At 43.7% G+C, this 67,709-nt stretch overlaps 1 long non-coding RNA gene across 1 annotated transcript; it reads left to right on the top strand.

Moving 5' to 3' along the window:
- The first annotated feature begins 11,997 nt into the window (after positions 1-11,997).
- LOC109322588 lies at positions 11,998-34,126 on the top strand. Its single transcript, XR_002104419.1, has 3 exons — positions 11,998-12,010; positions 23,935-23,945; positions 34,025-34,126. It is a non-coding gene; the product is annotated as an uncharacterized LOC109322588 (long non-coding RNA).
- Positions 34,127-67,709: the final 33,583 nt, after the last annotated feature.

Here is a 67,709-nt window from a genome sequence, read left to right as displayed (position 1 = left end):
TAATATATATGTATATATATTTTTATATATATGTGTATGTGTGTGTATATATATATATATATATATATATATATAAAAATAAAGCTGAAGCAGCATTGATTTCTGTTATTCAGGACTTAACTGAGCTAGATTCCTTTTAAAACAAAACCATATGCTGTATTTACTTGAATATAAGATGAGGTTTTTCCCCCGTCTTATATTTGCATACAAGAAAATTTCATTAAATACATTGCCTATCATTAAACTGCTGCCGAAAGCAGCATGTGCCCAGTCATGGAAACCAACTACAAAGTTGCTTACATCCAGTCAACACTGAGCATGACTATAAAACACATGACCCACAGTGGGCGAACATACTGATGGAAAACTTTTTTTTTGAATTACAAATTTTATTTAAAATACATTTATCACCCTACACTTACAAAAATTCATATATTGAGCATCCTTGTTCTACCAAGCTTTCATATCACAAAACAGCTACATATCAAAAATATACAACTACATATATTAAACCCTTAAATAACATGTATGAACTTCCCATAGAAAAACCCTTTACGAAACTCTATTTCTTCATATAGGACCCATGAATATCAATTAACCTCCCTCTTAAAAAAACTATTCCCTCAGTAATGACCTGAAACTCTCTGCCCCTCCAATCAGTTGTCTTTTGGTTCAGTGAAACAAGCATGTCCAGTCCTTATTCCTCCATTTCTTCTCCACCTCCTCTCTTCCGATCTCTTCCTTGTCCCGACCAATGTAGTATTTCAGTTCATGCAGCCCCGACTTCAGGCACTCTCTTTCAGAGAAAGCCAAACCCTTAAAAACCCAGAGGTTTCTAACTTTCCATATACTGGTTTTAACACGTGCTAACAGTGCCCTTAATACTGTTTCCTCAGGCCTCTTTGGGAAGAATCCCTATAGTACCATCTCTTGTATTAAGGGCTGGCTTATTTTTTATGATACTCAGAAAATGGCATACCCTTTCCCAGTGGCAATGTTTAGGGCACCCCCGGGGGTGCACATGCACCCTCTGAGAGTGCTGGTGCACCCCCTGACAGGGCGCACTCCCCACTTTGGCGACAAGCAGTGGGGGCACGCGGAAGCATCGGTTCCCCCCTGTGAGCGCCAGCCGGGGAGTGCGAGTGTAGTGCCGCAGCCACCCCCCACCCCCATTTGGTGGAATTGGCCACAGGGAGACCCCCACCGCCCCCGACTCAGGTAGCAGCAGTCGCCCATGCCCTTTCCCTTTGCATACGTACACTCCCAAAATACATGTCCCGCCATTTCTTTGTCCCTGTACCTCTCACTTGGACACTTCCTCCATGCACCCATCTCTGTTGCTTTATACCAGGGGTTGGCAACGTTTTTGGGCAGAGTGCCAAAAACATCCACAGCCTCAGTTTGTAAGATGTTGGCATGCCACGGGTGGGTGGCAGGGGAGCCACGAGGGGCCCAATCCTTTTTGTAGCAGTGAAACCCCAGCCCCTTCCCCGTGATCCATTCCAAGGTGCACGTGCCAACTAAAATGCCTTCACGTGCCATAATCTGGCACCCGTGCCTGGGGTTGCCTACCCCTGCTTTATACAGTTCCTTTTCGGCTAGCCTTTCTCTTTTCGCTTTTCAAAAGAATGCACATTTTTCCCTTTGTACTTTCACTAAGTCCTGCCATGATGGTGGAAACACGATTCCAATGTACAAAAGCATTGGCATCCATAACTATAATACTTGCCATACTCTCTCTGTCACCTTTTCCCATGCTTTATTTACTTCCCCTTCTGCCTCAACTGGGCTCCCTAAAACTTTGATCTCTCCCTCCACTACTTGTAGTCCAAGCCTCCGCAGGTCTCTTCAGTTTCCCACCCTCATTATAGTGCTTTTCATTCTGTTTAGCCCCAGTTGCTTCACCATACTCCACTGTATGTTTTAGTAGCCCTTCAATTCATGATTTGTCTCTAACCACTACATTGATGTTGTCCATATAGTGTTGCACTTTACCTCCCCCCCTCCCAGTATCATCACCCCACTTATGATTTTGTCTTTCCTTATTCTTTGCACAAGCATCTCCATTGCACAAATGAACAATATTGATGACAATGGGCGCCCTTGTCTTATCCCTGTTTGGATTTTAGAAGCTCTGTTCAGATGTCCATTTATTAGCACTTGGCTTTCCACCTATCCATATAATAGTCTTATCCATCCTATCAACCCATTTTCCTTAACACGTCAACTATAAAATCATAATCCACTCTATCATATGCTTTCTCCAGATCCAGATTTGGTACTGATACATTTAATTTCCTTTTTTGAATGTGTGCCAGTATATCCGTTAGCAGACAAATTGTGTCAGAAATCTTCCTGCCTGGGACTGTGCAGGTTTGATCTGCATGTATTATTTTTTTCAGGTTCTTCCATATTCTCAAAGTCAATGCCTTTGCCAACAAGTTGTAGTCTGTATTTAGCAGAGTAATTGGTCTCCAGTTCTTCAGAAGCTTTTTCTCCCCTTTCTTAAATAATAAAATGTATTTTTCCAGTTGTAAAGTCCTTCCCTGCCCCTTCTTTTTTTACTATTTCTTTAAAAACCACTACTATATCTGTCCCCACCCATGCCAGAATTTCTTATAAAATGCCATGGGTAGGACCATCTGCTCCTGGAGATTGTCCTCTTTCACAATTTTTTAAGCACTCCTCCACTTCCTTTAAACTTACCTTTTCTTCCATCTTCTGCATCTCCTCTTCCTCTACTTTTTCTTCAGTCTCTTCCATAAAAGTCTCCATTTTCTTTCTGCCTAGTTCCTTCATCTGGTATAGTTCTTCGAATAATCACCTTGTCGCTTTCAACATCTCCTCCTGCTTTTCCACTTGAGCTCCACCTTCTATCTGTACGGCTTTTAGCTCACTTTTCACCTTCTTTACTCTGGCCAAAAAGTTTTGAGACCATTCTTCACTTTCTTCCAACTGCAGTGCTTATGCTAAAAATATTTTCAGCTTGGTCTTACTATTAAACCATCTTTCCAACTCCTGCTTTGTTTCTTCCCGTCCCACTCATACCTGTCTTCCTTCTGTGGCTTCCTTGAGCAGCTCCTGTATCTTTCTTTGCAGCTCCCTCAGTTCTTTCGTTCTTTTTCCTGTGTTTCTTCAGCCTGCTTTCTTGAAAAATTCTCTTGTCCTTTTCTTCACCATTATTCACCAGTCTTTGGTACTCTTAAAATACTACTTCGGTGTTTTCCATCCCTTATACTATTTTGCATACACTTGACACACCTCCATCTCTTGTAACAGCTGCACATTTAATTTCCACACTGCTTTTCCTCTTATAAGGCTCTTACCAAGACTCACTTCTGCCTTCAAAGATAAGGTAGTGCAGACCATCAGAGTAAGGCAGGTAGTAATGCCCACTGAGTGCCACCAACAGCGTCAAGATCCACACAAAATTCAATGGCCGTTGTTTTCTTTTAAAGCGTGAATGGAGGCTGTTCTTTCCCCCTTTATACAATGCCCCTGGGCAGAGAAGCAAATCTGAACCCAGAACTCCTACTTCCTGAGCAATAAGCTGCTAGGCTGGTGAACAGTGGGCCACAACCTCTTTCTCCTGCAGCAGGAAGGTTTGGAAAGAAGAAATGTAGTCCCGTGTGGGTCTGGAGAAATGCGCACAGGTGTCTCCCTATGAAGGGAAGGTTTCAGCCTGCGGATCTGAGTAAATGGAAGCACTACCAGCAGCCCTAAGTCAGGGGAAGGCCTCAAGACACTATGTGTGCTCATTGCTTCCTTTTTTGGCTCCCTCTGGATCAGCAAAGTGACCCTGAGAGGTGGCCTGACCTTGTACCAGATCTGGCCCTGGAGTGAGCCCACACACCACTCTGACCCCGTGCCAAATCTGGCTGCAAAGTGATCCCATGTGTATATAATATATAGTACAATATAGTTTGATTGTCTGAAGAGTTGTTGACTCTTGAATTCACTGTGCACCATATTTCCATCTTATATTGAGGGAAATGGATTTTGCATTATAGATTCCTACAGCAATTACCGATATTCCTACAGGGATTTATCTAGCAGTAAATATCTGCTGACTTCTGTGCTTTCATAGTCGGACAAGGTCTCAAATGCTGACTGCACAGGATCCAGAAAATAGACTGCTGTGTAAGGCCAAACAAAAACACCTACACGTTGGGGGACTGTGGACAGAGCTAGTTATTCTTTTTTATTTGAGGCTTTCGGGTGATTTTAAGAGGGTTGCTTTTTTTAACGAAATATGGCTTTTCTCTAGCAAAAAGGAAATTTCTACAAGAAACCTCTACTTTCACCAAAATTTGAGGGGTTTTAGTGAAAATTTTGGCGTTTTTATCATGTAAAACCCAAAATAATTCACCCAGTAGATATATTCACTCCCCACAGAAATGTAAACAGCCTGGAATAGAATTTTCCACAAAAATGAAAATTCTTTTATTTTCTTCAGAATATTTTGCGGTGCACAAATAATGTTCCTTGGCTGGCTCTAGCTGTGTAACAGCTGGATGCTGTCTAACATAACCGACCACGCTATCTCCTCCACACTGCAGCCTCCTTTCCGAAGTCTTCCCTCTCTCATCACTACCCCATACAGCTGCTGCACATCTCAAGGAAGCACCATCAGCTGAACTAATGCCTGTGCATGGCATGAGCTCCCCAGTGGTCTTTAAAGTAATGGCCTGCTCCTACTTTTTGGTCTTTACAGACATTTCGTATGGGGAGTTTAGTTCTCAGCCTTTGGACTGCTAGTAAAAAGGCCCGTGGGTGGTGTTCACGTGGCTGCTACTACCTGTTATAAAGGGGTAGGGGGTTGATTTATTTATTTTTGGTGGGGGAGGTAGGAGTACCAGAGACGTCTTTAGCCCAGTGTACCCACTTGGCATTGCTGCTGTGCTGACATAACCCAGGGCGGAGTCCTGTGCCAACTGTAGCTTATACTGTAATCCAGAGGCTGTTTTCAGTATGAATCAAGTCAAGAAGCCCTGTTCCCAAAACAGACGTCTCTTGTTAGCTGGGGCCAAATATAGCACAAGAAAATGTTGTCACCCAAACCAAGACTAACAGCTTGAAGAGAGAGGGAGTATAAGGAAGGAAGGTGTAAAGTGAAGAGTCTGACTTGTCTTTGAGTGATCTTCGGAGCAGCTGTGGTTTGCATGCGCCTCCACAGCACAGGAGAAGGAATTGAATTGAATCTGGTAAGGTGCTTCTCTGTGAGCAGGGAATGTTTCTGGGATTGAAAACGCTTCGCCACATCCCCTGTATGCTACGTAGTACTTCTCTGTGGGAGACTCATGCCTCCTTGCCTTATAAGAAGTGGGGTGGGGGCAGGAGCTGATGCTCTGGCTAATACAACTGGGTCAGTTATACGCTGGTTGGAGGAATCGTCTTCCTTATTCCTTATCCTCCACAGGGACTCTCTGTTCAGAGCCCTTGATATGGAGTGAATTATTTGGCCCCGTATTATCCCCTGTGGCTAACAGCTTTTATTCCGCTGAACAAAATGACTATGTTGTGAGCATTTAGCAGGAATGCAACAAGGCCTCACAATCGATCTTTTGATAGTTGCATAGTTCATGCATGTCAACTGTTGCAGATCAACAAACTCGCGTAACAAACATTGATGCAGAATGAAACCATGGCCACTTGGAATAACTGATGTGATGCCAGAGGTTAATTTTACTTGTCCTAAAATGTTTATCCATTAGATTTTAATTATGTCAGCTGAGTTAGTTTCTCAGGGCCATTTCCTTTAATATAAGGCAAAAAAAAAAAAAACCTGAACTAAAAGAATGAGAAGAATATGCTACAAAACGGTCTTTTTCAGGACAGTGTAGAACACCCTATTGTTCCCCTAATGTTAGGTGAATGTTTGATATGAACAGCAGTCAGCAAATGGGGCATTAGTGAGTATACAAAGTCTAAGTAAAAAAAATGCACTGTTTGCTTAGCCGTAGTTAAAGCATTTATGGTCCTTGGAGAGACAACACAATGTGCGTAGGTCACAGTGACCATAGCAATCCAATACGCTGTGACAAAGCCCTGTTTTGCAAAATAATAGATGATATAAATTTAGTGATGCATATGTTTATAATGAGTCTAGGACACCAGTGGTTATAGGGCAATGTACATTTACATGCTATCACTGGGAAAATATAGACAGACAACTTGGCGGAAGTAAATCCAGGCATATTCAGACAAGAACACATTTAAAACTGTTCATTTACTGAGTGTTGTCAGCAAATATCTTCCATTAATTTATGGAAGTGCTGGGCTGCAGTGGGACAGCCACCTTAAAGCAATAGAGCATCACCGAGACATAGTTTAGGATCAAGCTGTAGTGCGGGGGATAAGAGTCGGAGATGTCGGCTAGAAATATAGAACGTGGTAGCACTCAATATGATTCCACTGACAGCCACAGCACTCATGTCTCTTTAGAGCACAGGGTGAAAACCTGATATGTCTTTGTTTACGTGGCATAAATTTTACTTACATGGCTGTGTGTCCAGAATCGCTGGGAGACAGAAGTCTGGGGAATCAGAAATAGATTTCTACCGCGTGAGCTACAGCATCAACAGCAAGATTGAGTGTGGGGGGCATCACAGACACTACTGAAAGAACTCGACTTGTGCATTAGAAATACAGTCCGATTCAAATTACAAATCTAAATATAGGTCTCAGATTTTGCCAAAATTCGGACACAGACCTGAGGCTTTTCCTAAAGAATCTGGGTGTGTTTACACCAACATTGTACACAGAGCAGGTCTGGGCCGAAGTCACAGCAGTAGACGCAGCATCATGTAGACATCCAGAAGCTAGCTTTAAACAACCTAGCTTGGATCCCAGTAACAACTCAGCACAAATGATTACCCTGCTTCTTGAGCCAGTTTTGCAGTCTGTAATGAGCTCCTTGCTGCTGTGATACTTTAGGCTGAAGTCGAGAGCTTCTGAAATTCTTTCCGAAGAGAGGCAGGGAGATGCACTACAGATTAATATATAGCCTAGCATTTAGGGTATTCAGCTGGGATAAGGCAGATGCAGGGTCAAGTCTCTGCTCCGACACTCTTCTATATCTCTGCCATTAGTTTTGTTAACTATTGTGTGGCTGGGCTTTCTCATCCCCTCTTCTTGGAACTATCCAACTTTGTATAAACTTGTCACTATTAATTTGAACAGGAATTTACATCTGGCTCTCCCATGTCCCTGGTAGGTAAACTATTTGATATTTGAGGATAATGAAGAGGGCTTTTTTATTCTGAGAAGAAATTCCATCCTGCACCTGAGAGGCCTTTCTGAATAGATTTAAATGGGAACTGGTCTATTCCTTCAAACATTTTGGACTGCGGAGGTCCCCAGGTACCCTCAAGGCCCCTAGCTACAGGCTCTTGCAGCCCCAGGGGCCACTGTGCCACCCCAGCCCCAGCAGGGAGAGGAAGCTGGAGCAGAGAGGCAGAGCCTGGAGCCAGCAGCAGGACAGTGATGGGACAAATGGCACTTGGACAGGGAGCCTGGGGACAGCAGGTTAACCAGTCAGGGCCTGTAAGCTGTCTGTGGGCTGCCAACTGGACAGGTATGTTCAAGAAAATTAATTTGGCCTCAGTGCTGCTATATTTAGCCTGAAAGCAAAAGATTTTTTTTCCCCCCGAAACTGAAAAAATTCACAAAATTATGAATGGAAACTAAAATATGTTTCTGGACCTGCTGAAAATGTAGGAAAGGCTGGTTCCACAAAGCTTTTTCAAATGCTGATATGAGTTACAAGAAGCAGTTAGGAGGCAAATGTATTTTAACTTTGGAATATTAAAACATGATTTCATATACACAAGAATTCCTTGAGAGTTAGAAATATTAACTTATTTGAAAGTTATTGGACATGAAAAAGAGGCCTTTGATTTGATACTTAGATTCATATCTCCCCTCTATATGTCTCATTACCTCAAAATTAGCTTGTCATTATCCTCAACAGCTTTCCATATTGTTCAGTGCGATGGAGTAGCTTTAGTGCTCTGTCACTTCAAGGGCTAGAGCAGCCAGCCACCAGGTGTCTGACGAGGGCGGGCATTTTGGAGAGCCTTGTTATAAGAGCAGAGCAGTTTGTGTTCAGCAATGCTGGGAGTAACATTGCCTGGTGGAGGTCTTGCTCCAGGAGTATCTTGGAGGTAAGGGTGAGGCTACGGAGAAGGAGGAGGCCTCATTGGTCCTGGACATGACCTGAAACTGTACCCTGCTGGGAGGCCTAGTGGTCCTGCCTGTGGTGGGACAGTGCCACTTAAATGCCAGGTTCGAGGACCATCCTGGTGTAAGGCACCTAAACCCCTACCCCCATTTTAGGGTGGGTGTGTTAACCTGAGTTGTGGGCCAGGCACCCTGGGGATGGCACCTGAGCCTACGGGGGTGTTTCACCCCGTGCTCTAGGGAAAGGGCAGAATGGTGGGGTGGGAACATCAAGTAGAGTGATACCTGAGCCTGTGGGGGTATTCAACCCCATGCCTGGATGAGAGTGCAGAGTAGTGTGGCCCTGGGAGAGGGTGGAGTAGTGTGGACCTGGGAGAGGGTGAAGAGTGGGGCTGCAGAGAGGAAGGGGCAGAGTAGTGTCCTGGTGAGAGGTGTGGGGACAAAGTCAGCCCACAGTTCTTCAAACTGCCCAGCACTCATTCAGAAGAGGGTCATGGGAGAGGATCAAAAGACTGCACACCTGCTGGCTGAGGCAAGGAGAGAGAAGCCAGATGGCCCTCAAGGTTGGGGTGTGTGTGGCCCAAGGGGGCAGTATGAGAGAGACCCATGATGGCTGGTATGTGCGAGCCCTGGTGAGAGCAGGAGGAATGAAACAGGTCCTGGTGAGAGGGGGTGGTGTGCATATGGCCTAAAATAGGGCAATAAGTAAGAGGGCTAACTGTTTGTTGAGTTTGGTCTGGCCTCAAGCCAGAAGTGTGTTGTCTGTGAGGCATGGGACATGTGTAGGGGTAGTTGGAGCACCTACATCTGACCCTTGACATCACATGGGGACAATAGGACATCAAGGCATGGCAGGAAAAAGAGGTGGACGGTTGGCCCAAGGACAAAGCAGTGGGAAGGTCTCATGACCAGGCTGTGAGTTGGCTCCTTTTGTCAAATTCAGTATTCTTAAAATCTCATGTGTTGAGTGTATTTGAAGAAAAGTAGCTAAAATTAGGAAAAGACAACATTTCTGCGGATGGGACAGTTCTGTAACCACTGCCAAGAAACCAGCTATACCCACACATTCCCCACACCATACGTGCCCATACTCAGAGACACTCCCAGATGCTCTCATACATACCTCTCAGCGTGATGGTGGGCATGCTTAACACCGGTGACCACACATTTTTTTTCAGCATGCAGTGTTTCTAGAGTGGAGCAAGTGACTGGAGCTTATTTCTCAGGAACGATCTCAGAATCACTGTGGGTATGTACAGACATACCCCAGATCTGATTTCCAAGAGATCTTGGGCCTAATGCAATATGCATAGGAGATTTTGTCGTTAACTTCAATGGAGGCAAGATTGGCCATTATATATACATGTGGACAGATAATTTGTGTGACGTTCCAACTGACTTGTCTCAGCTTACAAAGACCATAAATATATTTCTGTAGGTAACCTAACAGTGATCTTCCTTTAGCTCAAGGGATGCAGTCGTCAATGTTTTGAGCTGGGGGACCAGGATTTTCACTTGGTAATTGTAATGTATACATTTATTATATGAGCAGTGTTAGATTTATGATGTCTTTAACTATTAATGTCCTTGCTTTTTGAGTGCATGGGTTTTGTAAATGAGGTGTTAGGAAAATAGACAGTGTGGTGAATGTAGAGCTCTGATGCAATACTCCAAAAATACTGATACATAATAGTTTCATGAGTACTGTATATGACCTTGTCAATGAAGTCAAGCAACCGTAGAGTTTTACTGGATTCATATTTATATGAATACATTGTCTAGTGTACTAGGGACTGTTGGAAAAAAAACAAGTAGGAGGTTGAGGCAGCGGTTATAATTAAGCAGCCTCCTAACAAACACTGGGAGGAGTGATTGCAATGCAATGGCCCAGTTGTTCCAGTCCAGTTACATTGCTTCTTTGCCGAGTTTGGAAGTAGTGATCAAGAAGATCTGAGGCATTGAAAAGGACTGTTCAAAAAAAGAGAGAGAATGGCGAGCAGAGTTGTGAGTATGCTGTTCCTAGATGGAAAAATACTACCCAAGTCACTGAAGCAGCTTCCCTGGCTTCCAGGGAATGGCAATCTGAGGGAAAAGCCAAACAGGCATACAGCCTATTTATTGTTTTAGGGTCTGCTTTTCTCTGAAATGCCCTGGTTCTAATAAATGATACTTTGCTTTGAGGAAGCTCAGGCTGTGGTTGAATACCATGGTCATCACGCCTAGAAAGACCAGAACTGCAAGTGCTAAACCAGAGGCAAATCCTCTAAGGTAATCCTGTTTATCACCTGAGAGAAGTACATGATTGCATCTTAAAAGAAGTGACTACTTAAGGCCCAAGACTCAAGAAGCTTGCAGTCCCAAAGGGAACAGGTGGTGGCCGTGGCAATGTTTGCTCCATACTTGTAACAGAAAGCCATCTGCAAACTTAAGTTACCATTTTAATGGATGCTGCAAGTTCTGGAGTTTATGAAAGAAAAAGAATATAAATTATAAGAAAAGCATGTCATGAATGGGGCACATTGTTCCTTACCAGGTACCTACAAAATGAACATTCAGAACTAGACATGTTTGGTTACATGGTATATGTTCATTTGGCAATTATCCAGTGTCCTACAAAAGTGAACCCACAAGAGCAGAACTAATATCACACTAAAGGGATTGCTTCTCTGGCCAACTTTCAGTGTCGCATTTTGACACTGTTTGGAGGGTAGCACATAATAAAAGGTGTTTAGTGTTAGCCATGGATATTTTCATGAAAGAATATGATCAGAGGAGCAGACTATGCATCATATACTATGCATAATGATCTTGACACAGTGCAATAGATTTCTGGTATCTTAGTCTCTTTGGTGCCTGCTGGTGTGTGATACACACTACTTATTTGAAAATCTCTGCACCCAAGACAGAACAGTGTTTGGCTCTCGTATTCTTTTTTGGGACAGACTGTAAGACGATGGTTAGGATGAACTTCTTAAGAAAGCAACTGGAAGAAGAAAGAGATTTTTCTTTTAGTCATTAAAGCAAATATTAGGAAGTCTGGGCCCCTGGTTTATACTCCAAGACTTCCAAGACAGTGAATGCTGATTCACTGTCTGAACTTGGACAAGTGCCCTAAATTTTGTGTCTAAATGGGCACAAAAAGTGTCTACACGAGACACTTCTGTAGAATAATTAGCTCCATAGTAAACATCTCAGTGTCATAGAATCATAGAAAATCAGGGTTGAAGAACCTCAGGAGATCATCTTGTCCGACCTCCTGCTCAAAGCAGGACCACCCCCAACCAGATCATCCCAGCCAAGGCTTTGTCTAGGATGGAGCTTCCACCACCTCTCTGGGTAACCTGTTCCAGTCTACACATGCGGCCCTATTAGGCCACAGGAAACTACTAAACTCTGCAGCAGGATAGTATTTATAAATACAAGTACTATCCTGCTGTTGAGTTTTTTACTCTGCAGCACTGCCCATGTAGGTGCTGACACAGCCGGTTGGGGCATAAGGGTACTTCAGTGCAGGGGTTGCTTGTAGGCTAGCCCTGCACTGGAACACCCCCATGCCCCTGCCAGCCCCTCTGCAGCATGTTGAGCTGGGTAAGAGCAGCCCCATGCTGGCAGGCTGATGCCCCAGTGTGTGGCATGTATGACACAAGTGGCAAGGGCAGACTCCATGTGTAGCACACAGCAGATCAGGCAGGGGACAGGCAGTGCAGTGGCAGATAAAGCAAGGAGCAGAAATCAGAGTAGCAGACAGAACAGGGGCCAAAAGACCAGAAGCAAAAAGCAAAGTGGCAGATCAGGAAGGGGAAAGGGATGGGAATGACACTCAGGGAGGGTACAGGGATAATTTACAGTTTGCCTTCCAAAAGGTTGGCCTCCACTGACTTAATCTCTCTGTACCATGGGGTTCATCAGAGGGCAGTCCTAGGTCTAGTATTGTTTAATATCCTCATTAATAATTTGGACAATGGGATTGAGTGCACACTTAGCAGATTTGTAGATGACACCAAGTTAAGTGGAGTGGAAGACACTCTGGAGGGTAGGACTATGACCCTGAATGACCTGGATGAATTAGAGAAATGGTCCAGAATCAATTACATTAAATTTAACAAAAATAAAGACAAAGTCCCACACTTGGGGTAGAATAATTTCATGTACAAATACATCCTGGGAAATGGCTGGCTAGGAAGCAGTACTGCAGAGAAGGTCCTGAGGGATACAGTAGACCTGAATAAGCTCAATATGAGCTAACAGTGTACTCTTGTTGCCAAAAACACCAACAGCTTCCTAAGTTGTATTAAAAGGAGCATTGCTTGTAAATCAAGAGAAGTGATTCTTCCACTCTATTCAGCACTGGTAAGCCTCATCTGGAATACCATGTCCAGTTTTGTGCCCTGCCTTTCAAAAAAGTTAAGGGCAGATTGGAAAGAATCCATCAGAGAGCAACACAAATGATTGGAGGCCTGCAAAGCATGCCTTACGAGCAAACACTTAAAGAACTAGGGTTATTTAATCTAAAGAAAAGGAAACTAAGGGGGGATTTGATAACAGTGTTCAAATACCTGAATAAGAGGTATAGAGGAAGGAAGTAAATTATTCTCTGTAGTTGTAGCAGGCTGGATTAAGAACAATGGCCTCCAACAACAACAAAAGAAATCCAAGTTAGAGATCAGGAGGAACTTTCTGGCTATGAGGGTGGTCAGGCATTGGATCAGGCTATGAAGTTGTGGCATCTCCATCCCTAAAAATTCTCAAAGTGTTTGAGTCACTCCCTGCACTGCACATGAGTGCATACCCCCCACCTCAGTTCCCTGGCTATAGGCCAGTGCCATAGGAACAAAGTTTGGCACCTGGGGCAAAGCCTACAGTGGCAGCCTGCCCTCTCCCAGCTCACAGATCTGGGGGACACACGCCTTTCCTCCCCCCCGCTTACCTGGGAGTGCACACAGCAGCGGGAGCTGCCCTTCCCCTTTCCCCACACCTGCCCAAATAAGCCGCCCACAACTCCGTTTCTTGCCCCATCCTGGCTGGGTAGCGCTTGGTGGCGCCCCTTTGCATTGGTGCCCAAGGCGGTTGCCCCACTCACCTCCCCCCCACACCTTGCTATGGCACTGCTGTAAGCTCTCCCACTTCACTGTGCTGCTATGGGCTGTGTCACCCTGGGGCAGGAGCAGGGAGCAAAAGCCAGGGGATGGAAAGGGAAGCCCAGAGAACCTGGCTATACCCTCAGCCAGAATGATGGGGGAATGGCAGCTGGGTGGGAGATGAAGTACCGGTTGCACAGTAGGGCTGTGCGAAGCTTTGATTCAGAGGAGACTCGATTCAGCAGAGATTCGGCCCGATTCGGTAGCCAAATCTCCAAGTTGAATCAGAGGACCCTTCAAGCTCTCTGAATTAATTTAGGATAGAATCCCCCAAATCAAGTTGGTGATTCGAACATAGACACAGCTTTAAATGTTTTTTCTACATACCTCTAGGTAGCAGGGACTCTGAATGCTGCGGTGCTGGGACAGATGCAGTGTCTTTCAGAAGCATGGGGGGCTTCCCAGTGCGCTTGGTAGCAGACCCAGAAGTGAACCAGAAGCACTTTTGGGTCCACTGGGGAGCGTGCTGGGGGCCCCCCCACGCCCCCTGGCTCAGTGACTTGTGCCTCCTGGTTCTGGGGGGGGGGGGCACCCAGGGTCCCCCTGCAGCTGATTGCCAGGCTGGGGGAGCGTGGCATGGGGGGGCCCAGCATAATCCCTGGCAGACCTGGAAGTGGACCGGAAATACTTCTGGTACATGCTGGAGAGGGATGCTCCATCCACCCCAGCACCACAGCAATCATGAGCCGTGCCACTACCTCAAGATATGTCGAAAAACCTTTTAAAGCTGCGCCTGTGTCCGAATCGCCGATTCACCGAATCAGCATCAAATCATCAGATTCAGATTCTGCTGAATCAAATTGGGGTCAGTGATCCAAATCAACAGATTGAATCAGTGTTGTTGATACGGGCTGAATCCGAATCGAATAGGGCCCGTTTCGCGCACCCCTATTGGATAGCCTTGGTCTAAACACCCATCAGAATTCAGAGCAAAGGTTCTCAGAACAGTCGAAGTCTGATTCCTTCAGTGGCATTTATTAAACCTCTCAACCTTTCTCATTATGTGTCCTCCACTTATGAAGTGGAGGTTACAATGCCTAATTACCCAGATGAATGTGGCGAAGTGTAATTAGCGTATATCTGTGAGCAGCTAAAATTCACCAGGACATAAGCCCCACGCTCCAGGCTCCAGAGCACAGGGGAACGAACAACTGACTCTTCAGCATATTTTAAATGGTTCTCATCTACCCCTGGACTCATCAGACCAGGTGGGCGCCATTTTGCCCGTGAGGGAGCTTAGGGATGCAGTTGATTCCAAACCCCTTAACCCAGGGGTGGGCAATTATTTCGGGGGGAGTGCCACTTACAGAGGTTTGGCAAGCCATCGAGGGCCGCATGACAGGCAACCGGGGCAGCTGAATATTAACTTTTTAAAATTTTTAGGGGCTCCACGGCCCGGATAGAATGGCTGCATCTGGCTTGCAGGCCGCATTTTGCCAACTCCTGCCTTAACCCCTCTTCTTGTCTAGCTCAATTTAGTGCTGCCTCAAAATCTCAAAACTGGTCCTGTGCATAGTGATGTGAACCTAGCAGATGGGAGTTAGTAATTATTCATAGGCAAGTGACCCAGCAACTGCATTAAGCCCATCTGAGCATTCTTATACCCGTTATGTGAATGATAAATGAATATTTACCATTTCAGGGCTAAGAGCTGCTCCTATCCTGGTTACTTCTTTTAAGCAAGCACTGCCACTTGCTCGCATTTCCCTTATGTTCCTATGTCTCTTTATCTCATCTCATACTGAGGGCTCTGCTCCCTCTTCCCTAAAGGGTGCCTCCTTACCCTTCCCCAGCCTCTGAATGTCCTTTCCTTGCAGAACATAGCACATTGTAATGAAAGCAAGTCAGTGCCCTTGGGGAGATCTGCTCTTCAAGGCGTCTAGCTATATCGCCCCTCCATGAAAATCTATCTCCTCCTAAAATGCTATTTATGTGTATTATTATACCTGCAGCTGTGGTGATCTAAGGGAATCATATGGGGTTGTGTTTTATGTTGCTTTTTGTGGGGTTTTTGCTAACTTCATGGCACTTAATAAAAGGACTCTATAAGCCAATCAAGATGAATAATCATCGCATTATCAGGAAATTGCATGCACAAAGTATTGGTTAGTGGGATGAGTCTTAATGAAATTCAGTCAGAAACTGCAGAGCTGAGAGAAAGCAGGGCCTTCTTAATAGAAGAAGGTCCTATTTTTCTGTAAGGCTCAGAGATTCAGACAATAAAACAGTGATTTAATAGACTTTAAGTCAATCAAGAAGATACAATAATGTTAATTAGCCTTTTGTGCCTAATTCACAACTAATTCTGTTGTCTACTTATTTATGTTCTAAAATGGCCCTGATGAAAATTTTAATATTTCACCTAAGCTGAAGATTCATTTCCACACTGGCTGGTAATTTTCTCATATATAGCTTGAAATTGTACTCTAGATAATTTTGCATAGTAGTATATCTACATGTCAGGATCATTGGCTGCTGTGTTGAATGGCTCTTCAGAGCTGACAACTGGATAATAGCTTTACTTTCAACCAGCAGAGGAAGTCAAGAGCAAGAGTGTAGAGATAATGTGAATATAATTCATTATTCAAATATGCAAGTGATGAACTGAAAACAAAGAGGGAAGAGTAATAATGGTGTCATTATTTTTATTACTCTTGTTTTGCAAACGTAGCGTGAAACATTAAAGTAGATCTCTGAGAGATTCTCCACTGTAAAGTGACAAATTTACTTTCTTGGCAATATTGATAAAAAAGAAAGCAGAGCAGACAGGTTTCTGCAGAAGGTATGCTGTGCTGTTAGTCGTACTATTAAATATTTTCCTGCTGCCTTTTTGCTCTTTAAAATTCACGCCATTAGTTACCCTTTAAAAGCCTGATCAGTGACTGGAAGAAAGTGCATTGTTGTTCTTGTGGCTCTTTTTAGTTAAGACAATCTTCAAAGCTTTTAAATCTTCGTAGCATGACTAACAAAGGCCAAATAGGCAGGATACATAAAGCCTTTCTTGAGAGATGAGGAATTTGCATGTGATAGCAAAATAATTTCCAGGAAAGCAGCATTTATATAGGTTGTAATGGAATGAGGCACCAACAGGGACAAGTTTGGTGTCTGAGTGGAGAGTCTCCTGCTTGCAGTCACCTTTGGCTCTCTACCTTTCAAATCGTCTGCCTTGCTCCACCCACACTTTGTTGAAGGTCAATAAAGGAAACACCCTGTGGTTATTATTTTTTTTCAAAACATCTTTACACACTATCAAGGTACATAGCCTTTGAGCAGAAGGCACATTCCCTCCTCATCATAAAATTATTTAAAGTATGGGTGCCCTGAAAGCCCTGAGAGCCTGGGAACCCTTCATACACATACAAGCCCGCAGTCCTTCACTGAAAACAGCTTAAGTAATCGATGTTTGCTGCAACAGTTGATGATCTTTGACCCAAAGGAGGAGGATGGGGTGGTGTGGGTGCTAACGTGAACAGTTGACAGCCCAGAGGTTGCAGGTTCATCAGGCATAGCACAAACACCCCTGACGCAGTCCTATCAGGTGCCAATGCTCTGTGCATTCTGCTAAATACCTTGTCATGCAAGGACATGAAAAAAAGGAAATGAAAGGCCCAAAGGAGGAAGATATATATGTTGATTACAACCCACTGGGTCTCTGCAAAGGACAGGGCAACACTGCCAAAAAGGTCCCAAAATAAGCTGTGACAGTCACTACAAAGGCTCAACAGCTGTTCCTGAAGCAGCCTAGGAAGTCGACATGGTGGGGAAGCCACCTGGCAGGTCACACCCTGCTACCTTTCAGCAGCCAAAGAAATCATAGTGCAGGATGGAAATGGGACAGGGTACCCAACTTTTCTCTTTCTCCCCCACTTTTCCACTATCTACTGTTTAACTGCACACCCAAATTGTGAAACAACCCTTGTATGTTGAAATGGTCCTTGTACCCTAGTGGGAAGGTAATAAAGAGATCTATCCCGCCTGCCCCATAACATCCAATTTATGTTTAAAGTTACTTTGCTTGTTAGAGCTTTACACACAAACAGGTTTGGCTGTTTATTATATAAAAGAAGGATGATCAAGGGTCTAAGGGCACATAGCAGTTCTGTGTCCAGTTCCTGCTACAGACTGCTTTTGTATGAGCTCGGGCAGGTTACTTAGACCCAGGATTCAAAAAAGCATTTAAGTATGTGTTTGACTTCAATGGGTCTGAAGCATGTGCTTAAAGAGCATGTGTTTAAGTGCTGTCCGGAAAAAAATATGGTTTCCTGCATCAGGGCTTTTAATCTCTCTGTTCTTCAGTTCCCCATCTGTTAAAAAGAATTAACGGGTGGCAGAGAGGAAATGTTATCTGTCTTCTGTTAGCTCTTTAAGGCAAGGGCTGACTCTTGCTGTGAGTTTATGCAGCACCTAGCCCATCAGGACCACAGTCTCACCTGGGGCATATGGGTGATATTGTAATAGAAATAACCTAACAAGTTAAATCAATTTACTAAATAAAAGAAGGTAATATTATGCAATATTATAACCTTGTGAAGGAGAATGAGATTTTAGGACTTGGGGGAGAAGCCATAATATAATTATTCCCCAGAAGGCCAGAAACTGTACAGCATATTCCAAGTTTCATACTTGGCCATATTAAAAGCTGTCATTTATAGTCTCTTGCTGCTCTGTTTGTGGGGTATTTGTTGATGCAATGCTCAGACCTCAATTGGACCAGGAAAAAGTGAAGAGTCTGTCTCAAAGATGCCAGCTGAAGCTAATCAGGCATCACAAACATCTTTGAACAATCTCAAACTTGTTAGTAGCAAACAGTAACTAGAATTAGGTTTTACTGTGTTGGGTTTTTTTTATTGGGAAAAAAACCTTGGATCTTAAAAAGAGGATCTTAGGAACCCCCACTTGCTCTTGCCTCACACCTTCCAAATTAGGCAACATAGCCACCTTGGGCGAGTGGCACTGAGTATGTCTCTGATGTGCTAGGTGGCACAGAGGGTCCAAGATGGCACTAGGTGCAAGCTCAGCATAGCTCTAAGGTGACCGCATTTTGAGGAGTCGGCATGTGCAGGTTGTGGAGTCGGCACAGTTGTGGTTACTTTGTGGTAGGCATGGCAGGGAGATGGTGAAGATCTGCTCTTGGAGTAGTCAACTCTAGGGGGGATACCTGAGGTCCGAGTGAGATCATCTTAGTGTTGCATTAGTACAGAGCCTCCGTTCTGCCTGTGTCTTGCCTGTGCTCTAGCAGACTGGGAAGGACTCATTATCTGAAGAGTGCGTTCACACTAGCCACTATCGTTGTCATTGTTTTTTCTATTATGTTAGCAGGATTCATTGTGGCATACAAACATAGAGTCCTCCCAAGAACAGTTATAATCTAATTAGATTATATAGGTTAAAGATAGTGGGAAGGGACATAAAAGAATAAATTGAGGGATAATATCCAGGCATTTTTTGTATTGCCATGGTGTGGTTTTTTCACGTTCTTTGAATGTTGTGGTTGATTGCTTTTAAGTGCTCTTAAATTTACCAATTTCTATTTCAATCTTGGCTGTATTTAATCTGAGAAACAACACCACATTTAGAAAAGATGTTAACGAGATTTCTGTGTATGGCTCTGTTTAAAGATGGACTTGTTTAAAAAAAAAACCCATTAACTGGATGTGGTTCGCCTCTGTGGGTTTAACAAGTTTTAAACTTGACTGGTCCCTTTCTACTTTAGAGTCACTAAGGGAATGTCTGTACTGTAGCCCAGGGGTGTCAAACTCCTGCAGCTCCGCGGGATGCATGGGAGGCCTTGGGCCTGTGTAGCCTACACAGCACCGGGTCCAGCCCAAGCACTGTGTGCAACGTGTGCTGGCCCTGGGGCTTACTGTGCAGGTGGTACATGGGGCATGTACAGGGCGTGCACTGCTTGTGGTGCACACGCGAGACCCAGTACTGTAGGCAGCACAGGGGGTTGGTTGGGGAGCCGCATGCAGCCCATGGCATAGACTCCCTGTGCAGTGTCCAGATCCAGGTCCAGCTTGTGCACTGGCCCTGCATGCCACATGCACAGCGAGCACCGAGGCTGGTGCATCCTGCATGCCATGCATACTCCGTGCCAGCCCCCTGTTCTGCATTTTTTGGTCGCTTCTCTTGGTCTGTCGTGCCTTTAATTTGTCTGGTGAAATTCTGGCTCCACTGAAGTCAGTGACTGTTTTGACATGCAGTAGGGCCAAGATTGCAAACCTCCTTTTCCCCTGTAATTTAAAACAACCCCAGTGCTGTGCAGTGCTGAATAGTTTCTTCTTCAGGGCCAGAGTGAGGAAAGCAAATAAGAGAGCAATTGAATGACATAGGAGGAGGAGAAATGGTCCATGAAGTGAATGGAAGAGTTATAGGAACTTCCCTTTTGCGGACTGACCTTCTGTGTAAGCCTGTCATGCTTGCAATATGAATATTTGCCGATTGTCACTCTCTGTACCATAGAGTCTTAACTAGCTCAAGTGTTTTGCTCCAGTTACACATGCCAGAATAGTAAGAAGTGCATAGCTGGGAGGAGAGTGTGATATGTGAGATATTTTCACAAGTTAGAGATGACCCCATAACTCATAAGTGGTGGAGCGGAGCCTGCAGACAGGGATTTCTGTCCACCACTGACTGTGCTCTCTTAATTTATTACTCAGCGTGTACCTCTCACCATCAACAAGGAGAAAACTAGCTTTCTGTTCAAAGCTAATGCTTTCACTTACTTGATCTTGAGACAAAGGCTGTCTCTTTCCATCTCTTCCTCATGGGATGTGAGATGTTTATTTGGGTAACACTGAGTCCCATATTTTCAGGCAAGTTATTCATGTGGGGGATTGTCTAGTACATGGCTCGGCATAGACAGACTCCAGATAGCAACATAAAACATATCGACAGGTACGTGCATGGCATAGGCATCTGATTGACAGATGTTAGAAGAATACAATAGGTTTACCATTCGGAAGCATATCATACCAGTATATATTTTACATGGAGAAGTAACAATTCATATTCTAATCCTCACAAAACAATCATGATGTGAATTCATTTTTGCTATTAATGCTTACTCTTTGGTGCATAAACAATCCCATTTGAAATTCTAGTTCCCAGTGATGCTAATCTTTCAGTGGAAAAAACTTATTTGCAGAAAAGTAAGAATGAAGGATTGGGAAGTGAAATGTATTCCATCCATTGCAAATAACTACAAAACTATCAGCATTAAGGTTAAAAATACTTAATGAGCATTGCGCTAGCCAGCACCAAAAAAAGTAAGATAGAGAATTGCATTTGCTCTGTCACAAAGATGACTGACATTTAATTATTGTCTATTTTTGTGCTGACAATTTCATTTTTATCATTCATGTTAAATCCTTTAGAACCCCATGAAAAATGAGATCAAGTGACAAAAATGAGATAATGAAATCATATGCAATAGAATAAAATTATATCTTGTAGGTAAGAGAGGATTCAGGAGAGCAGGTTATTTAATAGGGCTGTATAAGCTCTATAAGTGAATCTGAATTAAAAGTGTTGAGCCCACAGAAAAGCATGGGGGCTGCAAGCTGAGATGGCGCTTGGTTACCATTATACAGGACATGTTTTACTCAATGATAGAAGATCATTGTAAATCTCAAAAAATGGTCAATATAAGTCTTATTTGGGAGGAAAAAAATCCCTTTCCAGCTCCCTTCCCCTTGCTTCATATTCTTCTTTTTGTGTTGTTATGAGGCTTTTTGGAAGCCAGTTTGTCACAGTTTCTGATAATTAAGAATTTATTTTTATCATGCTTAGCCTCCAGCCAAAAAAATAAGGTTTCCCCATGTCTTTTGCCAAAAAGGATATCGACTGCAATCCCCAAATTCAAAGCTTTGAGCCATGCATATAATTCTACTGTTTTGCAATATGGGACAATGCTTAACATGATCCTAGCTTAACTTTTTTAAGTGAGATGGTAAAATTGTTGTAAAAATTGGGAGTACAGGTATTTCTAACAAAGTCAAAGGCAGCATCAGCATTTATTAATGTGTCTGATAATTTGTTAAATTAGGTGAAAAAAGACTTGAGAGTTTTGTAGCAGCAGAATTAATAAGTACTTAATTTTGTCTCCTTTTTCATTTAATGTTAAACTGTGTAGCGAAAATCTGATACATGGGGGCATGAGGATGGACACACACACACACACACACACACACACACACACGAGGCTGAACAAGAATATTATTGGCCTTTGAACTAGAGCTGCCACTTCATTTAAACGTTCATATTTTTGCCAGCTATTAAACATATGGTCCTTGAATGTATTTGTCTATATTTTGGGGAGGGTGGAGCACAAAACAGAAGGATTTTCTTTCCCTTCTTAGGATAGTTGTGGTCTAATAAAATAAATATCAACTGGAATACCTTGGTGCTATTCCTACTCTGCCACTGACTCTCTCTATAAGCTTAGGTAAGTCTCTTCATTTTTCTGTGCATTAGTACAGAAAATATTATCAATGATAGTAGAGTAATTTGGGGTTGATTTGTTTCAGAACTTGGTCACAATATGTCTGCCTATCTCTCGGGTGATTACTCAGAGTGAGATAGCAAGGGGTTCTTGTCCTCCTCTAATTATCTGTGGGACTCCCTTTTCCCCAAAGTAGAACCATATTTTCTTATGAAAGCTATGTATGTGTGTCACAGGCCAGCTGGGCACCGTGAGTGTATCAATTTAGTTGCAGACTGACTGAGCACTGCAACTTTATTAGCCACTGGGCTCTTTGGTTCGGGATCGAGAAGGTGATGTTGGAAAGGAAAGAAATGACAAGTTTCACTTACAAAAAAGAATGAATTTTACCTATGACAACAAAAGATATAGTTTGCATATATAATAGTTAATAAAAAGGTTAAGTTAATAAGCAGACAACATAACAATACAGACTGAAATTGACGGTGATAATAAAACAGATAAAGAAATTAACCAAGAGTTCCCGCTTGGTTAGCAACTTATCGGTAGTCCCTCGGTTAGAAGATGCACGGCAAGTTGAATCAGCGAAGTCAGACATCTCTGAACCGGGCTGCTCGAAGGATACCGGTGGAAGCCCCTCAGTCAGGATCTGGTCTCACTCTCACAGGGTGTAAGAGATATTTGTGGGGTCTGGGACAGAAATTACCCTTTTGTTCCGTCCTTCCCGAGGATTACTATGACGTGTATGTTCTTTTACACTCTAATTATGCTAATTTTTAGTTATATAGCCATTCATAATATTGCTTTATAGCTATTATCCTATGGGGTTAAAAGGTGTTAGAAATTATTATAATAAATTACTGCCCAAGCTGGGGTTTATCCAATAAGCAAATTGCAACACAGCATATTCAGGTTTAAAATGAACATTACCCCACCTAAATCCAGCCCCTTCCAAACTCTCTGACTATGCTTTTTTGAGCTGTTCTTTTTGAAATGTACTAGATAAGCTGGGCAGTTGAATCCAGTTTTTATCATCATCAAGGCTAAATTTTGAGCGAAAAAGAACTATTAGGTTGGCTAATTTCACAACTAGAGCTTTGTCTTTGATCAGTTCCATAAACAGTTACATTTGCGGGTTGCAAAAAATACAAGCTGCATATTAGACAACGATTCCAAATGCCTCCAAGAAGCACATATTTATTGCTTATTAATTTCTTTGGTTCTGGCCATCACATACGTGCAGAACATTTTGCTTCAGTTATTGTCATATGTGGGAGGAGCAAGGGAAGCAAATCCAGTTATTACTTTTCAGAATGAGACTTCTTCTTGCACAACTGGAAATGTACACAATTACTAATGCTAGTAGGACACTACATCCTTTGAAATGAACAAAAATAGGCAGGTAAATTATCCCGCACATCCCCAATCAGATCACATCTATCAGTCTTCTGTGTATGGAATGCAGTAACATTTATGCGGAAATTAAGATTTATAATATATAACTGTACTATATAAGGGAAGGTCTTTTATTCTAAGGTTTTTGTATAGCAACCATCACTCTAGTTTCTAAGCACTGCATAGGCTAGTGGACTTCATGGAGCAATCTACCCTTCACCTCCTGCTAGTTACAGGATGCCCTGAATAGGCTGAATGTATATTTGGGTATGTGAAAGTCCAGATAGCTTCGTAGAACAAGATCAATACTTTGGATTGCTGTACCAGACAACTGCTTTGGGGATCACCCCTTGCATCCAGATAATGAATGCAGCTAGTCTCCTGGATCCATACTATAGATCCCACTTTCTTGTTGGTCTTAAACATCCATGTGGTGGGTTTTGGCCAAAAAGAATGGAAGGAAACAAAAAACTAACTAAATAAGGAGGAATCTGCAGGAGGAAAGAGTTCTATGAAGAAAGGGTAAGGAGTCCATCCAGCAAAAGCAAAGGAGAACACACTACCAAAGATAAAGTGCTGTCTTGACTGATATAATTTACAGTAGGTGAAAAGATGGGTAATTCCAGAACTCCCCTTGGTGATTAATTAGGGACCTTTCAGAAACCTGCAACAGAGTTTTGAAAGAACTAATTTTTCGGGATTTCTTTGCTTTACTGAAGACAATCTGCCAAATCCTAGGTACCACCCACATACAGAGAGAGAGAGAGAGAGAGAGAGAGAGAGAGAGTGTGTGTGTGTGGGCAAGATGGCCCCTGTTGTTCTGGCCACTGCTCAGCACATGGCAGACTGGGGCCTGTATCTGGGGAAAATATGTAAAACACTTTGGCCTCATTGGCAAGAGGAAGCAGGGGATTCTTCAGGCAGATTGGTTGGGAGAAAGACTGAAATGTGACCCTCCCTGATTGGATAAGGCTTGGGTGATGTCACACCAGATATATAAGAACAGCTCACTAAGGTTCTGGGGCTTTTATTCAATGGCCTGCGGAGAGCTGCACGCTTCATTGGGAGCCGGAAAACCTGCTTCCCATGGTGGGGTCTCCCCCCACCTTTGGTGGAGAGGCAAGCAAACGCTATTTGAAGGGAAAGCCTCAGGTAGAGGGAGGGAAAGTCTGTTCTCAAGTTTGAGACTCTTAGTTCCTTCCTCTTTCTTCTTGTATTTTCTTAAGTGGGTTAGCACCATGGGGGTGTTAATCACTGAAGCAAACTGCCCAGGGTCCTGGCGCTTACTGGCCACAGGGGCCTGGCCCCCTTGGATTCGTAATTGTATCATCTCAGCATGGAGGTATCTGGGACCGAGTGTCTGTGCTGCAGCCATAGGTCTGGGCCTTTTTTCAGCCTATGGTGTTTCAGCCTAGCTGCATGGCTGGACCCCAGCTATATGTTCGGGCCTTAGTGCAGTATAGGCCTGGCTGGCTTTTGCTGCCCAGTTCAGGCCCAGTGACGTAGGTCTGACCTCCACTTTGAAGTTTTCTTTTTGCAGTTTCTGCCCAGCAGATCTGAGATTGGGACTAGGACTGTAGGGGTGCAGCCGCAGTTAACCCCCAAGGCCACCACATGGAAGTGGGGATTGTCATACTCTCCAGCTCATTGCTGATGGGGAGGTATAAGGGTGCAAGCCCCTGGAACTGCCTTTTGGGTAAGCCCCAAGTTCCCAACCACCTGGGCATGAGTGAAGCTTCTCCAAGAGGGTACAATCCATGAACTATGCCTTGTAGTTGGTAGTATTTTAAATTGTATTTAGTGTTTTTCTTTGTTTTCTATAATAAATTTGTTCTCTGTGCTTACACTGCTTGTAAGGAAGCAGGGTTTGTTTATGTGGGACACCCTAGTAATTTATTTAGTGATTCCCAGGTGGTCTGGGTAGGGGCTCCAGCCAAGGTACAGTATATTTAGACCCCCAAATTGGACCCAGCCCTTGTTGCTGCCAATGCACTTATATTTATTAGACTCATTAGTGAATCAACAGACATTTGTACTTAATAGACTCTGCATTAGCTTTAAATCTGATTTGTTCCTAAGTAAAAAAAAAAAAAAGAAAAGACTTGCAATTTAGTATCCATACTAAGCTGTAGGAACCTAGTGATATGTTAAGGACTACCAAACAGGTTAGTGCTTAACATATCAATAACTTTATGTATATATGTATGAATAAGCGCTTGTCCTGTAGAAAAGTCTGAATTCATACAAAATTGATTTGAATTCTTTGGGCTTCATAGATACCTTGTTCACAAAATATTCAGTAGCATATAGGTATGTAGGTGAGAATTAGCAATCAGATAGATGTTTTACTGTAGGAAATTCAGGCCATGAATATACATCAAACCCAGCAAGGCTCCATGTTGACACCTCGTGAACTGGAACGGGCGCAGCTGCATCTACGTGGCTTTCTAGGTGTGCTAATTGTCACTGCTGAGTGACAAGACCAAATCATTAGCGCCCATGCTATTTAGACTGCCCATGGCACCACACCACACTGACCTTGCGCAGCAGTGCAGCACGGTGGAGGGTTGTGCTTGCAGGCATGGTAAGCTTGCCAGTTGCCATGTAGATGCTGCCTCAGCAACTCGTGGCAAGAGAGCGATCAATGATACGAGGTTTGGAAATGACCAGTTCCGGATGAAAATGATCTGAGGGCACTCACTTTGTTGTTTTACAGCACTAAGGACCTTTGTCCTTTGTCTGGAACCAGGTTGCAATGAAAAAACTGGTCCCTTTTTTCTTTCACGTGCCCTTTAAATTGTGAAAACGCGTGCAGTTTTACGGAAGCATTTTTATTTATTTATTGGAACTCAGCGTGAGTCTCCCGTGCTAACATCCCACCCTGGGGCAGGCTTCAGACATGACTTGCTAACCTATTGACATTCACAGGCCTGTCAGAGTTAATACGGCCACATCAGCACTAGTTTCTGACACAGGCATCTTCCTTTCCTCCCCTCTTTATGAGAGGGTTTAGCTTGGTTAATCTGTGGCGCTGGTTTAGTAATATTGTAACTTTTTGAAAACTAAAAATATGAAAGCAGTGGAATTTAAATTAATGTCATTTGGGCCTTTATAATATTTTAAGCTGAATTTCTCACTGCTAATTGAATCCGTAAGCCTCATTGCTAGCAATGCATTGAATCTGGGGGGAGAAAATTGAATCTGTCTTCTTCCTATTGGGCAAACACAATTAAATAGTTGCTGCTGGGCCTACTTCTCCCCTCTGCTATGCCAGGACAGCACTATCTATTATTTCACCAGCTACACTAGTAAAAAAGCTAGTGTGAAAGCTTTGGGAATTGGGCCTGTTTACACAGGTGAACCCTAGCTAAACATACGGGGAGCTGAATCTGAGGTTTAAAATTGTCTCCATGCCATTTTTTTTCCCAATTAGACTGTTACAAAACTTCAGTACAGTCCCAGAGCAAATACATTTTGACAAAGGAGAATATTCAGCACAACACAAAAGAAGACTACAAGTAAAACTAGCCTAAGGATTTAGAGGGAATTTAGACACTTAAGTCACAAAAAGTGATCCAAAGTGACCGTGCTTAGCAGCTAATAAACCCCAGTGACTTCCATTTTGGCCTGAAAAGATCCCTTGGTACCAAGACTTGGACTTCTTCACATGGTCAGAAATGACCCAATACCCTCCGCCTACGTAAGCTCTATTGTGATCCACATCTTGTCTGGGAGGGGTCTAATCTCTGCTTAAATCCCTACTTGCTTAGGCATACTTTGACCTCATCATCCTAACTACTGGAGACTAAAAACATACGTGCAATTCAGTACAAAACACAGCTGAAAGAAGAGATGCCTAGCCTGGGGAAGAAGAGACTGGAAACCTGGGTTCTGGACCCACCTCATTCTGAGAGACAGCAAACCAGATCTTTAAAAACTGTCTTTGTCTAAGGGTTAAATCTGGCAGTTCCCTGTGAGATTATTGGCCAAATCCCACTCATCATCCAGTCCCTTTTGGGGACTTGACTGGCCCCCAAGTTTTGGACAAGTCACAAACTCTTCTTTGTTTCATCTTTTTTGTGCTCTTTGTTTAAAAACCTATCGCTCATACGATATCGAACCATATCGTTTCATTTGCCCGGGGAGTTCAGTACTGCTCAAATTTCAGTTTCATACTTCGGCTCATCTGCCTGAGTTAACTGAAACCTATTAAAAACATCAAGTGCTTCAGAAGTGGCTGTTGTCAGAAATAAGGCAACCTCCCGCCTGTCTTCCTTTTGTGCTGGCACCCGTTGCTGGCAGATTGAGATCTGCAAATGCTATTTAAATTTTTTCCAATTTTCCCTCACATTTCCACAGGATTTCCACCTGCTTGAGCTTTTAACTATTTCATTTTTCTTTGTTTGGTTTACTCCTATTACCATGTGCCATTAAGAAGCTACTTGAAGGCACCCCTAGAGCTTAAAAGCTCGAGCCTCTACAGTTTGAACTTAAGGTCCAGGTGCCGTGGCTGGAGGTCCCAACAGCTTCATATATTCCACATCACGTGTGCCGCCTTTTGAGTTTCAAAACCTCCCTGAGTTTCAGAAACCCCGTGTTAGCTTTACTGCTTCCTTGCTATAAATAGCTACAGCCAAATTTTTAAGTGATCTTTAGTTTTCATTTGGAAAATTAAACCACTGCTTCTCTTTCGGGTAAAGATGGCCTTTGTACGTGACTGTAGGTAAAACCAACAGAATCTGTCTTACCTATGGTTGCTGGGGTATGGTTATTTGATTAGTGTTGGTTATAACTGAGGCTCACCTTCAGACATGCCCAAAAGCACATTTGTCTCTAGTCTTGGCACCGTCTCCTAAGTCAGGGGTCAGCAACGTTTTTGGGCAGGGTGCCAAAAACACCTGCAACCTTGATGTGTAAGATGTTGGCGTGCTGGGGCAGATGGTGGGGGAGCCACACGAGGCCCAATCCCTAGTGTAGCAGTGCAGCCCCAAAGCACATGTGCCAAGCAAAATACTTTTGAGTGCCACACTCTGGCACCTGTGCCGGGGTTTGCCTATCCCTGTCCTAAGATGTAACTGATATCAGATAGGCCCGCCTCTCCTACGCTCACACTGGCACCTTGAGTGGGGACAGACGTTACACATAAATCGGTTTAAGTGATCAGAATCTGATTTAAACCTGTAACAGAACAGATGTGCAGTCCACATAAACCAGTCCGAAAATGGCTGAAACCGGTTTGAGATAAACCTGATTGAATGTAGTAGCAGACTTAACTAATTTGGCTCAAACCGGTTTATGCAATGTCTGTCCCAGGCCCCTTGCTGGTTTAAATTAAATCAGACTCCCCCAGCACCCTGGCATGCTCTCTGGGATGGGCAGGCTCTCTGCTGCACAGCCAGGTGGCGGGAGGCTCTGCAGCCCCATGGAGCTGAGCCTGATGGCAGGAGGTAGGAGAGAGCCACTGGCCAGGGCTGCGCGCCCAGCAGGTCCCACTGCCTCCCCCCTCCAGGCTCAGCTCTGTGCAGCTGTGGAGCCTCCAGCCACTGGGCTGTGCTTGCCCGGGCTGCGCTCTGTGCGGCTCTGCCGCTGGCTGTCTCGTCACCTCCCGTCGCCAGGCTGAGCTCCATGGTGCTGGTGGAACTGCTTGGAGCACAGCCCTGGATCCAAGCACAGCCTGGTGGCTGGAGGCACTGCAGCCCCACAGCCCTGAGCTCCGTCACTGGCTCCCCTGCCGCCTCCTGCCACCAGGCTGAGCGCTGTGTGGCTGGTGCAGCTGCTTGGAGAGCAGCCCTGGCTCTCCCACACCTCCTGCCACTGGGCTGCTTCAAAACTCGAAACATTTTGAGTGTCTTCATTTCGTTTCAAAGCTGTTTCAAAGCCTTTTGTTTCATTTTGATTTTGCTGTTTTGAGCTTGAAACGTGTTGAAACAGCTTCGAAATGAAACGCCCATTGAAATTTTGCACAGCCCTACTGGCTACAGCTCCGCAGTCTCTGCAGGCGTCTGCCTGGCTTCTGCTCCCCCCTCCTCTCCCTACTCTCTGCTAAGCAGGCATTCCTCCATCCCTCATGGACACCTCTCAGCATCAGCTAGCAGACCACATGCTGGCTACCTCCTAGCTGGGGGACATGGGACAGGCAGAACCGACAGGTAGCTGGTAATGTCCCTCTGTTGTTTTCTTAATGGGGTGATAAATACTGTTATCAATTCCCTGCTGGGCTGCTTAGAAGAGGGGGAACCCTCCCTAATCCTAGCATCCTACCCAGGCCTGGCCCTGCCCTCCTCAGCTTAAGCTCTGTAGAAGGGAAGGGAGGGCTCTAGCACCCACCTTCCTTCCCCCCACCCCCGGCTTCTAGCCTGAGCCACTCCAGGCACGTGCCTGGATTTCCTCAGTCCAGAGAAAATGTCTGTCTGCTTACAGACCGATTCAGCCTAGCCAGGTTAGACTAACCTGCAAAGATTGAATCAATTCAGGCTCAGGCTTTTTTTGAATGTCTGTCCCTTGCCCTTATCTCTGCTGTGCTCAGTCTCTCTCCCTTGTTCACCAGAAGAAATGATTCATATTCTGCTACTCTTCTGAGTTTCTCCTACCTCTCCTATTTCTGAAGCATTCCATTTTCTATGCTAAATATCCATTTAACCCCTCCTCCTTGACCCTGTTTCCTCTGACTTACACTGTTGCTTTGCCTGGTGTCATACAATTATTCCCTACACCTCAGGTTATGTGGATGCTTGTTGTAGTAAATGTCCTTCATTTTAGTTCTTCTCTCTGTTGCTATTGCACCCATTGGGTATCTATCCCACTCTGCTCAGACCCCTAAAAACACATTACCAGGCCTGTTTTTGTAAGATCTATTCATCTTCAACATAAGGCTGAGTCATGGAAAGTAGCGAGGAATCACTGACTTTTGTATTAATGATTTGTCAGGGGCTGAAGCGGGGAGGAATAGGATCCTACTTATATGTGGAATTATCCTTCCTAATACGTGGAATAGAATCTTGGCCTTAATTTTGAAGGTTAGGCCCCACGGTCCTTAAAAAATGATGCCAAATATAGCTACCTTATTTCCCTAGATCTGCCTTCTAGCCGCCTTTTTAAAAGGGCCTAAATAGTCATGCACTTTGAGGCTCCCAGCTTAGGCTCTTTTGATGTAATGAGCTACAAGCAACATCACAAGAACAGGTGAAAACAGGCTTTTCTGCAATGATGGCCTCGTAGCCACAGGATATTTATCAAGAAAGATAGTACTTTTGCATCTGTTCTGCATTAAGGAAAAATTTTCCATCCCTAAAGCTATGAAGCAATAATATATTCCAAGGTAGCCTGCAGGACTTCCAACTTGGCCTAAAAATGGTGTGGGGAGCCTCCTGGAGCAAGTTGGAATGTCCCTTTAAAATATTTAAGGCCAGATGCTCAGCTGGTGTAAATTGCCATAGCTCCGCTGAAGTCAATAGGCTGATGACCTAAACTGAACTCAGTTCTTTTCACTCAAGTTAAATAGTGAACCCCACAACGTTATTTTGGCATGTGGAGGAGTGCACCAGGGAGTTCAAAGTTGGAAGGACTTTCCTGTCTGTTCCCATAAATAAGGGACAGATTTTTCTCATTCAGTCATGGTTTATAAGAATATCACCCACACTAAAAGGGACAGGCATATTATTTCACTCTCTATTGTTCCACATTCTGTTGAATATGCAAAATGAAAAACAGGTGATTGCAGTGCGTGTGTGTGTTTCGTTTCTTTTTCGGGGGCAAAGAAACTTTTGATCTTCAGCCTGTACAGAAGCAACTCAAGCTTGAAAAAGAGCAGTGTCAGATTTATTATAGCACTGAAAAGTACAGATATTATGCTTACCATTACTCAGTGACCTCTTTAGGTTTGCCATCTTGGTGCAAGATTTATTATCTCCAGCATTTTAAATGCAAACGGATACGTCCTGTTACTATTTCTGTTTTGCTGTGAAGCAATGGCTTCCTGTTTGCTAGCACAACAGGTAAAGAAGACACAAACTGTAAGTGCCAACACTATGTAATTTTTTTGGTCCCTGAGTCCCTAATTTCTCAGCCATCCTATGTGTTCTGTCAAAATGCAGCCTGAAAGTCTAGACCAAGAGATATCTATGATAGAAAGTGTACATCAGTATTTCAAGCCCTCTAAATTTATTCTAGTCATTTGACAGTTGCTTGGAGATACAATCTCAATTTTTTTGCAGTAGCCCCTTCAAGTGGATATTTATGGCACATACAACTGTAATTATTTACCTGTAACAAAGTCCAGGTCTGCCTGCTTCAGGTGATTCAGACAACAGAAGGACACAGAGAGAAAATATTAATCTTCTCCTTGTCCAGATTTTGACCTTTTGCACCCTACTTCTTCTGTTCTCTTTACAGAAAAGGTACTGGAAGTGTTTATTTATTTTGTTTACATTTTTGTTTCCTTAGTTAATGCATTAATCGAGACACCAGTGTATGAATCACAGCATAAGACCCAATAGTGCATTCTTTACATGCATTGGTGACGATTTAATCATTTGCATAATGATATTGACATGAGCTTGGGCTACTCACTTGAGTAAGTACTTGCCAGGATGAGTAAAGGTTGCATAACTTGGGCCACAGAATTGTATTAGCATAATTCCCATTTTACATAAGAAACTGTTTTCACCATGATATTCATGCCAATGTAAATAACTAGAAGAAGCTGAAAAGAATGATGGAGGAAAGGAAAAATAAAGAGAGATGAAAAATGTGTCATAGAAAAGGGGGTCATGTACAATGAACCTCAGTTTATCAAGTTCTTAAATAATACCTGCCTTCTAGAGGGTGAATAGTCCCAGGGAAGTGCTGAATAAATTCACTGAATCAGCCATGATCACTAAATGCTACCAGGCCATGACATGACATGACATGGCATGGCATGGCATGGCATGACATGACATAAATTCCTTGTGTGCAATATAGTACCAAGTAAATAGACAGATTACTAGTGATTAAAGTAACGCGTCTCTGTTGCTTTTAGTCTATCAGTTTAAAGGCAGCATGTTCAGTTTGGCCACATTCCCATCATGTTCGTGTTCCTTGGTATGAAGTTAAGAGTCAGCTGGGCTTGATGCCATCTTGACATGCCTTCGCCATTTGGCTTGGCAACATCATTTTCTTAACATTACTGTTAAAGGAGTTCTTCTCACGGTTGTTAGAGTTACTCATTGAATTCACCAAGCCGAATTCATAAAAGAAGTGATTTCATAACACGGTAACGGTAGAAAATGGTTATGTTACTTGTAAAAAAACAGCACTACAGCATTAAGAAGGAGTTTTAGTCCGCAGGTTTGTTTTCTTCTCTAATGCATACCAACAAAAAAATAAGATAAATTGCTCTTTTGTCAGTAAATTATCTTTTTTTTTAGAACTGAAGTTGTATCATCTTTCATTTCTATATTAGTCATTTAAGTTTTAATATGTTTTCCGCCTTATCTGTAATTTGATCAGTCCCATATTGCATAACTTTTAATAATTTGCATTCTTATATTTTCACTCACATGCTAGAGAGCATGTGATTAAATCTAGTGAAAGTAAATGTGATTAAATCTGAGCATCAGAGTAAATCTAGTGAAAGTAAATATCACTGAAACAAGCATATTATCACTGGTAGTACTTATATCAGTAACCCAGTTAAGCTGAGTGCTCAAGTTAGATTTGAAACATCTGAAAACTATTCATGTGAACAATGAGAACATTGCAAAACAGTCTCCAAAGTCATTTCCCAGCTTCTGGATATATTCATCCTCATTCTTGCTTTTATCTATGTATATGCCCACCACACCTTGTTTTGGCTGAGTTTTCAAATATGTTCCCCCTTTACAGACCTTTTTCTATAGTTGGTACTTTGTAACATGTAACATTACACATAATAACAAGTAATATTATGACTGTGGGAATATTATGACTCATGGAGCTCCAGTATGCTGATGATGCTCTAGTGTGTGCTCGCTCAGAAGCAGCCCTTCAGGCAGTTGGTGACAGTGGTGATGCGCACTGGGTGCATGGGGGTGCATGTGCACCCCCTGAAAGCACTCGTGCACCCCGACAGCCAGCACTCCCTGCTTAGGTGATGGGCAGGGGGAGCAGGAGCAGTCTCAGGGCCCCCACTACCGGTTGGAGAGATCGGCCATGCCACCCACCCTCCCCAGTTGCTGACTGGCCATTGGTTGGCAAGGGCATGCCCCCCCCCAACCCAGGAGGCACCAGTTGCCCATGGCCATCTACATCTTTACTGAGGCATACATGAAAATGGGACTGACACTTAACATTCAGAAGATTACTGTCCTCCATCAACGAGCTCTTGATGAGCAGTGCCCAGCTCCAGTAATTTAAATTCATGGTAAGACTCTGGAGAACGTTAAGTATTTCCCGTGCCTTGGAAGCCATCTCTTGCAGAAGGCTGACTTTGACAAAGAAATCCAACATGGCCTCAAATGTACAAGTACAGCTTTCCGATGCCTGAGGAAAAAAGTGCTTCAGGATAGTGACAAAAAGATCCGAAACCGAGCTCACGGTTTATCAAGCAGTTGTGATCCCCACCTTACTCGATGGAGCTGAGATGTGAACCACATTCAGGAGACCCGTCATGTCACTGGGGAAGTACCTTCAGTGCTGCTTGCAGAAGATCCTTTGAATCCAGTGGGTAAAAAGAGGCACCAACATTAGCACCCTCTCACAAGCAAACACCACGAGCATCAAGGCAGTCAGTGATCACCCGACATCAACTTTTGCTGTGCCAGCCACATCATCCAGATGTCTGACCGTAGAAGCAAGTTTTATTGTCCCAACCTAGTCTAGGAGTATGCTCAAGAGAAGATTACAGCAGACTTCAAGGAAGTCTTCAAGGCCAACTTGAAGAAATACAACATTGATATCAACTCATGGGGGACTGTCACCCAGGACCACTCCAGCTAGAGGAAGGATCTGCTGCAAGTATCTCAAGTACTTTGAAACCTTATGAAGACAACAGGAGACAGAAAAGTTGGAGCAGCAGAAACTGTCACAGACCAAACCAAGAACCCAGAGCCACCCACCCCACGTGGAAATGTGCCCAAGCTGCAACAGAGTCTGTTGATCCCAGCTTGACCTCATCATCCATTTTCAGACCCACAGATTAGACAGTCGTTGAAGAAAATCATCCTCGACTGCGAGAGATTGCCGATGGTGAGGGGAGTTTTTAAAGCAATAAAAAAAAAGCCAAAAGCATCTGTTGTGTAACACCAGTGAAGAAACATAATTATGTCACAGATGACTTTAGCCAAGTATAATATTTCTATTCACTTTTCAGAACAAGCACTAATAATTCCCTGCAACACTTCTTTCCATCTTTGTAGAAGATCCATCCAACTGATGATTGAATTTACCATTCACTAAGTACTATCTACGATCAGTAGGACCTTATTTCTTAGTTTATTTCCAAGTGAGACTGCGTACAGTGCTTACATGTACTCAAAGAGTAAGCTGATAGGAGAAGTAGTTACATTAAACTTAGGCATTCCTTTCTCCAAAAATACTCTGTGACAATGCATTCTTCCTAAAATCTTGCCCATTTTTTAAGAACTTTTTGAGCTGCCTTCGCACAAATATTTGGACATGTCAATTTTTGTTACTTTGGTTTTTGAAGTGACTTGGTGACTTGTTACTTTGCATCAGATAGGTTTTCTTTGCTTCTACCCAAATAGAGAGTGCATTTCTTCACCTCAGCAATTTCTGAATTCTGTCTCAAAGTATGACGACTATTTTGTGGCCTTTAAAACTTTAACCTTTTAGAAATGGTCTTTTAATTATTATTGCAAATTTGTTAATAGATCCTAGTTATGAGCTGAAAGTGCCCATTTTTGATTCAATTTTAATTATTATTTACAGCAGGGTCATATTTTGCTAGGTGCTGTACAAAAAGAGAACAAAAAGACTGGCCCTGTACCAAGTAGTTTACCATTTTAGTATGGATACAGGTAGATTCATAGGGCACATCCAGATGAATGTGGTAGTGTGCTTTGTGGCACTGCAAACACATTTGCAGCACGACATACTGCACAGTCTAGTGTTCTCTGCACTGCAAGGGTTCACTGCCCAAGCATGTGCTGTGCTGTTCCCCCCCCCCCCCACCATGGGTTTTTTGACCCCTGGATATCCAGGCATCAAAAAATCCACAGGAGAAAAACAACTGGCACAGCGCACGCTCAGGCAGCATGCTAAATGGCTGCAATGTTCCAAGTTGCAGTGTTGCAAACTAAATGATGCAAACTTATTTAAAACCCCAAAACCTGCATATGTGTAATGTGACACAATGACCACATAAAGGGAAATTTTTGTCACATTGACATCATCACATGTACAAGTGCCCATAGTTAGCAAATTGTCTTCAGTAGAAACAAGAGTGGGCCACAAGAGACTACCAAGGGTGAAATAATCCAGTTGGCATATGTTCAGACACACATCACCACTTTTTCCTTCAGCAAGCCACCCAGGAACGGGCTGGCTTGCCCCGGTGCAGTGTGGGAAGATGGCAGGGTGTGTTGGTGTCCGGAGAAGGAAGTGAAGGTGGTGCACAGGATGTGGGCCCACCCAGGCAAGCTGCTAGCTTCCCTGAGCCTACCTGGACTTCCAGTGCCCCATGCACCAGAACACCCTGTCACCCTCCTGTCACCTCCCTACACTGCCTGAGGGACAAGCCAGCCTGTTCCTGGGCAGCCCCAGGCATTCTGCCAACCACAGGAGCCTGATAAAGGTAGAAGTGGTGAAGGGCCCAATCATTTTTTTTCTGTGGAGCCTGCCCACCTCTCCTGTGGCCAGGGAGGTGAGCTGACAAATGGCTGCAATGTGCTAAGTTGCAACATTATAGTTTCATAGTTTCTAGGGTGGGAAGGGACCTGAGCAGATCATCTAGTCCGACCCCCTGCCATGGCAGGAAAGGATGCTGGGGTCAAACATTGATACTACATCCCAATTTAGTTTAGTTTACAATGATGCAAACTCTTCCAGAACTCATGTATGTATGATACATGACGCCATTAAGCCACATAAAGGGAAATTTTTGTCACGTGTACATCATGACCTTGTCATGTATACAAGGATCCTTAGAGACAACAGGTGATGGGCCTGATCCTTTTTTTCTGTAAAGCCTGCCCACCTGTCCTGCACATGGAGAATGAGCTGACAGATTAATGGCACAGATTAATGCCCCCCGGTCATGGAAGAGGCAGGCAAAATCCACAGAAAAAAAGAATCAGGCCCCTTGCCACTTCTGCCTCTTTACCAAGACAATAACATATATACAGTGATAGACAAATAAAACCCACCATTACAATTAACAACTTACCTTTTCAGTTTAGGGGGGCATAGAATGCAACAACATAAAGGACTAAAACCCTATCACATACTAGCACCCTCAATGACAGAAAATGAGGCCATATGTAACATGGCTAAGGCAAATATAATTGCTGTGTGTATTGTGAACACTAAAAATTAGTGAGAGCCAATTCAGTGAAAAAACACAGATAATGTTTATCAAAGTATTGTAGTTAAAAAAATTAGTTGTGTGAATGGGAGCCCAAGTTGAAAAAAATACATTTATAAAGGAAAAATAATATTTCAGGGTTCATCTGATTTCAAAATGAAGCAGGCTGGATCCAATGAGCAAAATTAATGTAAGAGGAATATGCAATTCTATGTAGCTCAAAGTCAGGGGAAAAGTTTATAAAAAACCCTGAAAATTAAAACTTCTGGGTATTTTTTGTATAAATGTGACTTCCATAATCATTCAAAGAGTTTAAGGCCAGAAGGAAAAGTAACTCATCTGGTCTGATCTATGTACCAAGATCCTGACAGTTCACCTAGTTCCCTCTGTATTGACCCTTACAATCTGAGTTTGAGTAAAATGTTATCTGTGTTTCAGAATCGTCAAGATAATTTGTTTCAACGGTTAATTTCCCTCCCTATTTAAAAATGTGTCCCTAATTTCTAAATTGAATTTGACTGGTTTCAGTTTCCTACCATTGGTTCTTATTAAAGAATTCTTTAGTACATGCTATTACCCCTCCATGGAGGCACTTATTCACTGCAATCAAGTCATTTCTTAGGCAGCTTTTAGAAAGTAAATGTACTGAACTGATTTGAGTCTGAAGCTGTAAAGCATTCTCTTCAGTCATCACATAATGATTATGTCTCTCTTCTGCATCTCCTCTAATTTTTCACCATATTTAAAAAATGTGCACACCAGAACTGTGTGCAGCATTCTTGTATCAGTCCCAGCAATGCTATGTAAAAAGGTGTGAGCTAGTTATTATCCCACACACACTTTTTGGCTGCAACATTATGTTGAGTTGTTTGACTACAAGAACAACAACAAAGACCTGAAGTCATAGAATCATAGAAAATTAGGGTTGGAAGGGACCTCAGGAAGTCATCCAATCCAGCCCCATGCTGAGCAGGACCATTCCCAACTAGATCATCCCAGCCAAAACTTTGTCTACCTGGGTCTTGAAAACCTCCAAGGATGGAGTTTTCACCACCTCTCTGGGTAACCTGTTCCAGTGTTTTACTACCCTCCTAATGAGAAAATTCTTCCTAATATCTAACCTAAACTTCCCTTGCTGCATCTTAAGACCATTGTTCCTTGTTCTGTCATCTGCCACCACTGAGAACACTCTAGCTCAGGGGCAGGCAAAGTCCAGTCCATGGACCAAACTGGGCACACAGTGGACTCCATTTCCCAGCAGCCCCTGCCCTACCCTCTAGCATAGCTACTATCCCTCCCCCCACGCCCACCAGCTTGGTGTCATCTGCAAACTTGCTGAGGGTGCACTCTGTGCCATCTCCCAGGTCGTTGATGAAGACATTGAACAAAACCAGTCCCAGGACCAAACCCTGGGCACTCCACTTGATACCTGCTGCCAACTAGACATTGAGGCGTTGATTACTACCCTCTGAGTCTGCTCTACCCAGTTTTCTTACAGTTCATTCATCCAGCCCATACTTCCTTAACTTGCCTGTTGTGGGAGACCATCTCAAAAACCTTGCTGAAATCAAGGTACACCACATCCACTGGTCTCCCTGCATCCACAGAGCCAGTCATCTCATCATAGAAGACAATCAGATTGGTCATGCTAGTGAATCCATGCTGACTGCTCCTAATCACCTTCTTCTCCTCCAAATGCTTAGAAATGGATTCCTTGAGGATCTGCTGCATGACTTTCCAAGGACTGAGGTGGGGCTGATTGGTCTATAGCTCCCTAGATCCTCCTTTTTCCCTTTCTTGAAGATGGGTACTATGTTTTCCCTTTCCCAAGTATGCAGGACCTCTCCCAGTCATAAGTTTGCAAAGATGATGGCCAGCAGCTCTACAATCACAACAGCCAACTCCCTCAGCACCCTCCTGTGTTCCCCCCTCCTGCTTGCTCTTCCTCTGGGTCACCCACTTCCCCATTTACCTCAGGACCTTGGTCTCCATCCCCCAGTGAACCTAGTTTAAAGCTTCTCTAAGTTAGTGAGCCTGCATACAAAGATGCTCTTCCTTCTCGTCATCAGGTGGATCCCATCTCTTCCCAGCAATCCTTCTTCTTGGAACATTGTCCTGTGGTTAAATAAGCCAGAGCCCTGATGGCAATACCACCTGCACAGCCAGGCATTGATATGCAGGATGCACCTGCTCCTGCCCAGGCTTTTTCCCTTGACTAGAAGGATTGAAGAGAAGACCACCTGAGCCCCTGTCCCCTTCACCCTTGTATCCAGAGTCCCTGTAGTCACTTTTGATCTTCTCAGGGTCTCTCGTGGCACTATCATTGGTGCCCACATGGATGAGCAACATGGGTTTAATAGTCAGAGGGCTGGATGTGTCTTGGTAATCTTTATGTGACATCTTGATGGCCACCTATAAGTTTATCAGGGGTGAACACCAGGATCTGGGGGAACGTTTGTTCACCAGAGTGCCCCAAGGGATGACAAGGTCAAACGGTCATAAACTATCGCAAGACCATTTCAGGCTGGACATAAGGAAGAATTTCTTTACTGTCCGAGCCCCCAAGGTCTGGAACAGTCTGCCAGCGGAGGTGGTTCAAGCACCTACATTGAACACCTTCAAGAGCAAATTGGATGCTTATCTTGCTGGGATCCTATGACCCCAGCTGACTTCCTGCCCCTGGGGCAGGGGGCTGAACTCGATGATCTTCCGAGGTTCCTTCCAGCCCTAATGTCTATGAAATCTTGGATCCAGGCTCCAAGCTAGCAGACAACTTGCTGAGACAACAGGTCAGGTCAGTAGATGGATCCCTCCATCCCCTGCAGAAGGGGATCTCCAACCACCATCACCCTTTGCTTGTTCTTGGTGGTGGTCTCGATCCTTCCCACCTTGGGGAGGCCTGACCTGTCCTTCTCCAGCAATGGAACATGCTTCTTACCTTCTGTTGCTAGGGCTCCATACCTATTCTCCAGATGAACTGCTGCAGCTGGAGATGAAGATTTCTGCTTGCTGCCAAAGGTCACAAGCTCCCAGCTTCCACCTTCCTGGGAGTCCAAGTCCTCTCCCTTCTCTAGCACTGTTTCCTCCACAGTCCCGGAGGTCTCCTGCAGGATCAAATCAATGTACTCCTCATCGTGGAGGATACTTCAGAGCCTCACCACCTCCTCTGGTAGCTCTCTTGACTGTTCCCTGAGAGGTGCCACTAGGAGGCACTGCTCACACCACACGCTCTCCCCCACCTGGCCATCACCAGAAGGAACCTGCAAGTGGCAGTCCCCACAGCGCCAAACCTGGACCTGGGGTTAAGCCTTGAGGGTAAGCGGTCCTGCCTGGACAAAAACCTCACAGATACAAGCAGAGGCAGTGGCTCTGGCACTGCAATGTCTTCCAGCTGTTTCCCTGGGTCTCTTAATCTGCCTCTTCTCTCTTATTGCCTTTCTTCCAAGCACAACTTCCTCAGCGAACTCACTGAAAGCTGGTCTGTTTAATGTTAAGGGTTTCTATTCCCCTACTTTCTCATGCCAAACTGAAAGGCTGTCCCCTCAAATGGGGGAGGGAGGGCAAACTCACCAGCAGACTGCCTCCCCTGTTTGCTGCCCCTGTTTGCTCGCTCCCTGGTCGCTTAGGGAGTCTGCTTGGATAGTCTTCTAGGCCTGGACAGGTTCTTCTCCCTCGTTAGGGCTTCTGTCAGGCACAGGCAGCAATCACTCATCTAGCAACACTCCCATCTTCTCAGAGTACATGCCCCAAACACAGAAAACCCACCAAAAAACACTGAGCAAGCCAAAGGTACAGGCAGCTCTGGATCCCTTACCTTCCCTGGGCAGCATCTCGTGCCTGGTGCCTGGCTTCTCTTCCCCTTCCTCTGCTTGCTTCCAGCAAACTGCCTGCAAACTGCTTGCCCTGTTTTCTGTCCCTGTTCACTTGCCCTTTTCAAAGCCCCCTCTTTCCAGGACTGTGTTTCTTTTTCTTACATGGGTAACTTCTGTTTTGCTCATATACAAATATGTTCTGTTTGAACAGACTCTATCTACCAAGCAATCCTTAACCTGGTTCTCATGGTTATTTCCTGCTCAGCAAATATTTGTACCATTTGCAAATGTTATCTTTATCAGTGATTTACATACTTCCAGGTCATACTAATGAAAATTTCTATTAGTATTTGACCTAGTATGGATTCCTATGTAACTTCAGCAGAAGCGACCCCCACTTGAAAAACCTACTGTTCGTCCATTTAGCATGGATTTTGTAATGCCTGCTCAGGTTAGTGCTTGTTGAATATTCAGTAGTGGATGACAATAGATATAATGGACATGACTGCGCAAAACCCAGAAATGGACAATTATGGAAATCTGTCCATGAATAAAGATTTTTCCTAGTCCCTTCAGTTATCTTGGTTTATACCTTGCGACAAGAGGGTTTTCAATATTTTCATTTTCACTAGTGTAGCAATAGGTATTCTCATCTTTATAAAAGTTTAATCTTTTGTTTCAGTCCTACTCAGAACATGGTGATATTTTGATATCATAGGAGCATAGGGAAATAGGTCTGGAAGGAACCTCTTAAGATCATCTAGTTCAGCCCCGTAACCAAGGCCGTATCATCCCCAAATAACTCATTCCATCCAATTGTCTGTCTAACCTGCTTTAGAAAGTTTAATGTCACCCACAAATTTCCTAAGGGTGCACTTAATCACATCATCCAAATTATTAATGAAGAAGTTAAACAATACTAGACCTAGGACTGATTGCTGGGGAACCCCACTTGATCCCTCCTCGCAGCTAGACATTGAACCACTGAGGATCACTTGAATACAATGATCTGACCAGTAATGTATCCACCATACAGTATTTTCATCTAGTCTATATTTCCTTAGCTTATTATCCACCATATAGTACTATGATGTGTTCCAGAGGATAATCCTGCATCATGATTTCTTTGTGTTGGTTTTAAATGATCTGTCTTTGAATGGTCAAGCTAAATTACACTGTTTTGAGGACTGAGCTACCATGTTTACCCAAATGCAAGACAACCCTGAATTTAAGACCCCCTCGCCCCCTACCCTGAGCAATAGATGTGTATTTGTTACAATTTTCCATGTCTAGAATCTAATTGGAGGGTCATCTTAAATTCTTCCCCCCATTACTGGAGTGGGGTAAGCAGTGGCAAGGGAGCAGGCAATACTGGGGCAGGAGGTGGGGGAAGGAAGTTGGACAGGCAGTAGCAGGAAGGAGATAGATGGGTTCATGGGGGGGCAGATAATGGGGAGGTCAAGCAGCTAGCCCCCTGCCTCTTGCCACATTGTGCCCCCTGCCACCTGTACCTCCAACACTTCCCCCACACCCCCATGCCTACCTGCCTGGTACCTGTCCCCCAACCTCTCCTGCCATTTTTACCTGGCTGGGCCGAAGCCAGAGCATGAATGTGCACCAAGCCCTGGCTGGAGTGGAGCCAGAACCAGAGCTGGAGCAAAGATAATCAGCTGGCCAGGATGGAGGGTTTGGAGGGGGTCAGGTGGTGTGGGGGGCAAAGGATCTGGGTGGGGGTTGCAGGGGGCAGATGTGGCAGTGGAGAGGGTGAGAGGCAAAGCCAGAGCTGCAGGAGCCACCTACAGCCGTGCTGCCTCATACTCAATTCTAAGACAAGGGGCTTGCCCCCCTCCCCCACCCCCCAAGGAGGAGGAAGCCTAGTCTTGGAAATAAAGCAATTGTTGTAGAACTGTGAAATGTTCACTTTTTTAAAAGCTTCGGACTTGATTTATGAAACTCACCTAATCACATTCTGGAAAAATCTGCATCCTGTAATCAAATACAGGGTATCTTTTACTAGTCAGATTCTCTTACATAAGACAAATATTGCAAGACTCTGTAATGCAACAATTTAATGTGTAAAGCAAAGGAAAACTGCAAAATTAATCCCAAAGTTGAATCCCATAGTTTTGATGTTTTATATTTAGAGCTAGGGGTTCAATTCAGTCAATTCTATACACAAAGAGACAGCCAAGCTATTTGGTTCCCAGATCCAGGTTCATATTCAGAACTCATTCCCCTTTCTTCCAGATTTTAGGTGTCCATGTCCAAAGTTTTGGTTCAAGGCAATGCCTAATTTTATTCATGTAGTATTGGACAGTTAACCATCTGTTGTGAAATCTTATATCGCCACTCATCAGCTTGGGAAGTGAGTGTTTTCTAGATAAAATCAAAGTTCCCAGTAGATTTGATGAGGTCTCTGGCACTTGCTCATCTATTAGTTCAGATATCTACTAAAGGTAGTGCTTTGCTTCTTTGTGCTTAATTGGTTGCTTTTTTGAGGGACCTGGGAATAAAAGGAGTGTTTTGAATTGTGAGTAATTCTGAAACTATAAAATAAATTAGCCTCAAACCTAGAGAGCCTGTTTTCAGTTGTTGAAAATCAAACAGTGAATCAAACTCATCAAACCAGGAGAGGGAATTGAACCAGAAGGCTGTATCCCAAGCACTGCAGCTATGATAGTTTTTTCTAGTGGGGTGCTTGTACACATGGCAGGGAATTAATCCCCAAGACTTTATTCTGTGCCTCCTAAGTTGAAGTGGTGGGGCATAGAATAAAGACTAAACCAATTTAATTTTTCCATCACATTATGGTGAGGGGCCCAATCCTTTTATTTATTCTTTTATTTATTTATTTATTATTTTCAGAGCTGGAGCCTGCCTGCAGCTGGGGGGCAAGCTGCCAGCAGGCCAAGTAGCCCCTGAGCTGCAGGGGGCCCGTGCCTTCCCTCCTGGGTGGGCTGCTAGCAGGCCTGGTGCTGCCCCAGTACCTGGCCTGATCCAGCTGTTACCTGAGCCTACCCACTGGAAACCCATTGGGTGTTACTCCCCAGTAAGGCTTGGGGAACAGTTGGATCAGGCCAGGTGCTGCCTCTGAACTGGGGCAGCACCCATCCCACTAGCAGCCTGCCCGGGTGGCCCCAGGGTGTGCCACCACTGTGGAGGGCCCAGTTCCTTTTTCTTTGGAGCTTGCCAGCCTCTTCCACACCCGAGGGGAGACCTGACAGCTGCATCATTGCAATTTGCAACATTGCAAACTAAACTACATCCGGATGTTGCTTAGTTTGCAAGGATGCAGTCATTTAAAATCCCCCAAAGTCTTGCATGTGTACACTGTGATGCCATTAAGCCACACAAAGTGACATTTTCATCACGTGTACATGTTAAAGGGAGCATGTGTACAAGTGCCCCTGGACATTGAAGAGTCCTTTTTTCTGGAAATTCACTCTGTATTCTTTCTCCAGCTTTTTCATTTGTTTGTTTTTGGTTTGGTTTGGTTTGGTTTTTTTGTAGGCCATCTAAAAAGTACCTTTTCAGTGACCTTTTATTTGAAAAGTGTAAATGATTCATTCATAGGATGTGCACATGAGTAGCAACACATATAGCTTATTATATATGCAATGTTGCCAACTGTAAATCAGTATAATGCACAGTAAGGGGGGGAAATGTTGCCTCCTTTTGGTGTCCTTTTTTTAGTAACTAAAGGCTCTTAATAGCCACAAACTGAAGGAAGATAGAGGCTTGTACAAATCAGGATGCTGAATCCTGAACTGTTACAAAAGAAAAGAAACCCTAGCAGCCAAGTATCTAGCACCTGGAAACATTATAAATAGAGCTGTAGACTTTTCTATTTGAGTTGTAAAATTAAGACATGACTGTGGTTAAGGTATCAGGTTTGCTATTCATTCACTATTTTGTGTTTTCAAACACTGAGGTTGTTCATGATTTCATAGGCCTGAATGTAAAATCAGCTACTGCCTTTGCATACACCTATGTAATATCTGCTTTATTGACCTATGCTGCAGAATTAGGCCTGAAAACACCCCTTACAACCATATTGCAATATTGGCATTCATTAATTCCCCAGATATGTTGATCAATAATCAGGAGTAAAATGTTTTTCTTACTTTATATTCTTATGCAAACAGTCAGCAGGGGACCTGAGCCTACATAAGATGCTTTCCTACGCAGCAGACTACTTTGCTGCACAGTAAAGCATTACCATCTACACGAGCACCGCAATTACGCTGCAGCGACTAATTTACTGTGCTGCCAGATAGCCCCTCAGATACAAGTAGTATCTGGCAGCATAGTAAAGTACTGAGCTTAAATGTACATATAGACAGTGATATCAGGATTAGTTTACTGCAGCTCAAGTTGAGTTTGAGTATATTCAGTTGCATTAATTACATGTGTTGCTCTAGTCCTGTTCATTTAAATTTACAAAGGACACCTACAATGAATGTCAGTAACCACTGAAGTTGGGTTCACGGAACACTATCGATAGGGTCATATTCATTTGCTGAAAATTAAAACTATGATGCAGTTTTTTGCCAGATACCATTACCTTGAAGAATTTGGCCCACTGAGTTCAAATGGTGGTTCTGAACAGCTCTATTCATTTTTTTCCTCTTTCTTTTTGCCCAGTAGAACAGTCTATCTTTGCAACTAAGTATGACCCTTAGTTTTACAGTTTAGCTTGGCATTGATGATTGCCTGAATGTAAATGATCTAATTTTTCCACTATTTGGAAAAACTGTTGCTGGGGGGGTGGGGAGGGGAGGAGCAGCAGGGGTGTTCATATATAATCACTAGGGAAGCAGGAGACAAGGAAAGATGTTGAATTATCAACAATCTGGGCAAGCAAAATATTGGCAGACCAGTCTGTTGCTATGTGTGAATGGGAAGAGCAAAATTGCTCTTTCATTAATAGGAAACGGATTCAGACTCTGAAAAGTGACTGCAAAAAATGGCATTGTGGGCTTCTCTTTGTGATTCCAAGATCAAATATGCCCTTTCTAATAGTTAAAACAATGTTTTTTCTATCCACCAATCCAGCACATGAATCCTGCTGCTGAGAGTCAAGCTGTGCTCTGTCTCATTCACACTTCATCATCTGTAATAAAGCTTCTGCAATGAAAGCAGTTCTGTTGATGATGGAATAGAATCCAGGTCACTTTCCATTAGTTGGGCTGGGCTGTGTCTAGCTAAGTGCAGTAGTAAAACCTTATTTTTATCAGGAGATCCAGTAGATATAGCACGAATGAAATGAATGAACACAGTGAGCAGATCTGTTGACCGAAGTTCAGTACTCTACGAACTACATTCCTATGTTCATATGAGGGCAAACTGTGTGCCTGGGACCATAGCATATTGAGCCAGATCGGAGGAACCCCCCAAGGGCAGGGAGCCCTGGGGGGTCAGCCTGCCAACCTGGTGCTGCTCTAATCCAGCTCAGCGTGCTGCAGAGGGTGCTCCAGCATGGGGCTAGCCGGCAGGCAACTCTTGCACTGAAGACGGTTGCGCCCCAGCCAGCTGGGTCAGCGTATACATGTGCATTGCTATGCACAAAAAAAACCTCCTCAGCAGGAGTTTATTAGTTTACTGCGGCCTAATAGGGGCACACATGTAGATGCTGCAATGTTTACTGCAGAACTAGTCTACTCCGCAGTAAACATTTTGTATAGTGCCAACTGTCTGTGGCTTTTCTGAGCCACTTTTCCCATCCCCTTAAAAGTGGTGAATATTTGCACTTTGTTCTGGTTGGCAGCGTAGGGATGAATTTCACCCAGGACTCTCAAGCCCATTGTCCTCAGCTCTTATACATAAGTGCTCGAGATGATTTTACAAGTCATACATGATGTGTTCCCAATCTCTGAAAGATAGGATTGAATCCCATATCCAGATCAGAGATCATGAGTACGCTATGCTAAGAAGACTGAGACTGAAAAACATAAAACAAATGTGCAGTTGATCAAATCAGATAGCAAATGTGTCGAAAATGAAGGACACAGTTTCAAGTGAAATTAGGCCAAAACCCACAAATCACAGATGGTTAGCAGAGTAAATGGGTGTGATTAAGGATTTCAAGTATGAAGATAAATAAGGTTCACCAAATAAATTACTGATGGTTAACCTTTTATTTATTTAAAGCTTAAATGGTTAAATCAATCCTTTTTAAAAGGGAGTTAGTTAGATCACTCTTTTTAAAGGGTCACTTGTCAAGTAGTTTTAGGAACCATTTGTAGATTTGGTTTTAAATAAGTTTGCAATGGACTTTTTTTACTTTTAAACCAATGCCTGGTAATTTCTGGATGTAACTATTCCCCACCATTGTTCCTAAAGGAGAATCATAATCATGTTCACTTGGTCAGCATGACTGAAATGTAGCTGATTTTTTGCTCAGTGTATTAAAATACTATGGACCCCAGCCAGGGTGAGTCCCAGTCAGCTATATGCTTTATAGGTCTACCTGAGTCCCCCCCTCTCAGTGATTTCTCCTAAACGTAGATTCCAATCCTGCAAACACGTATTCACCTGCACAACTTTGCTCGTATGAACAGTCCTGTATGATTGAGGGGGTACCCTTATGTGTGTCACATTTTGCAAGTGATTAAGTATTTGCTTTAGTTTAAGATGAGATGAAATACAGAGAGACTGAAGAACTGAAAAAATGAGCACTAAGTACCTCGTATTATGAGTCTGTTCGTGTTCTCACGGCAGCTCCTGGGAGCTGCACTGGACCTAGTGGCCTCACTTCACCAATTTGCTTAGTACGGAGCTAATTTAAAAATGCGACTAGACCTGTTTACTTCCAGCCTGGCCAGCCTGCTTAAATTAGACGTGGGCTTTATTAAGAATCCTGTTGCGGTGAAATCTAGATGACATGGATTTGTGTAAAACGTCCATTGTATCCCGTTTAGATGCAAACATGGCACATGCATGCTGAAAAGTAAGTTAGTCTTAATATACCCCCATCTTGAATAACCTCTAGTGTCCTGGAAGGTACTTTTTCAAAATACTTTATAAGATTTTTATCTTGACTGTGTCCCTTATAATCAAAGCCGTTGATTAGAGGCTCCTAAAGACAGGTTGCTACTGTGTTTAAACATATAGTTGTGTTCCTGTTTAAATGAAGATTTTCTTTTTTCTTAGGAGACGTCCTTATCTGATGTTGAGTTTGAAGGACAGCACTAGTCTTTCGATTGTTTTTTTTTCTCCCAACAACAAGTTTAAAACAATCCCCAGCCCTATTATCTGTTCGTTGAAGGGGCTTTGGTAATAATTTATCCCAATCTCTAGCCAGATATTTGACAAAATGCCAAAACATGCTAGCTCTTGTTTTATAATAAATACACAAAGAAAGATAATCATCAAAAAGGAAATGTTGTATATACAGCAGTTCAAAGATAGTCTAGGGTGTAAAACCAGCTACTGTAGCATTGCATGCATGTTCTGGCAATCTCTGAATGGTATCTACACAAAAGGAAGTCGGGGCCCTACAGAATGAATCCCTATATGACTTGATCCGTATCACAGGCTCTCTGTGACAGACAGGAATTGAATCCAGCTGCCCTGAGTTCCAGGCCAGGATCCTAACCACAAGATCACTTTTAGCTATGAATTTTGTGACTAAATTTGTATTTTTTCTAACTTTAGATCCATTCATATCAAGTATTATAGCTTGGGTTCACTGCTCAGGCATTTTTTTTTTTAACTTGGCTTATTTGTGTAGAATAACGTGAAAAATAACTAATCAGAGATTATTTCAATGCTCTGAATCATTACATTAATCAGAGATTATTTCTTTTTATTTTACTGGAGAGGAAGAGTCCTTTTCTAGCTAGTTAGTTTGGGTTGCAGGTCAGAAAACCAATGCGGTAGAAAAAGCTGGCAACAAATATCACATCTTCATTGATGTTTGAGCTACTGACATAAAAGGGGGGGAAATGACTGACTCGATTATTTTGCTCATAAAAAAAGCCCATGATCACTGTTAAATAATTGGAAAAATGTGGGATGCTTTCTACTCTCTTAAAATACTCACATCTGTCTGCTCTAGTCTCACATTCTGAAACTTGCAGGTAAACCTAATTACAGCACACATGCAATTCCAGATGGAAAACATACGCCCTTTGGAGGTGGCATATTCTTTTAAAAAAAAATAAATACACATTTAATGTGCTGCTCAGAATTGGACCATGGGCTGTTCTTCCTTTTTTTCCTTCCTCCCAATCCTCATCCGGTGTAAATTGGTATAGCTACTTGGAAGTCAGTGGAGCTACACTAAATCTACACCACTTGAGGATTTGGCTCAATACATAAACTTTGAGACTGTCTAATACCGATTCCATCCATTCCCGTTGCTGATTGCGTCTGCATTTATAAAGAGCTTTACCATCTAGAGGATCTGTGAAAGGATTGATTGCTCTTCCAATCTCACGTGGCTTTGTAGGACATCTCTGCCTTTGAGGATCAGAAGTCTGCTGTACTGTACTGATTACTATAATTTCTCTTGGATGCAGCCCTCATTTCATTTCACAGTGTCTGTGTCACTCATTTCGGGTTCAGATATTTCCCAAATTCTATGACCCTTGCATATGAATCTCATTGTACTACCAGTAGGGCTTCCCTTAAAAAGTGTCCCCACCCCTCACCAAGTAGAAGGCTTTCAGATGACTTCATTGGACTTTGGATCTAGTCCCTGGAGCAGTAGATCATTTCTTTGTGGTGTGGCTGGGCAAACTTTAGGAAGGTAGTGTTATCTAGAAAGAGAAAGTTATCTGCAAAGTTTAACATTTAGCTGTCGACGAGAACACTTCTCCCCTCCTGACCTTCCATGGCAATGTTGGTCAAATGAAGTGCATGGAGGAAATGGTACCTACCTTGAAATGTCTGGGAATAACTACAAATGCATTCTCAGTAGAAAGCCCTGAAGTGTGTGTTTCATTTTCATAGTTGTTCTCACTGAGGCGGAGACTGAGCTTCAGGGCATGTTGCACAACCATTAGCATTGTGATACTGTTTGGTGATAGCCAAACTCATAAAAACACCTGTTCAGGTAGGTTGATGAAGTAGATAGAATCATGGCTTCATTGAAGTCAATAGTAAAACTCCTGTTGACTCAGTGGAGCCAAGATTTCACCCCAGAGTTGTTTGTGTATAATTGTGAGGTTAGCCCTTTAATTATGTTGATTGCTTTAAGCCAGATTTTGACATTGATGCTTTTTAAGGCTCTAATTCAGCAATAATCTCCACATAGGCAGATCACCCACACAGAGCCCCGCGGCTTCAATAAGGCTTCCTAGGGAACAGCTCATCCAGAGCTCATAACAAGATCACAGCTTTAATATGTGCACAAACACCAAAAGCTTTTAAGCCTCATTTTACACCAGACCAGTACAGACATATGTCTTTGTTCATGAGATAATCACCACAATTTCAGGAAGGTTCACACTTTGCTTATGAGAGGGATGGGGCTAGAAGAATTGATTACCCTGCTGGATAAAGCCATTGATTCATCAGATCCCATCTCCTGCATTGCTTCATAATTCATTGTATGAGACAGAGGTGTATTTCTTCCTTGTCCCTTGCACTGTATCTGGGAGCATGAGATTCGTTACCCTCCTTTTTCAGTATGCTGTGGAAAAGGAGTCTCTAATTCTTATTATTCACACACTACTATTTTTAGCACTGAGATGCCTCTCCTATGAAACACCAGTAGAAAGAGAGTTTGTTGGCTCATGTCAGTTGGAATAACTTTGTTTTTTGGAGCAGATGTCAGTAGCCCCAGGGTTTGCCAGTTCTCCACCAAATAGTTTCCAAAATGTAGTCCCTGGTTAACACGTGCCATATTTATTTGTGACAGCCACTCTCAAGAAACCAGACCAGGAATTCCTTAGCTACTCTAATGCTCTGGGGTTACTGGCAGTAGAACTACTCTTGTGAGTAACAGCTCCCCAATGCGAGGAAGAGGTTCACCATCTTTTCCATGGAGGGGGAAGTGGTTTGGCCAAGAATGAATGAGGGAATTTAGCACAAGGTAGACGTTCTTCCCATGCTGCCACCTGAAACAAGCAGATCTATAGTCAATTTATTGAGTGTAAATTACTGCCAACCTTAGCTAGAATAATTTATACTCCTGAGCCACTTCGGACAGGAAGGCAATAGGGAGCTGTCAGGATACATGAGGTTTTACACAGAGATGAGTGAATAGCTCATTATTCAAAGTCAAATGAGATTCATATGCAAGGGTCATAGAACTTGGGAAATATCTGAACCCCCATATCAGATTAGCAAACGAGTCCCCTTTCACCACAAGGCACCCTTCAAACAAATGCTGCCTTTTCCAACCTTATCCCTTTCCTGGGAAGGGTTCTCTAGGTAAAAGAGGTCATCTTATTCTCAATGCCCATACCTTCGAAAGCATGCCAGATACTAGGTAATATGGTCCAGGGAGAGCAGCAAGGCACAGAAAGCTAGTGTGAGTAAGGGAGTAGGAAAAAGTAAAGGGGAATTAGGGGCATGGGGGAACACAGGGTGGGAAGAAATGGGATATGGGAAGAAGTCTGGTAAGGAGCATAGCTGGCATGGAGAAAAGAGCAGGAAGCGGTTGGGACAAATGTCCGCTCAGCAAGAAAAAAACAAGGTACATTAATCTGCTGCTAATTTCTGGAAGTGTCTCACCCATGACACCGCTTCTGCTCAGCTGTTGCACAGGCTCTGGTTTCTGAGACCAGGGAGACAATTCACAAGGAGGAGGCACTCCCTACTTGGGATTTCTCAGGAGGCCTCATGACACTGCTCTAGGACACTGAGATCAGTCATCAATTTGTTGTCAGTTATTATGGCTAAGCTAAGAACATAAAGTCCACCTTCTCAACAACTGCTGATCAAACCTCCTCTCTGGCATGTGAGGCAGCAAAAAGTCTTGGTCTGAATTTCAGCTGGTTTTCAGCAGTGAGGACGTGAGAAGGGAGTTGTTGTGGCAGGTCCATAATAGCTCTGGCCCCCGTGTAGCTTACAAGCAACTCTGCCCTATGCCAGCTGGCAAAGATCTCTAAGGAGCAGTACATCAAGTAAGGACAGAGAAGATCAGCCCTCTTCTTGCCCTTTCCAGAAGGGCCTAACTTATCCAGCACTTCCTGGCCTCATAGGCTAGATGAGCAGTGCGGCTCTGAGGGCTGGATCCCACGTGGGGTTGGTGAATGGGGGTCAGTTGGTGGGAGCAGCCCCACACACCAGCCCAGCCTTGCACACCCAGATCTGGCCACACACCAGATTCGAGTGGGTGCAATGTAGCGTGCAGGGCGACACTAGATGGCCTATGGGGCAAGGTCCAGCAATTTGGCAGCAGGGGAGCAACGATTAACACCACCACCACTCCCCTGCCACCAAATTTCCAGAGCTGTGGGAAGCACACCATGGGCAGGATGACAGTTTTACATGCCAGATGTGGCCCATGGGTCAGAAGTTAAGTTTATGCTAAGGTTTGGGCCAGGGGGAGGCATTGCCTAGGTGCGGAGTAGGGAGTTGAGTGCACCATCTCTTAGCTCCCCCATGCCAAGGGAAACCTCAGCTTACCAGATCTGCATCTCAGGAAGGTGCAAAGGTACCAAAACATTTGGCCCATAACGCCTCCATTAGCTGTATGGAAATAGGCACACTGCAAATTCAAGCAGCAAAGCCACTGACAGAAATTAAAGATGTTTTATCCTGAATTTCCCCGGTATTTAGCTAATTCCCCAATCATGCATTATATTAGTTTACTAAGTCGTCCATACTCACCTACAGATCCTTCACTTCATTACTGCCTGCCCAAAATATCTTCCAAGGGCTTTCCTGACAGATTTATATTGTGAGCATCAGACAGGAATGTGGTTCTCTGTTTTTCCTTTACCTATACTACATAAACATGTCCAGGTTAGTGCTCTTAGGGCTTGTCTAGCACAGCCAGCCCACAGGATCTTGATCTGAGGAATAAAGCTACCTACTGAAATACCCCTGAGATCTCAAGCTGTTTATGACTGGTGAAACAATTCTGACCTCTTGAAGCTTCAGTCAAAGTCTAGCCTGAGTCTCTGGATTGGTTTAATGGCTTGACGAATTGCATTCAGGGAAAGCTAAAACAGAGAAGCATTTCATAATGATAATAGGGGCTCCACGTTTTACAGGTTTATTCCAGTGCTGTGCTATCAATCCAGGTAGGATTTTATGTGGAGTGTCGAGGGCAATTTCAGTTTGTTCTGTGAGTAAGTAGGAATTGTGAATCGTTCTCCTGAGTATTACAGTAACCCTTCCGGCACTTGGCCCTCGAGAGTGGCAGGACACTGACAGCGCCCTCACCCCGCTGTCTTACCTGTGGCAGGTTAGGATAGTCTTGGTGGGTTGGGGGCAATGTGTCCTGTAGTTGTGCGACAGAACTGCTTGTAGTCTGTAGGACTAGATTAGACAGGCACTTGTATAGGATGATTCTGCCTTGAGCCGGGGGTTGGACAAGATGACATCCTGGGCTGCCTTCCAGCCCTACTTTTCTATCATTCTATCACTCTTATGAATCAAGAGAGATGGCTTCTTAGATGGCTTCTTAAATGCAAGCTCTCATTCAGGAAAGAGATGGATAATATACAAAAGCAAACATTAGCTTTCCATATCCTGCCTGGTAGCCCTTTTTCCCACTAAGTAACATCTGAGAAGAAGGGGCACAGAAAGTTAGCACTTGGGATACAACCTTTATCCTTTAAAAAGAAAAAAAAATCCTTCTGGTTCCCTATAGATCAAGCCATGGGATTTCTATATTAAATGCAACTAATTAACTAAGGATCGCATCAGAACCCTGCCCCCTAAGACCCTTGCAGTTCTCTTAGGAACAGAGTGTATTGCAGACACTTGTAAGGCTCTCTGTATATGACCCCATATCATCAGGAGAGCTACAATAGCAGTCTTGGTAAAAGGATTTAGAAGAAAAGAGGGAGAAGAGGAAAGTCAATTTTTATAGCATTTTCTGAACACATATATCAGATCTCTTGTGGGGGAAATGGCATTAATACAATAATATGATTCCAGGGTGCTACACAAGGCTGCCAATAAAACTGGGATTTCATGAACAACTGCCACCTTAACCTTGACCAGACATACAGTTATGGTCTTTAACGTGCTGTTGCTCTTGAACTACTATTTTAGGCCAAGGGTCACGTTGGCTGGACATGAAATGTGTATAGGGAACATTTAGTCGAGACTGTTTTATTAGGCTCTCTTCCATTTATCCACAGACAGGTCTCATACAAGAAGCAGCAAGTACAGGTTCCCGCACACATTGCCTTACCCATGTGCTTTGAACTTCTGAGGAGGGGGAGCAGGTCATTCAGTCTCACCACAGACTGATTCTGCCTAGGCAGATGCCAGCAGTGGTGATTTGTGAGGTGGGCAGTGGAGGCTGGTAAGATCTGAAAGCAGGGAAGAACAATTGGCGCACAGGCAGGCTGAGAGGCCCCTTCCAGCAATGAACAAAGATGGAGCTGTGTTTGATTCAACCCGTGCTGGCCGACACTCCATGTGGGTTCTGAGAAGAGGAACAAAACTATCAATTTATTTCATATTGATCAAATTCATATTGACCAAAGCCAACAGCGTGTTGGGAGCAAATTCATTGCTGGTCTACATTGGTGCAACTCTCCTAAAGTCAATGCAATGTATTCTAGGAGTGGATTTGGTCCTTTCTCCCTAACCAACTAGTCAGGGTTTGAACTGAAAAACCCTGGTATCCAATACCTCCAAGCCGGCCCAATGCCAGATTTACTATTTCCATTGTTAGACGTGTCATTGTTTGAGAGTATTTATTTAGGTAAATGGTCATGTAATATCAAAGCTTCGGGCTCTAAAAAGATGCTCTCCTTAAGTAGCTAATAAATTAGACTTGTTATCTCATTTGCTTTCTTTCATAAGCCAATGCCAGCTAGAAACATGTTTCTTCATAGAGAGATTGCTACAAATTGCAATGCATTAGAAGCAGAGAGCCAGTTTTCCAAAAGTATATGGTAGAGGCACAATCCTGCTTTAGAAAAGTCCAGTGATAAGGCATTTTTTGCTGCAGTTCCCGAAGGAAAAATGAGGAGAGGGCTTCACTTCCCTCTATATTAAGTATTACAACTGGGCTTGTCAGCTTGGTCTTTAAAAGAAATGGGTCAGGTGAGTGGGGCTGGATAAATCACAGCAATCTGAGATGTCACTTTGCTCGCCTTTAGTGTTTGAATTTCTTCCATATTACAATAGATCTTTTCTCTTCATTCCCACTAAATTGAATCCCTCTTTTTAGGTTGTCTTTGAAGAGCTTTGGATAGACTATTTCACGCAGTTAAGTTTGGAAGCTTCCCAAATTTAAACCCTAGCCCCTACATTATGTTTCAGCTGTGGGGAATGGGAATTCAGATTTTTTTTTCTACCTGTTCACTAGACATCTGCTTTCGCTATTTGGCATGGTGTGGGGTTGAGGTTAGTGGGGGAAGGAGGGCTGATTATCCTCAAAGGATTTATTACATTTGATACATTGGATGTCTGATTTTGTGTCCCCTGCTCCATTTGTTCTCAGTCCCTATATTGAAACACATGGCGGATTTTTTTAAATCTACTTAGAATTAATTTTCATTTCTTGTTTAACATTGAAAGATGCAGAGGAAGTGATTGTTATCTATTGTTTCTGAAACTCCTGGCCAGGCTAAACTGCTGGGCTCAGAAATGGACATCATAGAATATGGGATGTTGATTTACAAACTGCTATTATATCCACTGACATGGACTAAAGTGTGTTGAATATTTGGAAAGCTCTGCATTAGTGGTCTATACCATCCTGCACGCCCTGTAGTTTGGGTTCATCGGAAGAACACCCAAAGTGATCCCAGATTTCAGAATCAAATTACGTTTAGAAAGAGAAAATTTCAAATAAAGTCAAAGTGCCTTCAGCCCCACTTTCCATATATTTAGCACTCAACTAAAGATGCTAGAAATATTTCCTTGTTTTACTTATATTCCCATGGTATTTTTTATTCAAATTTGGGTTATAAGTAAAATACTATTTTAAGACGCAGATAGACAAAGCCTTGGCTGGGATGATTTTTTAGAGATGGTCCTACTTTGAACAGGGGGTTGGACTACATGTGACCTCCTGAGGTCCCTTCCAACCCTCGTTTTTTATGATTCTATGATTATGTTTTATTAGAACTGGTCACATATAAGGTGTGTTTGAAAAAAGCCCAATGCCTCTTTCTGTATGACTATTTGGAAAAACAAGGAGGTTTTTTTAAAAAAAGAAAAAAAGAAAAATAGTATGAAGCAGAATGGCCTGGAACATTGCTGGTCAGTTGAAAATTATCAGAAATTTTTCTGATAAAATGCAGTTTCATTGGCCAGTGCTCCATTCATTGTGCCCAAAATGTTATGTCCAAATTATCTTGTGTTGGAAGAACTTCTGTTGAATCCAAGACAGGGAGCAACCCCAGAGCCAGGCTCTCTGGAAGGTGGGTACATCTGCCTTTGCTGGCCATGCATTAGGGGTAGGGACTCTGCTATCATGAGGCCCAGAACCAACCCTGATTCCACTGGACACAGCCCAAGTGGCTCCTCACTTCCCAGTTTGCCTGGTGAACTTGACCTTCTTGCCAATTACCCTGCTGCTTTTAGCAGTGAAACCTACAAGAATGTCAATTTCACAGAGCAGCTGCAGGGCCCAGGAAACCTTCTTTTTCAGGTCAAGGCTATATGTCAAGTTTGCAGAATGAAACTTTGTCAGATTTCCCAGTTTGTGGGAAACTTTGAAAATTCTGGGTTTGGTCTGGCTTGGACAGAAAACCAAATTTGGAAGTGAAAAAAAGAAAACCAAGAATTTCTCATGAAATGGAAATTTTGCTTTTCAGTCAGTTTTATCTGTGCTTAATATGCATTGTTTTATCTGTACTGGAGCTTGATTGAGGTTTGCATGAAAGTGTAGGCACATACACATCCCACTTCCTTCCAGCTCATAGATTGCTATTTTTGAGAGGCTTATATGACCTATAATTTTTTTTTTACATTATTGGCATTATTACCTTTCTCACTGACTAATAATATAGTGACCAATAACTTAGGAAAGCAGGCTTACTGCAGACTCTCAGACACACTGAGCTTTCAAAATATCTTACCCTGTGCATACATACAAATAAGTTTTATATGCTTGGACTGGGGGCAAAGAAGTGAAATAAAAGCAAACTATACCTGATTTTTTCCCCAAGCAGTAGTTGTGTGAAATTTTTCACTGGCTATGGATTTGTCACCTCCATTTTAAAGTAATGGGATGGATCCTCAAACCAGCATAGCTCCATCTAAAGAATAGCAAGATTGCTGAAATCATGACTATAACGCCTGAAGCCAGATCCTGTGCTGGGGTTAATGACTTCTCTGGAGTTGTGCTGATTTACATCAGCTGAAGATCTGGTCAGATGCCTTCTAGCTTTGGGTATATAATCACAGTCTTAGCAATCTTTCTGTTCTTCAGGCAGTATTTTACAGCTATAATTCTCAAAACCTGTACCTGCCACCTTCTCCTCTACTCTCTTTCCCCCTCCATCTCTCTTCCCCTCTCATTATAGATAAAGGCACAGATTTATAATTACTGATTATACTAGGGTTGAACTAATATACACACTATTTTTGCAAATGATGAGAAGACAACTAGTGTTCTGCAACAATAGACATTCAGTCCTACAAAGACAATGATGAAAAAATAATTATGGACAGGGATGCCATTCCCCTAGAAAGCAGAAGTGCTTTACCAGCATATTCAATGGCACTTATAGACAAACATGACAAACATCATCAGGTTCAATGATATCCAAAAGGGAAAACAAAGAAGGAGATGAAGACATCTCCTACCTAAGAAAAAGCAATACTGCAGTGGAGGAGACAAAAAAGAAAAGTAAAACATCATAGAAAAAGGAGCTGGGCCATAGTGGAGCTTGTAAAACCATTTTCAACAGCTGAGACACAGGGAGAGAGATAATCGTGAAGGGCTGGTCATCCAAGGAACACTGTCTTTTTTTAAAATGGTATTTGATCTACCTCACATTTCAAGGGCTGGAAAGCCAGATTTGGCTGCAAAGACGAGGCACTCTGAAGTTTCCACACAAGTTTGTAGGAGCTTTTCCTTAACTAAGATTTTATCTTGTGTAAGTTAGTTCTTTTCTACCTAGCAAAGCAAAATCCCTTTCTTTGTAGAGCTATGTGAACCTAGAGGTATGTGACTAACTCATTTTTTGGCTTTGGTTTTGGTTTTGGTCTCCAAATTTAGTTTGGAATAGGGAAGTGAAAACCTTTGTTTCAAGTTAAACAGAATGTTTCCTTTTACCTGCATATATTTTTAATGGGGTTTTTTTTTCAATAAAATTAAAGGACATTCCAAAACAAAAAGCTGTTCAGAATCAGCCTGTTTCCTTTGGAAAGGAAACGTTAGCCTTTTCTCAACACAAAGTGGCTGAAAAAAAGGGCGATAAATTCACAATATGTTCTGGTATCATAAAGTCAGTGTTTTTCTTCATAAATGTTTGCCAGTTGGTAACGGGAGCCCCTCACTGGAAATCTATGTTATGTTTTGAGCACGCCCAAATGCCACAAGTGTGGCATTTATGGTTTCATTTCACAACACCCAAAATGTGACCGTTTGCAGGAATAATTCAGTTTTCATGTTCCTTTGCATCTAAAAGGCCATCAGCCAGTTTGAACTAAACTCCCACTTATCTTCTAAACCCCAAAGGGTCTAATGACTTCCAGGCTCTACAGTGCAATACAACATAGCCATCACAGTCGCAGTCCTGAAAGTCAGAATAGCAAATGCTGTAAAAACATAGCACAGGAAGATCTTTCTAGGGAGTTTACAACTTGGGTACTATTCTAAGAATTGCATGGATAGTTTGGGGGATATTTTAAGAAAATGTCAACCAATTAGAGGTTGATATCAACCAAAAAAAATTCAATGAGTCTCTCTACTGGGCCAGGACAGCTTTGTTTCCTGTGCCCTCTAGCCTGTCGGCCAGCACAGTAGCAATCGTTCCTGTCCCCTCCCCTGGTTTCTGAGAAGAAAATACTATTAAGCTCATCGAGAATAGTGACAAATGATTCCCAGCTAGTTCGGGAACAGCTTCATAAGATGGACAGGTAGGAGCTACAAAGCTCAATGAAAGCTTGATTAAACCTGCTTCTTTAATTTTCCTCTTGTTTGTATATCCTGTTGTTCCTCATGCCTCACGCCAACTGGAGTCACTAGGGGTTTTCACTGTAACTTAAAAGTAAGTTACAGAAATGTATGGCATTATAGATAGGACAATGGCAGCTGTCCTACGTCACCGGCTGCAAACAGCCACATCTGTTCTGATGAGAGAAGAACTCAGAACCTACCGTCTTTAATTTGTCCTATTGTATCTCGCTGTGTTTTCAGGCTATTCATGAAGAGTTAGCCCTCACCCCCTCATGTCCACCCCCCACCCTCTCTTTCTTTCGCTCTCTCTTGCACCTTTTCTCTCTTTCTTCCCTGCACTAGTGGAGGTGACCAATATCCAGTCTCCTTTCTTGATGGAATAGGAAAAAAAAAAACAATGTTCAACAAAACAATGGTCCTACCTGGACCCCTCATCAGCTTTGCTTCCCACATCGACTCTCTATTGGAGTTTCATAGAATCAGTCCTACATGTTATTTATAGAGCAGAGGCAACACATGAGATCTCCCCAGCTATTACCAGCTAGTAGTTAATGTTGTGTAAAGCAATAGTAATTCCTTCTGAGCTCATCAGTGACTGCTACTGCATGCACTGGGCCTGGTCGACTCCCTTTAGACTCAAGGATAAAACCTCCCTGCCTCACAGTGTGGTAGTGAGAATATGTTCATTAATTGATTGGAAGACCCCAGATATCTCAGTGCTGGGATAGATAGATCTCAATGACAGCATCTCAGAGGGTCAGGTTCTGCAATAGAAATTCCCCCCAGCTCGCCCATTAATATTAGCAGATGCTTGTAACATGATGTTTTCCTATTAGTCATATTTAATTATGGTTTATTCTCCATAGTTATATATATCAGCTACAGAAGTAAGTACCATAAAAAGTGTGGAGTCTGGATCTGCTGATGTAAACCCAGTCCTGTTCCTATATGAAAAAGGCTTAGAAATTCTGGAATAGCTTTGTCATTTTTAAAAATATTTTAATTAACTGAACTGATTCTTAAAAGTTGCCATTTCTCAAACTAAACGCAAAGCAGTAATTGTCACTGTTGTGACTGTAAATGTTTAAACACTGCCTTATGATTTTTTATTTATTTCTGTGGTAAGCTGAAATTTAGCCAGCTGTTTCATTTTGACACTGTTTTGACTCATTTCAAGCTCAAAACAGTGAAATTGAAGTGAAACGAAGGGCCCTGAAACAGCTTTGAAACAACAGTCGAAACATTTCAAAAGTTTTGAAACATTTCAAGTTTCAAAGCTCCAGTTGGCTTTGCTTGAAGGGAAACAAAGTAAGGAGAGGGAAGGGGACAAAGGGGGAAGGACTGCTCTGATATTGACTGTGTAGCTGGCCTGTGACTGTGATCCTTCCCTGAGGTCCCTTCCAATCCCAGTACTCTGGGGGAGGGATGGAAAAACAGCATAAAAGACAACATTGTTTGAAATGGCCTGCTTTCTGCCTTGGTCTCACAGTTACTGAGCTGTGTCTTCCAGCAGCTCAGGAGCGTTAGACAACGAGGGCTACTACTAGAATTGATCTGAATGATTTCCTACTTGCTAGCTAGCCTAGCAAGTGGGATTTCACAATACATTTTACTTTCTCCTAGACCCTTTTAATTTTATAGCTATATTCATTGATGTATTCTTTCCAATTTTATAATTATATTGGATATTACACTATAGAATTTACGTGGAAACGCAGATGCATTTATTTTTTATTTCTATACATTTATACCTTGTGGCATATACTACATCCATACCTTATAGACTTTATATAGGAACACAAATACATTTATACCTTGTGGCATATACTATACACCTTCTAGAATATATATAGGAATGCAGATTCAGTTGGATATTTGTATAAAAGCAATACACTATGAAACACACCATGAAGTGTGGTGGAAAGGCAGCTGGCAAGCCTTCAGCGAGGGATGGAAGAGGGGGTAGAGGGAGAGGTGTAAGTTTCCCCCTCCCTCAAACTAAGATGCAGCCCCTTTCCTTCAACTAGCAGGGATGAGGCTTCCAGAAGCAGCAAGGAGAGAGGAGAAGTGCCACTGCCACTGCCTGTGTCTGAGTCTGCATCTCCTCCAAGAACACCAGCCATAACCCCTCACCACCATGACAACAAGCACCAGCACCAGCATGACAGTCTCCTCCACCCCCACTTCACTTCCCATGCTGACCCTTCCAGTGCCTGAGGAAGAGCGGGACCTGGATCTGGATCTGAGTGCTCTAGCAAGGGAAATTATGGGGAAGGAGGAGGAATCAGCTGAGTTTGTCCTCCACAACCCTCAAGTTTCCCCTAGAGTCAGGTCTCCTTCCCCAGAAGGCACTTCAGAGGAGGCTGAGGTAGAGGTTGAGGCAAGCGGCTCAGCTGAGTCTGCTCCTCCTGTTGCTGTGACTGTGCCTTCTGAGGGGGAAATTGTAGCATCTACACATGCACCCACACCCAGAAGCAAGTGGGCAGCATGGTCTGGGATCATTTTGAGCTGGCAGATGATCCCACATACACTATCTGCCTACATTACCAAGCCAAAACCAGCCAGGGCAAGGTAGCAAAACAACTGAGAATCATGGGGATGCTCCTACCAAGTGCCTGTATGCACCACCTTCAGCAGGACAGCAGTGCCTTCCCTGTATGAGGCATGCAGGGAATACTTGAGGGAGGAGCTGCACAAGGCCTTACACTTCACCTTGGACAACTGAAGCAGCAGGCATGGAGATCACGCCTACCTCTCCCTCACAGGGCACTGGTGTGACTAGTCAGGGCATCGTTGGTTCTCCTTGAAGGCAAGGTAATGGATGAGTCCCACACAGCAACAGAGATCATGGGGACCATGAACTGCTTGGTGCAGGAGTGGCTTACTGGGCAGGGTGAGCTCACCCATGGGTTCGTGGTCACTGACAATGGGGCCAATATGGTCAAGGTGGTCCATGATGGCAACAAAGTTGGGATCCATTGTGTGGCATGTAAGTTCCACCTCATTGTCAGGAATGCCTTGAAAGGGGACAGGGTTGCCGGTGACAGCACCAGCATCACCAGCAAGCTCATTTCCAAATGCTGAAAGGTGGCAAGATGCCGTGGGACAAACAAGCAGAGCTGCACATCCCACAGCACAAAATCATGTAGGATGTGGAGACTTGGTGGAACTCCACATATGTGATGCTTGAGAGGCTGAAGGAGCAACAGAAGGCCATCCATGAGATGACCTTGCTCGGGAAGGTTGGGATCAGCAGCCCCCTTAACAGAGCTGAGTGGGATACCATTTCCCAGAACTTGGTGGTCCTCAAGCCCTTCCTCAAGGCCACTGAGACGCTCAGCACCGGCAATTTGCTCCTTAGCCAGGTGATCCCCATAGTGAGGGAACTTCAGAGAAAATGGAGAGTTTCCAAGGGATCAATGTTCCTGGCTGTGGCAAGCCACTGTCACCAGGTGTCCAGGTATCAGGAAGGCATCAGGAAATGGTTTGATCCCATGAGGTCCAGTATGGTCCACATGCTGGCCACCAAGTTTGACCTGAGGGTGAAGGGCAGTGTCTGCAGCAGCCAAACCCTGAATCAGTGAATGGAGGTACTGGTGAAGAGTCAGGGAGGCAGAATGGCAGAGGTGAAAGGATGTGGAAGAGGGGGATCCACTGTCCCATGACAGCATGCCATCAACCACTCAGTCTCATCCTCCACCACAGATGCTGCCAATGTGAGCCAAGGGCATGGCTTCCATGGAGGGGTCCAGACACACCAGACCCCACTATCAGGCAGGTAGTGCTCGGGCCTTGGCGGCTGTCTATCTCACCAATAACGTGGAGCTGCTGCTGTGCGACCCCTTGGCCTACTGGGCAAGTCGCAGGCAGATGTGGCCAGATTGCCCGTGAGCACCTGTCCTGTCCACCTACCAGTGTTCTGAGGGAGAGGGTGTTCACCCTATCACACCTGCTTGGATCCTGGTTTGGTGGAGCAGCTGGTGTTCCTCAAGGTGAATCTCCCACTGCTGGGGTCCCCAAGCTCCAGGTGCAGACAGAGTGAATGCCACCCTCCTCACTCCATCTACACCCATTTCCTTTTTTCATTTTTAAAAAGCCATTTAATGGCTGGAAGGTGGCAGGCTACCAAGGGGGGCATTCTCAGAGCTGGAGGGGACACGCACTGAATCACCAGCCAGCAGGGGAAGAAAATGTCCTGTGCCAAGACAAACTTGGAGGTATGGCCTGGGGCTATGGGGAAGGAGGAGACCCCAGGTCCTGGTCATGACCACTAAAACTGCACTCTGCCAGGGTTGGAGAGGCCCAGTGGGACTGCTGGTGGTGCAGCAGCCCCAGGAAATGCCAGGACCAAGGATCCCCCTCATGAAAGGCGGATAGGAGGTGCCATAATCTCCAGCTACCACTTGCATGCACAGAGTCCTGGCTGGGGAAAGCCCAGACCCATCACGTCTTTGACAGGCCTGAGGCTTACTGGTTGCAGTGCAGTTGTGAGGCTCCAGGTAAGCTCAGCTTAGCTGCCTGGGATGCCAGCTTTCAGGTTGAAAAACCCTTTGTCAGACTGAGTAAGCACCTGTAGTTGGTGTGTGTGTGCTGTTCCTGGATGGAAGGAATAGTAAAGAAACCAGAGGCTGGCATGCAATGCAGGCAAGAAAGCCAGTCAGTGAAAATGGAAATGGAGGCGTCAGGGGGTGAGGGTCAGGCTGGGATGGGGAGGGAAAAGGGGGATGTAGCAGCGCAGGTAAAAGTGCAGTGGTGCCTGGGGTGTCAGATGTCCGGCTGGTCACCGTGTGCCAGACCTCCACTGTCTATATCAAGTCCATGAGTTTCTGTACCTAGGCGGCTGACGAAGTGAAGTTCATAGGTCCAGCTGTGAAAAGTGGTTTTTAAATTGTTCCCTCTCAGGATCTGGCCTGAGAGACTGGAGGCAGAGTGTTTTTTTGGTGAGGAATGTACCCCCACAGGTAGTTGAGTTTTGTTGTCTTTGATAGATACTGGTGTGCAGTTTGCGCGGGTACTGGAGATAGCTGGCAGGTTTTGTGTTTTGAGCTGTAGGAAGTTGGCTTCTGGTGATGAGGTTTGGTGCCTGTTTGAAGGTACAATCCACTTTCCAGAACTAGGCCCATGAACTTCACTTCGTCAGTCTCCTAGGTACACAAACTCATGGACTCGATATAGACAGTGGAGGTCTGGCACACGGCGACCAGCCAGACATCTGACACCCCAGGCACCTCTGCACTTTTACCTGCGCTGCTACATCCCCCTTTCACCCCTACCCCAGCCTGTCCCTTACCCCCTGACGCCTTCATTTCCATTTTCACCAACTGGCTTTCTTGCCTGAACCTATCTCCTTGAAACCTGGCAAGCTTCATGGCCACATCAGGGGTACCATGCCTTCAGTTGTCACCCTGCTGCACCTTAACACACGCACATGACACAAGTTTGTGCTTGTCAACAGCTTTAGGTGCAGTTTCCCAGAAACCCCTGCACCTATGTCCTTGAAACTTGGCAGGTTTTGTGGCCTCAGCAGGGGTTACCATCCCTGTAAGTTTCATCCAAATAAAGCAAGCAGTGACAAAGTTGTAGGCAGTTTTGTGCTTCCCCATTATAGCCTATAGGCAAAACATCAAAACAGCGTCGAAACAGGAAAACAGTTTCGACAAAACGGCCCGGGACCGCACTTTTGAAATTAAACAAAACTTGAAACTAAACACCGTCCCACTGCAACATTGAAATGGAAGATGAAACGCAATGGTGCTCTTTCGCCCAGCCCTGTAAACTGTCACTGCTCCTCAAAGCACGTAAGAAGGAAGCAGGAGGATCATATTATAAAGAATTTCCAAGGGGTGAGTTAATTTCACTGATGAGGTCCATGAAGACACAACACGAGTGGAACAGGGAAGTTAGAGATATTGTGGTGGGCAGGCGATGGAGTCGTAAAACAGAAGGATGGACAAGAGCTGCCGGAAATCATTGACAATGGCTAGGTTACCGGTCCGCTGAGACGACTACCATAATGCTTACCAATATTGTGCTTCCTGTCTGACTCCATCCATCTTTTGTTTCTTGGCTTATAGTTAGGTTGTAGGCTCTTTGCAACAGAAACCATCTTTTTGTTCTTTGTGTGTACAGCTCCTAGTCTAAGACAATAGTTCCTAGTTGCTGCTGATGCAGCCACCACCACAGTGTCATTTCCCTGAACGTAGAGACTCGGTTCTCAGAAGCTTAGGAAACGCGTTACAGTGACTACGTAAATCTCCCCTATACATTACATCCATTTTTTTTAATTCATTCATTCCACTTGTTGACTTTTTCCACAAATAGTTGAGTTGTTAATTAGTTGTGAGCAGGACACATCCAGTATACCACTTGCATGATTTCGTCTTGATTTCTGTATGGATATTTTGGCAGACAGGCTTCTCTACTGGTAGCTATGAATCATAACTCTTTATCAGTCTTAAAACTTTCCCATTGCCTTAGGTAACTAGATAATATTCCCTCTTTGCACAACTCCCACTGCATTTGCTACACTGTGTGCCAGCGAAGAAATTCATGGAAGAAAGAATATGAGCAAAGTGCGATAAGACTAACAATTCACTGAATACTTCTACTAGTCAGAGTCACTGCTGCAGTGTTTACCCTTTGTACCTTAGGCCCAGCTCCACAGAGATGCTGAACTCACAGAGTTAGGTTCCTAAAGCCCTTCATTGATCTGTTCCTAAGGGCCGTGTTACATGGTAATTTTGGGTGGCTCCTAGAGCTCTTAACCCCTGGATTGTCTGCATGGTAACACTATAAAGTAGTTTTAAGCCCTCATTATGTGACTCAAAGTTACACCACTCCAGGGCAGGATTATCTCTGATCCCCAGTAACCGGCTCCTGTTCCATTAAGGTGTGGCCACTCCCCACAAATGTGCCATCTAAGTTGAAGTCCTCCAGTATCCCAGGATCTCTCACACCCCAACCTGTAGAGCAGGGATAGACGCTTGTCCTGGCTCACCAGCCCTCTAGTGGCAATTCACAGCTCCAGCTCCTGGTCCTGCCCCTGCTCCCCAGGCCTCGAGTGGCAAGCCACAGCTGTGCAGGCGGGGGACAGGCAGAGAAGGTTTGTAGACTAAGGGTGTGACTGCTCCAAACTCCAAGCTAGTACTAACACCGATCAACATTTGTGCAGCTCATCGCGGAAGGCATAGCAAGGCCCTGAGTAATCAGCATTTAAATATTTTCTAAAGTATCAGAGCTGTCCAACTGGCAGCCTGCAGGCTGCATGCAGCCCTCAAGGAGTTAAGCTGCAGCCTCCAGGCTCCTGCCCAGCCACAGAAGCAGCTGGAGTCTCCAGACTCCCGTTTCCACCTCCAGCTTTTGCCACCTACCTCTGCCTCAGGGGGAGGGGCAGTGCAGTGGGAGCTGAAAGTGAGCTTGGGGTCATGTAGGCATGCAGTGCAGCAGGTGGGGTAATATAGAGCCCCGAAGCCCAGCCCTTCTGGGTGGGGAGGGCAGGTGGAGGTAGTGCAGAGCTCAAGGGCATGTTTCCAGTATGCAAATGCCAGGTAGAGGTGGAATGGGGCCCAGTCTTTGGATGTGAGGGCCAGCCAAGGCTGTGGTGGGTGGAAGCAGCATAGGGCCCGATCCTGGCATGGAGGTCCAATCCAGTTCAAAGACCAACCCCACACTCGTCATCCAAACTAAAAGGTCATGCACCTCTGAGCTGTACCACTCATGACCCAACCCAATGTACATTGAAGTCCAAAAGATTCAGACTTTCACCCAAAATGCGTACATTCAGGTTCCTCCCATTCCCCTTTGAACACGTCCATGTTAGTCACCTGGGTCACCATTTTGTGTATATTTATAAATGACCATTTTTAAAACTCTCCCTTTCTTCTACAAGTGCCCCGTTGCCTTCAGGAAAGGGTACCTATTGCAGTGCTAGCCAACCAGGATTTATATCCATGGAGTTTTTCATGTAAGTCACTTTCATGTGCTCTTCATTTGTGCCCCGGTATGGTTCTCATATGGCACAAATGTCTCTTATTGCATCAGTTAAAGAGCGCTGTAAATACTATTGTCAGTTTGGTACCAAGTTTTGTGTTTGTTTGAATAGAATAACTATGTTTCTTATTTCAATAATCCAGCACAGTAGGGACAATGCCCTGCCCTTACCCAATAAAATGTTGTTCCAGGCAGTACTAATGCACTCTTAAAAGCAAACAGATAGTGCAATCTCATCTTGATGAAATTAGCAGGGAAGAAATATGAAATTTCCACCTTCCATTACACGCATTCATGGCAGTTTGGAATCAGATCTGAGTACTGCTCTGAATTTTTTTCCCCTTCCCATTCATCTTGAATCACTGACATATATATTTATACACTATATAAAGCACAGCATTTACCAAAGACAAAACAAGTGTTGTATTAAGAAACAAAGAATGCAACAAATATTCTAGTCCGGGGCCAATAACCATGTAATAATAATAAGTTTGATGAAGTGGTCTCTGCTCATTTTTATGTCAGTGGGAATAAAAACTGCTTTCGTTTTTATCTCAGCTTCACTTCTTTAACCAAGGCTGATGGCAACAAGCCTAGAGAATATTGCTAGCAGCCAGTTCTCTTATGACACCCACCCTTCATCTGGATGTAATATCTCAATATTGCTCCAGAAGATTGGCTTTTATTTAGTCTTTAAGCAAGATATAAAAAAGTGAACCAAACACTGGCTTTGGCAATTAAAGGAGTCAAATTTACTGGGAGTCACGTGAATAGTTATTTTAGCGTGTTTTGCCCTTTAATGAACGCTAGTCAAAGTAAGCAAAACTATTTCATTTGCTTCTTTATATATCTATATCTGTATACACATATATACACATACATCTATATATTCATCTATATATCTCTTTCTATATACATATATATACATATAGAGAGAGATAGCTATATATATTTGCAAATGTTTATGTAGGTATTTATGACAAACTCTCCCTTAATTCTTGAAGCGATTATACATTTGCCAAGTAATCAACAT

The sequence above is a fragment of the Crocodylus porosus genome, unplaced genomic scaffold (genome assembly GCF_001723895.1).
Source record: "Crocodylus porosus isolate Cpor-Errol unplaced genomic scaffold, CroPor_comp1, whole genome shotgun sequence".
NCBI lineage: Eukaryota > Metazoa > Chordata > Crocodylia > Crocodylidae > Crocodylus > Crocodylus porosus.
This window is presented reverse-complemented; position numbering and strand designations above follow the sequence as displayed.